Source organism: Apteryx rowi, unplaced genomic scaffold (genome assembly GCF_003343035.1).
Source record: "Apteryx rowi isolate R43461 unplaced genomic scaffold, aptRow1 scaffold_77, whole genome shotgun sequence".
Taxonomy (NCBI): domain Eukaryota; kingdom Metazoa; phylum Chordata; class Aves; order Apterygiformes; family Apterygidae; genus Apteryx; species Apteryx rowi.
This window is the reverse complement of record NW_020451060.1, coordinates 2,535,225-2,607,313: the sequence shown is the minus strand read 5'-3', so window position 1 is coordinate 2,607,313 and position 72,089 is coordinate 2,535,225. Positions and strand designations below refer to the sequence as shown.

General features: G+C 41.0%; 2 protein-coding genes across 2 annotated transcripts; both read left to right on the top strand.

Moving 5' to 3' along the window:
- Positions 1-29,419: 29,419 nt before the first annotated feature.
- LOC112976811 (cryptic protein-like) lies at positions 29,420-43,447 on the top strand. The gene is made up of 7 exons (XM_026088456.1): positions 29,420-29,518; positions 39,524-39,579; positions 40,068-40,117; positions 40,218-40,394; positions 41,288-41,402; positions 41,509-41,618; positions 43,323-43,447. Exons 1-7 carry the CDS (start codon positions 29,420-29,422, stop codon positions 43,445-43,447), a joined length of 732 nt encoding a protein of 243 aa, XP_025944241.1.
- Positions 43,448-69,464: 26,017 nt separating this feature from the next.
- Positions 69,465-70,964, top strand: LOC112976794 (protein FAM240B-like). Its single transcript, XM_026088393.1, has 2 exons — positions 69,465-69,604; positions 70,886-70,964. The coding sequence occupies exons 1-2, from the start codon at positions 69,465-69,467 to the stop codon at positions 70,962-70,964; spliced, it is 219 nt and encodes a 72-aa protein (XP_025944178.1).
- Positions 70,965-72,089: the final 1,125 nt, after the last annotated feature.

The window sequence follows — 72,089 nt, the reverse complement described above, 5'->3', positions numbered from 1 at the left end:
GGCAATACATCCCTCTTCTGATCAAAACCACAGTTCATATTTCTCCTTTCTTGTACAGTGCCTAGGAAAACATGTTTCCACATTTTCATGTCTGGTACACAATAAAATTAAGTTATTCTTAATATTATTGTATTAAGAAGATATGATCTCCAGCTTGTTTCAGAAGCTGCTGGTTGCTGTTTTTTTCCAGGTGCTGTTTTTGGCTAGGTAAGGTGAGAGGTCCCGCACCTGTAGAGAAAAAGGCTGATCCTCTAAAGGAGAAGATGCCAGAGGTAGAAGAATGTCTGAGAGAGGGCCTGAGAGATCATGGGGATGCGTAAAAAATGACAGCAGAGACTGAGAGAAACACAGAAAGAATATATAATACTTTTTAATGATGGATCTCAGTGTACTTTACAAAAAAGATCAAGGAAAAGGAAAACTGTAAGCCAAGTACTCAATACTTAAGTGTGTCCAAAACCAGCTTCAGCCAAAGAGTGTCTTGCATCTTAGGTTGCACAAATCCAGTCAAGCTGTAGTCTCTTCTTGGAGCTAATAGGGGAGCTGGTCTACAAGAAAATAATGGGAAGAGCTCRAATAACTAGATACCAGGCACAAAGGATAGTGAAATACACAGCACAGCTCAGTGAACAGGCAAAAGTCTCATTTGCATCCAGCCAAACTTATTGGCAGGCCTGTTAAGATTTACTTGATTGACAGAGGCTATTTCCTCAAAGTCTCTGGGGCATCCTCCACATCGTGCATCCCGGTGTAGCAGTGCCAGACCTCGGCAGAGCCTCAGACCTGGCTCTGTACCACCTGCCATGGTGCCCCCAGGAAGTACTCCTTGGCCAGCCGACATGGGGCACCCAGCCCAGGTCTGCATGCTCCTGCAACAATGCTGCATTAAGCTGAACCACCTTCCTGGACAAGGTACCAAGGCAGCCGTTTTACAAAGACACAGGTCCGTTTTGGCTGTTGGAGCTGATCAGCCCCGCTGGACTAGAGCAAACTCCAAATGGAGCTGGGGCCTGTGCCGAACTCCCTGGCATCCCAGTCCTGGGAATAGTGTGCAAAAATACCCAAGCTGTTGCTATGTGCAGCCAGCTGCTCCATGAGACAGTAGCTATATTGCTTCCAGTGACAGGCTCACTCTGAAAGCAATACAGCCACGGTCATGCATCATTGTGCTCGTTTAATCCTGCTGCCATCTTAAGATAGCGCTCTACCCATGTGACTAATAAATCCACAACTCAAATAATCTAACCAGGGTAACTGAGAGTTGACTTTTAACACACAGACCAAGGGATTTTTTTCTACTTCTGTTCTAGCTGGAGCACAGATTCTGTACATTTTCTTTACCTGAAGAATCTCTTCTGGCATGCCACTTTGCAGGTAGAAAACTCCTCACAAAGTAAAGGTCAACAAAGAGGTCAACACAATCTATTGAATAAACAATTGCAATAGATATTTTCATTTTTCTAGTATCTCTTACTTCTCTGTTCTATTCTGGATAATAATATGTCATTAAATTGAGGTCAGTAGAAGACTTCTGGCATTCAGGTGAGTGTCCAGGTAACACGGGTTCCCACAYAGACCTAGCATGGGTGGAAGTGGGAAGAGTATTTAGTGTAGACAAGGCACCATCACGGTAACACTTTATGCAACAAAGACTGACAGTAGCATTGCTGCTAGTGTACCTGTCATCAAACCGTCTACTGTAAGGAAGATCTTAATACAGGTGCATGACAATTAACAGCCTTTTAGTGACACATCTCCCATAAATATCCAACAAAGCTAACCCCGTGAGAAGACTGACACAAAGCCTGGCTAAAGAAAAGACAGAATTTGCAATACGGATTTTCGATTCACTAGAACAGGGCTGTGAAGCCCTTAGCTCCAGAATATTTTTACTTGTTGCTTTATTTTCATACTATCCATGTGGGTGTCAATCTAGAGTTGCCAGAGCTGCAGAATGACTGTAATAACACTACAGAATCCATAAGTCCCATTACAAGCCAGTTCAGCTGGACAGATTCTTATGTCAACAACGTTTCAGTCTGGAGGCATCAGCCCTTTCTGAGACAGTCTCAGTGGCCACCAAGGAAAACATCCAATTTATAACTCCTGCCAGAGCTATGGCCCAGAGATGGCTACTCTAAAATGTGCCTGGAGCATTAGTACCATGGGCAAAGCCTCAGACAACGTCTGTAATTTGGGGCTGTGAGTCATACGGCCTTGTTTTCTCACCTGTGCTACAAAGCCTCTCGTGCAGATTTAGCTATGTTACCACAGAAGTGCTTCAGCAAACTCATCTTATCGCTCTTGGGTGAAGTTGCATCGCCCTGCTGAGAAAAGCCTTCCTTCTGGTACTGTGTTTGGAGACTTTGTCAGGGACCCTGTCAACACAGTAGGCCAGTACTCAATAGTCACAGCTCCCAAGTGGTCTGGGAATAAGCGACTCTCAGAGACCATGAATTAACTAGAGTGTTGTCCCCAGTATTTTTAAAATGTCTTAGAAATCATTTCARCTTGTTGAGGCTGTTCTTCTAGAGGTAAATCGCCCTCCAGTAAATGTGCAATGACCTTAAAATCATCAGAGAAAGAATGTCTAAGAGTTCCTGAAGGACTTTGCAGGCACTCTGAGCAAGAAATACAGCACTTAAAATCAAGAATGGTACAAAACACTACAGCTTTTGCCACTCTTGCTGAGTAGACAACAAGGCTGTGACTGCACAAGTTCTTCCCCAGGGGGTTGTTAACTAGGTTACAAAAGATCCCCAGCTGGAACTGTATCAGTACCAATAATAATAATAGCATTAGCGTTTCATGATCAGTCCTCCATATGAAAGATGTAAAGTGGAAGCCAAGTTTTACTCAACCTCAGGCTTCTTTTAGAGCTACTTACACTTGTACCTGATTCAAACTGAATCACCTCATTTAAGAAGCATTTTCTGAGCAAAATAACGGGCATGTTACCTATTGGTCTCTCTCTTATTACATTTAATTGTGCAACAAATCAAAGGCACAGGAGCCCGCTGGTGTGAAGGAGCAGAGATGAGATGTATGTTACATTTGATTGACCAGTAATTGCTGAGAACAGGAGGCTCTTTGGTAGGCACCGGGCTCAGTAGACAGCCTCATTAGATGTGTCATTAAAGGGAGCGAACCGTAGCCATCCAGCCACCCTGAGCAAGTCAGTGAAGCAGCACAAGCTCTTTCCAGGGGTGCATATCTTAATCAAGGCATAATGCGGCACTGTCAAGGGATACGAACCTGTTTTTTTCCCAAGGAAGATTAAACCCGGGGGAAGAACAGGAAACACAGGAGAGCTTTGTTCCTTTTATAGTTGCCTTTGTCCACCCAGGGCACAAGAGCGAAGACACCACTGGGCCATCACATGCAACACCCTGTCAATAGCAGCCTATTCTGGGAGCATGTCTGAGCAGGTGAAGCAACTCACTGGCCCAGTGAAGACCACATCTCACCATCGATCCCCAAAGATTTATGGCTCATGCCCCGTCGCACTCCATTGTGATCCACTATAGGAAAGCAAAGAAGCGCTCCTACTCAGAGCCTTCTATGAAGCAGCACACACACAGTTGTCAGCCCCCTCCTGCAGACCTGCTGCATTACAAAATCACAGCAGAAGAGGCTGCTTTTAAGAATGAAACAAATGGTGCCATCTGCTGACCAAAGGACAAGGACACCTAGCTCCTTTGCACCCAGAGCACTGAACCATGAGGTTTTTCTGCCTTCAGCAATACTGCTACACAGGGACAAATACAAATATCTTTTTTTCCCTTCATCTCTATGTATTGTATGCAGGCTCAGACAAAATATCTCCTTTGGCAGTATATTTTGCAGAATACATGTACAAATAAGCAGCTAGAATATGTAATTCTCTGTGGTGTGATTGCCCTGTTACAATAGTCCCATAGTAGTCCCATACACAATATGTGGTGCAAATTACTAGGCTACCAATCAGTAGTTTTGTTGGAGGAACACCGTGTATGAGGACAAACTATAGCAAAAGAGAGAAAGAGAGGAGCAAAAGCTGTCTTCTAATCAAGCAAGGTACTGTTGTTTTTAATTCCTGGACTGCTTCTGGTAAGCTAAGGAGCTCTCCAGTAAGCAGCTTCTGATATTTAACCTTTTGTTGTAGCCAACATGCCTTTCAGTAGGCACTCTAAATAACCCATGCTGGGAATTAATTGTCATGAGAAGACACAAAGGCAAATTGGAAAATAGAATTGCATTTTGCAGGGCCTAAAAACAGGGGCAATAAGCTTGAATTTGATGAAATAAAGGAATGAAGACACCAAAGAATTAAAAAGAAGATTGACAAAAGACTATTGTAACTTCCTCATGAGAACTGATGGAGCTGTCACATAAGTCATGTCAGCAAGTGAGGAAAAACCATGACATCAGAAAACAAATTTGCCCAGGAGTGCCAGGGCCAGCTCTTGTTTTCACAGGGGAAAAAGTGTAATCTGACCTCAGACTGCTGTTCTGACACATGGTAAATCAAAGCAAGATGAACTCTTACTGAAGACATGGCCACTGGGTTCACCACAGACCTGAAGGTCATAGTAAACATTGGGACTTGACCCACGATAGGGGCTGGCCCCCACTGGGACAGCAGATGCCCTTATGCCACCTGTTGCCTCCCCGCACTGGCTGTGCTGGTGGCTCCACAACCTGTCATGGGGCTCTGAAACCCATTTGCAGACAATGTTTTGAGGTCAGCTAGCACCAGTTTCAATTTAGCTAAAAACACCAGGTTGTTTTGATGTTTCAGTGGCTCAGGAGCCGCCTCATGGCCTGTGCGTGAGCCAGAAGAAAGAGTTAACAACAACAAAGGTGTAACCTAGGCAGCTTCAATGGAAAACTCATTTCGAGAGTTTATGAAACTTGCTTCTTGCTGATGTGCAGTCACTCCCTACCCCCGGCAGCTGCCCAATATTTCTGAGCTTTTGCCAAATTCTTATCATAGCTTTATAAGGTAAGGTAGAGCCATGGGGAAAAGAAGTTTTAATCCATACCTATAAACTATGAGCAGAGGGAGAGGGGGCCTGAATGTGATCTTATCCAACAGGAGCAACTTTCGGATAAGCATAGGAAGAAAATTACTGCGTGACTTCTCAACTCAGTGTCATCCTACTTATTACAGATTAGATTTAGATGACACTGGCATGACCTGATAAACATGTCAGCAACGGTTCAGGTAGATTTCAGACACTTGCAGCCCAGATGAGAGGGCTGTCAGACAAGGATAATTTCTGCATCTATAGCGCCACATAAGAAGCTAGTTCAAATTAGGGCAGTAAAGCTTGACCTAGGGTTGTAATGAAAAATCTGTGTTCACTGTAGCTCTTGTGCCATCAGACCTGAGCTAATTCTGCAGTGATTCTCGCCCTGCCTTACGTCCTGCTCTATACTACAGACAGAGCTGAAAGAAATTGCACTGAAGAAAAGTTCAGCCTCAAAAAATGCCATTTTAACACTGTAAATATAAAAACCTTCAGGAAGAGCCCTGAAAGGAAGAAAAATAATGTAATTGTGCCAGTCTGCTGGGTTGTTAATGGTTTTCATTCATACCGAGTGTTGGGTTTTAACTTGAAGCGAGAGAAATACAAAGACCAAGAATGAGAAAGAAGGCCTGGAGGTGCAAAAGGAGGAGTTTTAATTTTATGAACATTCTTAAGACACATTAATATTGATAAGGTAATTCACTCAGAAACAGTCAGGCATTTCCTTCTGCACATGACTCATGGGGCTGGTTAACAGAAGGTAGATGCCACTGAATATTTAAGAGCAGTGGAATACAACCTGACAAAAGAGGCTCTATTCTGCAAGGATGGAGTTGCCAATCTTCCTGACCCCACTAGCCTATAAATCTTCATCTGGCTGAGAGCCACACAGTGCATATTCCATGCCATGGAGAGCCACGGGGCAGGGGAGCACTGGGGTTTGTGCACAGGCTGGAGGGGAGACCCCCATCCCCAGGTGTCCTGCCTGGGACAGTGTCCCACCAGTCTGTGCAGCAGAAGCCAAATGGGTTTGACAGATTCTTGGGTTTGAGGGTAACTGCTGGTCCTAATAGTCCTTATGGGCTCTCCTTGTCCAGTCTGATATGTCAATTATTTCTGTACTCAGAAAGTCCTACTGCCAGTTGTGTGCCGTAGCCTCAGGATGGGAGATGCACTTGAAGAGCTTGCAGGACGTGCAGATAGAAAGCTCCACACCAGCCACTTCTGCATGAGCAGCATGCTAATAAGAACATTATCCTTTATCAGTACCGCTCAAAGCAGCTGAGCTTTGTATTGTTGGCAACAGTAAATATTAAAGGTGCTACAGCCACTATATATATATATTATCCTTCAGTCTGTCAAGCAAGCATTACAAGAGGGGGCAGTGGCAATTACAGAAGGTAATTACAGGTGAAGACAATGCAGTTTATCATGGCAGATGACGAATTGCAAGAAAGGATGAAGGACTCTGGTTCTGTCTGGGCAATTCATACAGATTAAACAATAACTTTAAAATAATTAACCTAGCAGAATGTAATGATTTTTAAAAACAGTTTAAATGGTGTTTAATTTATTTAAATGAACTGTCCCATTAAAACCCACATCCATCATTTTGATTTGGAAGGGAAGTTTTAATAAGTCCAAACTTCAGCGCAGTTTTAGTAACAGTATTACAGATTTATAGATAAATGTCTCAGGTGGAAAATATTCTAATACAATAAACTTGTAATTAGACATGGTAAGAATTTCTCTGGAAGTTAAAAATCAGAGAGAATGGCAATATCTTTAATGGAAATATTTTGCTATGTTTTTAACTATTTGTAATGATAGATAACCATACATTTATACTAGGACTATCAGAATTTATGATCTGAAGCAGCAAAATTACAGGCTTCTAACATGGAAAGTAAAAAAAAAGTGTGAAGTGCTCAGATTCCACAATGGAAATAATAAAAATACCACAACAATAACAGGCAGTATCCAAGCAGCATCATGCTGATAGACACTGCGGTGAGAGCATGTTTTAAGAAGGTCCTCACAACTCAGGGCTCTTCTGAATATTCTCCCCCACTATTGCTGGCACCAGTCAGACAGCAATTTTCACCAACTGATCAAACTCCACCAGGACTATTGAAAAAATGGCTCTGGCAGCTCATTTTTTTGGAGGCRAGGAGCTGTCTCCCCAGGTCCCACCTGTACTCGCTTGAAGCCAGTGCATGTGGGGCGTGTTGCAGGGTTGCGTGGAGGCTCGCACAGCCCTGACCCACAGCAGTATGAAAGTTAAATGAGGGAGGCCTCTGTCAGAGTCCCTGACCTTGCAATAATTRCCAAATAACAAGGGATGCCAGAGCTAAAAGTGCTAGGAAAAATACATACTGGGTGGAAAACAGAGCAATTAAAAGCCCACATTCCTCTGTAAATAAGAAAAGGATTTAAGCAGCGCTTTACTCTGTATCCACAAGCAGTGGGTGCTGGAAAAAGAGAAAGGTTGATTTCTGACAGTCATTGATTCTCAGGCAGTTTGTGTTTTAAACAGTTTTCAGTTAGCTCTGACAAGGCTGACTGGAACACTGTATTTCAGAAATTTGAGGAGATTTGCATTCCAAGCAAGCAAAGAAGGAGCATGGAAAATAAAATACATTAAGAAAAAAAAAGTGAAAAGACACTTTTTGACTGATTCAGGGTTGGAGGGCCTGCTTTGCACTAGTGGAGAGCAAAGTGAGCCCCCGATAGGAACCAGAAGAAGAAATTTGGATAAAACACTCAGAAAATACAAGGGTCTGCAGGCCTTATTTCTCTATGATGGCATGTAGTCCAAGTCTAAATGTAGGGTTTAAGGCATGATTTCATGGGACAAGGTGAGCTGACCTAACAGATCCATTCCATGGAAAAGTGTGAAGTCTTGCTACCACTTTTTTGGACCTCTTTCCCTACTCCTAGCTGCATGCTCCCACCATTTACCTTGTGCCAACTCTTGCAGTCATCAGTTCCTCTCAGTGAGCTTCTTCCTTATCCCAGAAGAAAGCTGTTCCAGCAAAATACATGGGTAGTTTTCTGTGAGACAAATCAGTTTAGCTGTTGAGTCCAACAAGTACCAGCACAGTGGACAAGACTGGACCGCTCGACTGGGAGTGAGAAGGAAAAAGCAGAGAGGCAGGGGGAGAAGTCTTCCCCCATTAGTAGCAGCAAGTTGTTATATTCAGTTCAGCAGAATGTGAAACTAGTAAAAAAAAAAGATTGAAAAGAATGTCATAGCACCATTAGTTGTGTCTTCATTCATACATGGTTGGTACACTCTCAGAAGACATGGCATGCACTTTATTGTCCAGAGTCATGTTACTTCATTTTATAACTCAGCATCATTTAACAGTGTCCAAATCGTCTTCTAGGATTTAAATATATTTACAGTTACACAAGAGGAAAACTCACAGTAAATTTATTGACACAGATTATTTTGCCTAGATTTATATCTCGGTAATTGCAAATAGAACTGTGGCTAAGATAAGACTTAAATTTGTAGGATCTCTAAGTTACTACAAATGTCTGACACATTCATGGCACCCTGTCCAAACTGTCTCCTGAAGAAGACAGAGGATCTGCASAGAAAAAGATAGTTTATTATATTCCAGCTTCCATAGCTGGGAATTTAACTTATGTAGCTCCACTGACTTCAGCACGTAACCATTTTTTAACATTTAGCAAGCTAATGTAGAATGCTAATGTATCGTTCAAGATATGGAGCAAATAAAAATTGCTCCCTTAATACTAATTTACACAGCTGACTATGATCCAAGCCTGTTGGCCTCATCCTTGTCCCAGTGTACTCACTGGTAGGTCTTAACAATTGTGGACAATTGTCCCATTGCAGRTAAGTAGAGGCTATGTTGTTTCTGACCCCATTTTTAGGCTTGAACATTCATATTTACATATTTAACCAACTTTGTCCCCAAGACAAATTTTAATGGGATTGCTGAGCTGGTGCTGAGCTGACATGGAGCTTGCAGACAGCAATGGGTAGGCCATGTTCCCCATTCCCTTCTTCTCCACATCTCTTTCCTGCCCATGCTGTTGGCCAAAAAACACCTATTCTGATGATGGTTGAGCAAATTTAAGTCACAGACTAAAAAAAAAACAAAAAACAAGAAACTTTTTCTTTCTGTTGAATGTGCTCTCTGCTGACTTAGTGAACCAAATTGTGTGGAAGAGATAGGAGAAAATCAGAAGCCAGTGGCTGGAAGCAGCTCACGGGACAGGAGTAGCTCAGATTTTCCCCCATTAAACAACATGACCTGCCCTGCCTAGTTCAAGGAGAACCACATCACAATAGCAAGGAAATGGAAGAAAAGATAAGAAGATAAGGAAGATAAAAAAAAAAGACCTCTGCCCTCCCTTGCACACTAGGCACCTTCCACACCTCCAGCACTATATGCACAGTGGGCTTGATGTCCTGAACTGACACATTGTCTTCACCACTGAAGTGTAGCCTCTTCTGGTTCTGACACAACAGTGAAATGGTGCAAACCTCGTGCAATACAGCATGCTTTGTCAAGCCCATAACTTACCTAACAGTTTGCAGTCACTGTTCACCATGGGAAAATTGGGTGCATTCAAATGCAAACCTCTCCGAAGAATTATGACTTGCTAGCACACACAAATTGGTTCATTTTTTATACATATTTATATATATATGTTTAAAAACCAACATTAATCCTGTTTTAATCAAACTTGGAAAGGTTCACACAGCTGGAAAACCTAGGACATTTGCGCAGAAGAGCTGATAACTGCTATCACTGCCTCCTCATTGACTCTTCAGTGGCAACTTCACACTTCTTGCAGTTCTGCAAGCATTGATTTAAAATGGCCTGTAACACTGCCAGCTCAGTTTAACACCAAGAAGCTGAAGGTAGTAAAAGAAGAAGGGAAGGAAAAAAAGTATGCAAAGAAAGTGCTACAAGGGAGTCTACAACTTGGAAATATTTCTCACTATATTCTGGTAAAAACATTGCTGTTCCCTTCCTATAGACTTCTCTTTTCACTTTATGTGAAAACCAGGTAAATCTAAAAGCATTCCAGGACTTTTGATATCCCAAAGTCAAATTTTAATAATCAGCTACTTATATCTGACCTTGAAAGTTCTGTTTTCCCAAGTTAGCTAGTAAGTCATTTTGCGTCTTGTTCATGTAGCGTTGCATTTGAGAAAGAGAGATGCTTATTTTTCCAATGACTGCAATGTAATCACTCTGTGTGCACTAAGGAAACTGTGCACAAATTCTGTGAGAGCCATCCCAAATAGTGGTAGATGACAGTGTACTCAAAACACCAACTTTGGTTACCCAAGGGGCCACCACTAACTTAAGACTGGCTCCTTGTTAGCCCCAGTAGGAAATGTCACTAATATTTCTTTAATGGAGGCATGGCATCTAGCCCGGTATTCTCTATTGCCTTGACCTTTTGTTGTGCTTTTGTGTTGCAAAATGAGTGTGTAAATCCATATTGTCATACCAGTTCTCCCAAAGGCCTGGTCCCTTTGACATGGCAATTTACGTGTAATTCCTAAAGTCGACAAGCTCCAACGCCTTGTGCTAGACTGTAAAGGATCTTGGCCACCCGCCTGGCACTCACCTGATGATTAGTTCAATTTTAAACTTTGCAGGTGCAAATCTCCTTGAGGCAGGCACTAGTCTGCATACAAGCAAGTCTCTCACACAAGGTTCTCCATTTTGCATGGGATCAGCAAATCCATAAGTCTACCCAGAAATACTGTGATTTCAGGAGGCTTTGACAGGACTAAGGATTTGCCAGTCTGAAGCAGCTTGCAGTGTCATGCCCAAATCGTGGCCAGGACCCCTACCTGGGGAAGAAGGAATCAGGCCAATTTCCACTGTATAACCCCAAAAGTCCCATTTAGATATCCTAGACTTAATGTAATTATGGTTTCTCTTGAAGATGAGTTGAGAAGTTATTCAGTTCATGGCTTTGGTATTTCAGTTTTTAAAACTAGATATTTCCTACAACATGTGCTTTTTGCACACCCTGCTGGCTTTTCAAAATGTTCCTGTGGCAATTTATGCCTATATAGATATAAATCAATCTTCATCCCACATGTATCAGTGAAAACACATCTGCCTCTGACACTTGCTGTACAATGTGTGCAGTAGTGGGGCAGATTATCCCAGAAAGAGGCATAGGCAGCCCGTATCTGCTGTGACATAAGTTCACGCCAGTGAGCAGTAGTGGAAATATCCATACTGGGAGTGGGGGGTAGACAGGTGATAATTGCCTTTCAGGTGCTTATTGACTGACTTGCTAAGCAGGAAAGCAGAAGTAGCAGCCAAGTCGTACAGGATGCAACTTGAAAAGCTGCTTTGAGTTCTCACAGGGGATTTTTTCTTTAAACAAATGATGGTACGCAGTAGCTAGAGGGGCTTGCCACAGAATACGTTGTTATTTCTTCCTCTGTTTTGAAAGGATGCAGGATAATGAGTAAGAGCCTCCCTACTAGGCTACAAAGGTCGAGATCCTCTTTATGGCTCTGTCAGTGTTCTTGAGTGATTTTCTACCAACTGATGAGAAAAGATTTCCCCTTTTTTTCAGTGAGTTGAAATTAGTTAATGAGAACTTTGCTGATCAGTTGATTTTTGTAAACCAAGTATTTAGCTACTTTGAGGGATTCTTCTCCTTTTCCCACCTAAGCTGCAACTTAGACTCTCCTTTACCCTTCTGCTGAGCCCCCTTCTCTGTTTTAGACTCTTTTGTGTTCTTCTGTTCTCTGACACCCTGAAGCTGGGACTGGGAATGGGTAAGAGACTTTTTACTGTCAGCATGTGAGGAAAGACTTGAAAATATTCCCTTTTTCCCTTATGTTTTTCCTTATTAAAATTAAAGGCAAGACAGAAGACCTCCAAAGAATTGGACAAGGGCAGTTGCTTTAGGAACACAAGCATTCCTGAAATATTTTGGATTCTTGCTAGAGTCAATTAATGGAACAAATATCTTTGCAAAGTTGTATTCTCAACTACCTCTCTGTGACCTCAAAGACAGCAAGTTTCTGTGCTATCCTATAATTAAGAAACATGCACTGAAACAATCTTTCTGCTGAAGGAATCATGATAACAGAGTGAATAATTCAAACCAAATGCCTTGGTGGCATTTACCTCACTTTCTTGTTCTGCTAAGTGTCTGCAAGCAGATTTCATTCCTCTTGAACTTGTTTTTAAAGCACTAAATTCTCCATCTGTATCACATTTCTAAATTTTTGCTTAGCTACCTTATCTGGTCTGTTTGTTTCTACTTCTTAAATTAGATGATTTATTTTAAAATCACATTTCTAACATGAGTGCTAGGGACCAGTGGATTTCTGGGATCATTCCTGAAGGAAAGCAAAATCTGATATTTCTGCTGCCAGTAATTTTTTTTTTTACCAGGAAGTCTTTAGAAAGCTCACTATAAGGCAGGACCACCAGTAAAGGCAGTTCAAATGTGTAACCTTGCTCTGCATTCACCAATCTCTACTTGAAGCTTTTAAAAGTCTTTCACACTGGAAGCCAAGGAGAGCTCGCTGTTGAAAAGAACCTATTTTCCGACCACTTGAAGCAAATAGTTTTTAAGAAGGAGAAGTGGTGTGGGAAATGAACTATACATATTGTGCCTTGAAAATAAGCTTTGCTGTGTTATAAGAGACTTGGTCTTGATAGGGAGAGGCCAGTAATGAGTGAGGGAACCAACATACCTTTCTCATGATCATGTTTTAAAACTTGTCAGGATCCCAAATTTCTCTTTTCAAAACCATTTTTTTTAGGTGCACTTTTACTTGAAAAGAGACTCATGGATTTTCTCTGTAGTCTTGCCAAAGTGATGCTGGCAATAAATTAAAACAGCTCCCTGACCACTGCAGACTGGGACAATTTTTTCACTAAAAATGGTTTTACAGAGCCATTTCCTCCTTTCACCCTGACTTCAATCTGCGTTAGGCAATAACATGAGGAAAATATAGTACTGAAGGACAATCTTGTTTCTCAGCTCCTACCAGAAGAATCTCAAGCAATTATAGAGCCACTAAAAACATGGGATGCAAGACATGAAGAGGTTATCTTATCATCCTGCCATGTGGCCCAGAACAGGTTAAAGAATACCCAAAAGCAACATAGTCCTTGTGTAACAGACATTTTCAATATTTCTTTATTTTAAAATCTCTTTTTTCCTAGCCCATTGTATTTCAACACAGTTGAAGGAACATCTGCATTTATAACTCTCAGATGATGACAGATGTAAGAACATATGTATGTGTGAAGGTAGGGTGTAGGAGTTGCTGCTTTTAACAAAATCTCACAGGCAAGATGTTAAACACACTTTGCTGCAAAAATGGAGGAACTTGTATCTTGGGCAGTTTTTCTGAATGTCTGAAATACTTCGGAGGCTGATACTGTGACTTTGATGAATGGAAAAGGTAAAGGAAATTATTAAAAGCAGTCTATTTTCTATTGGTTTACCGATAGGCTCATTTTAAAAGAGCTCTATTCTTCTACTCTTAACCGAAATTGTGATGCTGTTATCCATGGTACAGAGGAACTGCTCTCTATGCAAATATGTTTATGGGACTCTGCATAGCTTCCCCACATATTTCAAGATGACTGCGGTAAGTAAATTAGCTTCAGTGACTGAGGCAGCAGATATATTATCTGTTTTTTCACTAAGCAAGATCCTAAACTGTTAGGTTGAAGTAGAAGGCTGACGCCAACATTAGAACTAGAACATTAAACTTATCAAAAAGCATCTTGGATAAACCTGGCACCGCAGRTGACACTACAGTTAATTGAGGGAAAACTGTCAGATAATAGATTTATGTTAATAAAACAAACAACTTGGGAAATCCAAGTCCATACAAAGCTACTGAAAGGTTTCAGTAAACTACCCAGAATTCCAAAAATCTGACTTTTGCCTCCCATGTAAAGAATAAACTGCACAATTGCCTTAGCTTTTTAGCTCCCACTAGCTTCTCTCTTTTGAATGCCACCGTTAGCAGCTATTCACAGCTCCTTTGAAATTTCTTGGGCTCCTGAGTGCCCACCAGAAATACATGCCAGCGGCTCAAAAGGGGTTTTTGAATAGAAGGAGAAAATGTGCATGTGCACAGCAGAAAGGAGGCCTCGTTTCATTTACTCTTGCGGAGGAAAGCAAGTATGAAGAGGAGATTCTCAAAATACTCTGCTGGAGTGCGGCCGGCAGAAAACGTGTTTTTTCTCACTGTTCATATTCTGATTTACAGAATGAAAGGAGGCCAGAACAATCCCACTTGTCTTTGGGCTCACAAGGGGGATTTTGTAGTTGATTTTTGTTAACAGAAGCATTTTGTAGAAGCTAACTAGCAATATTAGCTTCCACCAGCTGTTTTAGCAGGCCTGTGAAACTGAAGGAGATATTTCTTCTGAAGCTTTCTGTATGTGTAGTGATCTACCTCTGCCACCTGGAAGAGGTAACAGAGAAACAAAGCCTACTGTCAGGAGACCTCAGGTCACCATCCAAGGATCTGCACACTCCTTTCTTGGAGGGAAAAAGTAGGATTTTGCAAGTAGGGATTTTATAATCTTCCACAGGATATCAATTTCTTAAAAWGTATAGAAAAGATGATTGTTCCCTTAAAGATATATGGCTTCCATAGACTGCTAGAGAAGCATATCAGATATATCTCTAATTCCCCAAATTATCTTTCTTGAGAGAAATGAAATTTTTAAAAGGTTTCTTTTCCTCCCAAATACTGCAAGGTAAAACAGAAAATTTTTTCTGTAGGAAAGATTCTAAGGATGTAATATATTAGTTTCAATGACTGACACGAAAGGTAAGATGGCAAATTAAATAATGCAGTACCCAATTAAATCATTTAAATAACTATATATTAAACATTTTTTCCTAGGAAAGTGGGTGACTTTTCCTATGACTATTCTTCAGATAGCTGAGGTGACTATTCCTCACACCTTGGAAGCGTTTCTATCTCTATCTCATCAAGAGGTTTAATTTGAATGCTACTTAGCTTTACTTTAGATTTTCTGTGTATACCTGTCTCCTGCTATGGTMAGAAGTGCTCCTGACATTCATGTGCAAATACATTGAAAGAATTACAAATTTAATTGTGTTATAAGCTGCTATTTTAGCTACCTCAACATCTATACTTCAATCATGGCAAACCAAACACTATAATGTTTTTCCAGGCCCTTCCTTAAGTTAGGTTTATCTTTTATAAGAAGCTTAGCTGTTTTCTAAAAGGTTTAGAACCTTAAATTTTTCCCTCTGATATTCTTTGAACTGTTTACAATTTTTAAATCTCATGTTTGTCTATAGGTGATACCTTGTGCTTTAGGAATATTTTCTTTAGCAGCATAAGGTGTAGCATTTTTACAGTTTAAGACTACCTGGTCTTTTGCTGGGCTGCAGACTTTTAAACTTGGTTGATTTTGATCTCAGCGTGGCCATTTCCTGACTCGCATAGTCCAAGCAGACAGACTTTTCCATTGGTGTGCGCAGGCGGTCTCTTCCAGCAGTAGCTCTAATGGGCGATAGCTTGTCCTCACAACTGCTAATAGGTTGTGATTTTCCATGAAAACTGAATTCTCTCCTGCTACAGGGCTCCACTTGCAGGGCCTGTCTTTGTTTCAGTCAAAGCAATAGTGAAATTTAACAACAAAGACCTATTGTGGGAGCTCTCTGACCCCCAGCCTCCAAAAATGTCCTGAACTGCTGACTGAAGAAGGGATTCTCCACAAATTAGCAGCTATGGCTTTCACATATATGCTTTACAATAGCATCACCTTGTCCTATGAGCAAGCCAGAGATCTCAGGAAGATAGGTACAATATAAAGAGAGGGAGAAACAGATGCTGTCATGGACTTAAATCAGACAGAACAGACCAGTTAGGGAGAAGTTGAAACTCATCCTCATTTTAGAGCTGCAAAACTGAGATCCAGAGACAAAAAGACTGTGGAAAAAAATGTACTTCTGGAAAAAGCAGCACTAGATTTTCTGATGCCCAAAATAGCATCTCTGCCCTAGAGCAAACAAGATCCTGTGGAGCAGTGTCTCCCAAATTAGGAGCCTGAAGGAAATGTAATTGCTGAAGCAGGCTGACACTTGAGAAGTCAGCAGTGAAAGTTTGGAAAGTACAGCTTTCAGGTCTTTGGAATCCAGAAAAACTAGCTTTGTAGTGAACACAGAGCTCCCAAGAGCTACAATTAGTCGATGAGGAGGTATCAATAGGGAGAAATACATAATATCTTCTAATTGTTTTGTATTATCTAGGCATTAGCCTCATTCCAAATCTAGCTACTACTTGACTGTCTTTACAGGATTAGCTCATATCAACTGGCCAGACTTGATGCATTTATGACTTGTGGGACAATATGACCCTTCTTTCTGGTACTTCCATCAAAAAAATAGTACCAAAATTTTAAACTGCTTTGAAATTTCTTGCCTTCTCTTTCTCCCAGTTTTCCTTCTAGTTTCTAATCTCATTACTACTGTAGATACCATCTAAATAGGTTAACAGACTGCTGCTGTGGAACACTGAAAATCTGTCTAGGCAATCAGTGTTCTGTTTAAAGCAGCCAAGCGAAGTTTAAATTAAAGATGGGGCCTGAATCAAAATGTTAGGTCTAAGCACCTTTACCTTGTGTGGGACAGCCTGGATTCACAGTCATGCTTTGTGGCCCGTTTCTGAGCAGTTCAGTTATTTCACCTCTCGCGTAACCATCAGTGGGGATTTCTCACTTGCTGCTTGAATGTTTTTAACAAAAACAAGGATTCATGCAGAGGTGTATTAAACAGAAATGACCACTGCTAATTAATTAATGCCAGACATAATCTTTTCAGTGGGTGATCTGAAAAGACCCACAACCTACTCTTATGCAGCACATAAATAGGTAGGTCCAGATTCTCTTTGGCGATTGGGCACTGGTCCCCCCTCAGTTCAGGAGGAAAAGAAAGATATGTAAATTCCTTTTGGGTATCTGTGGCCCCACAAATCATATCAAAGAATACAATGGGCCAATGTGAAATGGAAGGGTGTCTTGTGTCCCCATTTATTCCTAGATAGGTCTCTTGTGCACTGGACATCTCTGAAAGAGCAGGCGTACCCTGGCAGAAAGGCACTCAGAGGCACCATGGGTTCAGAGCTCCCCTCCAGAGGTGGGATGGCAGCAGCTATCATCCAGGCTGCCTTGCACTGGAAATTGAGGGATGTGAGAACCGTGTCTGAAAGGACCCAATTATTATCAGCACTCCTGATTTAAGCAGAAATAAAGCAGCTGCCAGCAACAGGCTGTTGGGAAGCAATTCAGTAATTTCTCCCAGGAATCCTGGCTATGATGCATCTCATGAGAGTCTTCATGGAAAAAAATGGGAAAGAGCTTGGAGCAGCCCTAACTAATGCCACACACCAAATCTAGCCTCTATGGGCCCCAAATCTTACCAGGACAAAAATGGTGTAATGCCAAAGTCTGGGCCAAGGCCCACCTCTTGTCTTTGCGCCTCTTGGAAGAGTATCACAGGGAAACATAATATTGATAGATGCATACAGATGGCAAAAAAAAAAAAAAAACCTCCCCCCCCCCAAACACAAAAAACACCACTTCCACTATAAATATGAATAAGTCACTGCAAGGACCTCCAACATTAGCACACTGCAGTCCTTAAAGGGATTTTGATAGTACAGGTCTAGTGAAAAAAACTCAGACACTTCTCGTTCTGACCTACTCGATTCACTAGCTGTACAAACTACCTTCAGCAGCACCCAGCAACTTTTCCACTATAACTCTGTCCACACCATGGATTCTTTATAGCTTTAACTCTACTGAGTAGCTGAAAGCAATAAAAGTATGGGTTTTGCTGAACCTCAAGGAAAAGAAAAGGAGTATTTTGCTACTGTGGTTGTACCTAGAGTAGGTTTCTCTCTTTTCCACAATTCTAACTAACAAAAATCTCTGTACAAGCAGAATTTATACATACAAAGGAAGAGAGAGAGGAAGAGAGAGAGGAAGAGAGAAAACATTGAAAGGCTTTGATTTTTTTTTATTTGGTCTGCTTATTTGCAGGGAGAGTTGCTAGTATAAGTCAGGAAGAGCACCTTTAATGCTGAATCTGTGCCTGCCCTTTTGTTGTTGTTGACTTTTTTCAATCCCATTTCAGGATGGGTCTATATCCTCTTGACAAAGCCCAGCAGTAATATGTGTTCTTCAAGGAGGGATGAGGAGAGATGCTGATCCTCTTTAGTGCTGTGTGAGTATATGCTGTGGTTTGGAGGGGAAATGCCTGCTGTGCACAGCAGGAGCTGGTGCCAGGCTRCAAGCTCACAGGATGGTTGTGACAAGATCTGTTTTTTTCCCATATGTTTAAACTTAACCCCCTGCTTCCAAAACGTTTGTAACTTGCTTCCTCGTTCCAGTTTTTCATTGTAACTTAATAACACCTTGTAATTATTTGTTGTCTGAGGGAGAGGGTTTTTTTCCACCTTCTAATAGGCAGGTATGGTTCTTTTTTTTGTTGTTAATATGTCACTTTTTCCAAAATAGTTCTACAGATAATATCATCCATCTTATGAGTTGATTGCCTCTTTGAAGAGACTGAGTGATCATCTTGAACCAGGGCTGCTGATGTAAAGCTTTAACATAAATTGTTTGCTTGACCTTTTTAAGACTGAAAGTCTTATATTTTCTTAAACTTATAGCAATGTATTTATTTTGTAAGGGGGGAGAAGACTTCCCTGCCTATTCACCCTTTACTCCAGTATGACATAAAGGGATATACACTGAGGTTTTGTAAGTTATATCACTCTAAATACCTCCTTACAGATCTGTTCAGGCTTTCCAAAAAAGCAGTCCCTCTTATGAGAGTCATTATCATTTATCCTCCAGTTTTGAAAGAGGTGCCATGTTAACTACATAGTAAATACTTACATGTTACCTAGACTGGTAGGTTAAAGCAGTACAACTGATTTAAAGGAGATAAGTTATAACAGCTAAAAAAGGGCTTATAATTACGCCTGAGCAATTCTGTAGTATGAAGCATCTTTATTGGAGTATAAAAGCATATTCACATAAGGATTTATATCAGGAAATCACACCCCTCACCAAAGTGATTGCAATAAGAAAACATTTAAAGTTCAGGCAAGCTATAATGATCCTGCCAAGGTATCATCATATATATCTTTTCTGTAGGAGGGTATTCTCAAGGACTGAGGGCTTCTCTTGGGAAGGTATTTATAATATTAGTATTAGTAAAGTATTAGGAGTCACTAGGCATTACCCTATGCGGTAGCATCCCCCGTGTGGAGATGGTGTGCCCCTCTCACTTAGGCTGATACAAAGTGCATTGCTGTTTTCCCTAAGATCTTACATACTCCTTAGGATTGGGGGCAGAAGGAAGTAGATGCACCTATCCTGTGTATCAATTGTAAAACTTACAGAGAATTAAGGAGCAAGTCAAACAGACCTCTATTTTGTGCTAGTTTACTAGCCCCAGACTGGACAACAAATTTCWATACTGAATGAACTTGTCAGCTTGTCACGAATATCTCTGTTGTTGTTAAACTTGGCAAATTGTTGTGTGAGACTACAGTGGTAGTTTTACTGCTCTATCATCCACATTTTATTTGTTCTTGTCATAACAAGTTTAACAAGTTTGAATAGGGGGTTCAGGGGCAAAGCCCACATCCCAACACGTGAGAGACCTGCTCTTAAACATCCATTTCTACAGGTGTTTTTATGTCAGTACCTTCCTGTCAGTATTTCTGGACTGAAGAAAATCTTTCACTCTATGTTTCCATAACTTTGACCACCAGGATTACACCAGCTATGTATCAAGGCTTGATAATGGATCTGTGGGTGGATTGGTTTTTGAATGAGTATGACCTCTGAATATCAACCAATTTCATGGAGTGACATGTGCACAAGACAAGGACTGTGGCAGCTGTACAGTGACATATCTCAACTTCTTAAAACAGTTTGTAGCTAAAGACTAACATTTTTCAGATTAAATTGCCTCTTTTTTTTCCCTTTATATCTCCCGAATTTGGCAACAGTCATACACATCCCTATTGTAATAAACTCAGTCCTTTTCCAGATAGGCAATGAACTGAAACAGGCAGAGACTCAAATGCTGAATTCTACTCCAACTAAAAGCCCCTATAGATAAAAGCTAGTTAGAGATAATAAACTGGTTGCCTAGTTCATCCTTCCAGTTGCTTTTTCGGAGATCTGAGCTATTACATCAACATAAATCCAGACATGCCATTAATTTCAGCACTCGGGCTGGACACCCAGAAAATGGAAGCAGAATTTAGGTCTTGAAATATCCATAATTTACACTGATTACAGTATTAAGTTTTTGACCTTGGTGGAACCTCAAAGTCTTAAACCCAGGGAATTAAGAAGCATTTCATAAATTACTAGTGCTTCCTATGACACTTTTTCATATTCCATGAACAGACCAGGAGTTTACTTATAAAGAGTTTGATACTTATCTTCAATAGGCAAGTAAGAAATAAGATCCCCCCAAAAGCTTAAGTCCACAAAATGAATAAATGAGAATTTCAAAATTTCAGCTTTCTGAGAAAGAGTAAGGACAGTGTAATTTAGTGTATCTAGAGAAGTTTCTGACTACCCAAGTGTATACATGTAAAACAACACAGAAAATAAAAATTGAGAACTTTGTCGGGGGAGCAGTTCTGAAGTATGTTTCACTAATAAAACCTATTAAAAATAAATAAAACAACTCATTTTGACCTCAAGCAAAGAGGAGAAAGATCTCTCCAAATGCCATTTGCTGATTGTTATCACCAAAGGGAGAAACAGCTGTTTCAGCAGGTGTCTTCATTTGCATTGAGCTATATTTCAGCAGGTGCTTGGATAAAAAATAGTCATCCCACATCTTTCCCACTACCTGAGACCAAATAATTGCTGTAGAAGTCAATCAAGAGAGCTGAGACTATGAGAGATGTTAGTTCTCAAGTGCTAGTTTTGCCAGGTGAAGACAGAGACCTCTTTAGGAAGATTAATCTACAATGATACTATGGATAAGGCAACACTGGGCATTAAATAGTGAAAGTGAAAAGTTACACAGGTGTAATGAAGAGAGTTCTCTACAATCCATACTGCAGGTATTCTGCTGATGACTTCCTTGTCATTATGCATAAGCAAGGCTACATAGATCAATATGAAAATCCTGCTCTCAGTCTCCAGCTGCCCCACCTGTTTGTGCATAGCTGCCAGTGCAAGTGCACGTCGTCTTTAAGGAATCAAGTCATCAGACCTCTTCAGCTGACTGAATTACAAGTTTTCCAACACTGAGCTGATAACAGCCATTAATGTAGAAATGGAAAATCTGTTTTTCACCACGAGCAGCCCTTGTTCCTCTCTCTCCCTACCAAGCTGAGAGCCGTAAGCCCCAAGTTATCATGTAGGTGTCAGCAAGGGCATCCCTCACTGCTGCTACTGATGCTGTGCCAGCATGCAAATGCACAGGCAGGATTCCCTGGACCAGAGAGAAGCCAGAGAGCTGTACCTTTGATTTAGTCTGGCCTTAAGGGCACTCATCTTACAAGCAGAGATCCTGGCTACCAGTCTCCATTTACAAATTTCTTTCTAAATTACACAGAGAAGTTGAGGTGAAAATGCATATATTTGTCACTGTACAAGGAATACAGATTTATGTGTCTTGTTCTTTCTAGTCCATGGGGTTTTTTGGCACACAAGGACATAGCTTTAAAAGAGCATTGTACAAGTTTAGACCTCCTCTGTGCTATGAAGTTAGCCTGTAGTTTGGTGGCAAGATCATTCTCTACAGACATAGGAGAGCTGAGTTTGAATTGCCTCAGGCTGAGAAAAGGCTAGAATATGTCTCCAGCCACCTGCCCTCTACAGCTCTGATAATAATAACCCTTATCAGTGAAAAATTCAGAAAGGAAGCGCACAAAACTCCCATGGATGAGTCTCAAGCCCAACACAGCTTATGAGATGGAAGCAGAAGTTAGCCAGGGACACTCTCTGAACACCCAAGCTCTATGTGTTACTTACAGGAGCAAATTAAGCACAATAGTATTAAATGTCCTTCAGTAACCTCTGGTATTTAAAAATGTAAGTTACTTGCCTTTTTGTCTCCACTTCCTTTCCTGTCGAGCAAACAAAGCGTCTCAATTGTATTCCTGTAGGCACTAACAGAAGCAGATTGCAGCTTTCAGACTGGTGAGAAAGAGAAGCTGAAAACAGACATTTTGCCTTTTTGTGGCTTCTAATAACCCTCCAATGGCTCCTTGTTCTTGACACCCATTTATTCTTTTGCATTATTAGCACAGATTTCTTTATTTTTGCAGGTATCTAACAGAAAGCCATTTGTCTCTTTCCCTGTGTCGGGAAGTCTAGGTCCTCTTCACCAGGCAAGGCAGCAGGACAAGATCTAGCAGGAGCTGCAGCTGAAGCCCCAACAGATGAGCTGCTGGGAGACGTTCAGCCAGAAGGGACATCCAAGCAGCACCCTGGCCTCTGAAGGGGCAAACTGGTGTTGCAAGCTTGGGGCATTTTACTGAATATTTCATTAATAGCCCAGCTGGAGCAGTAGCACCAACAGGACTCCTTGAGATACAGAAGTCCTAAATAAACATACACACAGATGCATTATTCATGACATGTATGCACTATAGGGAGCTTTTCTTCTATATACCCTGGACGCACTGCATGGATGGGCCAGTGTGTCCCAAGCATTTCACGCTCACTGTGCTTTTACTTTGGGTATTGATTTCCCACACCAAAATACAGGCACGCTGAACACAACGTAGCAAATACCCATGTGCTAGCTCTTTCACAGTAATTGGACACATTCTTGTTCTGATTCTGTGGTGAATATGTTGTTCACTGCCTTCTGGTGAAAAAAAAAGAGAGTAATTTTTTCGATAGCATAAGGTAATAGTTCACACATGAGCCTGTCTGTACCTCACAGTAAATGCTAGGTAATCAAAGGTAATGTGCATTTTATAGCTATTTAATTTGAATGGATTTAGGGGGAAAAATGTATCATTAATCAACCCTGAGATCTGTGGTGTCCCCATCTTCAAGGTAATAATGGATTAGATAGTGAAGTGCTTGACAAGTCATTGTCTGTATAGAGCTATATGGGTGGAGTTTATACTGCTCCAGAGCCTGGTGAATTCAGATTTTTTAACTGAGTGCCCAAGTAGGGGTATGAAGGCTATTACAACAAGCGACAAGTTTTGCTAATAAGCCTTGGTAGCATAGATCAGGCTCAAAGGTTCTGCATGGGGCAGCACATTTCCTGCTGTCTTCGTCTCCTCTCTCTGTCCACGCTGAGCTCCCTCTCAGTTCACACTATCTCCTACAAAAAGCAGGGTCAGAGCTGAAGGGGCAAGGAGAAAAGCCCAGTGCAAGAGACTGCTCACTTCATCCTGGAGCCTGTCCCCATTCATCCCCAAAAGAGTCGGCTAGAAAACAACAGACATGTTTCAAAGAAGTCCCAAGACTTTGCAATTTCTTATTGCAAAATTTTTATTGCACTTCTTTCTTTACCTGGTGAAAAATGAAAAGACCCCTATACACTGCCAAGTAAAGTACCAATTGTGGAAGTAAAGTTTGATCTATTGCTTGGTTGGACTTGAATACAAGCTTTCCAAATTTCTAGCAAGATTCCCTAAGTTTCCTTCTTCCCCCCATCCTCAGTACTTGTCATTTTTCTGTTTTGCTCAAACAACACCTAAAAGGAAAAAATTTTGAAATCAAAAATGCTGATCTTAAGGAAGACTTTTTTCCACTCTTTCCCAAATACGCAAATGCAAATATGAACTGAACCTGGATTTCCAGCTTTTTGGAAGTTTATTTACCAATAGCAGTAAAGCTCCTTGAGCATGTGCGTGCACACACTTACACAGACACCCCAAACTGTGCAACAGAGCACATGACAGTTCTTTCATGATGGGAATGAAGAAGCCTGGTGGTTGCAAAATAAACAAACTAATTAACAAGAGTTAGTTTTAAAACTTTATCCTTAGAAAGCAATATGACAGTAATAGAGATTACACTCCAGTCCTGGAGCCCTGCAGAGAGGGAAACAGATTAGATTTCATTTCATTGCCTGTGGGCTTTTTTTAAGCCTTTTTTCTAAACCTCCAACCAAACACCATCCCTTGTTTCCCCTGACAGCTTCTGTTGTTTTTCATTATTATTTCATCCTGTATTTTATCATGTGGTTTCTGAAGAAAGTTCAAAGTTGCTTTTGTTTTTCACAATTTGTTATGTCCTGGTACCTTGAGTAAAAACTTCAACTGCACTGGCTCGAGCCACATGTTTGAGCTGTGGCTCGTAACTGTTCCTGTATTTACAGTGCAGGCATCATTCCTGGCTCTCTCGAAACTACATACAAAGCCAGGGCCATATACAGCCCCAGCACAAATAGAGGCAAGACTCTGCACATCTTTTCCAAGTATAGGGATTACCCGAGAGAACTGCACTTCTTTAGGTGCTGTGCTACTCTACAGCTTACCTTCCTCCACCTCCCACACCTGCACGTAACTATTGGAAAAAACAACTGGCAGCAATGCCAAACTGAGGCCAGCAAAAATTACCCTTCCTGCAAATCCGCACCCAGATATGGCCTGGACTCTTTTTGTACAGCTCATTGCATCCACAAGACACTGCCTGCAAAGCCCCTCACTTCCACCGCACGTGTGAGTACCTTGACATGGTATTGCTAGCTATTAATGAGATAATTTCTCCTGATTTGCATTAGATAGTTCTGTCAGAATAAAATGAGAGGGAAAAAAAACAAAAAACATTTCTGCCCCTATGCCAACAGTTGCTTTCTATGAGATAGTTATGAGACAGTTACTTTCTGTGAGAAGAGCTTGCTTCGATCAACTCAGCAGAGGAACTCTGCACAGCAGTCAAATGCCTGTCTGTCACAACTGCATATGTGGACACAGCAAAATCATCATCATGGTGATTTTTGACAAGAATAAACCAAGCAGACAAAAGCAGAGCTAAGGGAGAAGTTTTCCTTATGGTGATCGTGCAGAAGAAATAATGCGCACAAGTTGCTGTCCATGCTCTGCCGTGACAAGAAGCCCAGGAGTGGACTTCACGTGAGGTACAAGTCCACAGGCTGAGGGGCTGCGTCCCCCCTCCAAACACCTCCAATTTCTGCAGCCCACAAGCAGAGGAGTTAACACAAATGCAGCATCTGAAAAGCAAAATCAAACCCAATGTGGAAATAATTGTGGTTAGTACAGTGCCTCTTGCTGGCTTTTCAGTGCATCCTGAATTCAAAATGGGCATGGCGCTTTGCTTTCTGCTTTATGCTGCCCCTAATTCTCACTTTTTTGGCCACGACAGATTTTTAAGCCACCTGATTGGAATGTGAGAGTGTAGAAAGCTAGAAAATGTTTGCAGCCAAGTGAAGAGCAAAGATAGTCATTTGAGATTGCGAAAAGAACAGGAATGGTTGGGATTTTTGCTGTGGAAACACTGAGGGTCCTCCTTCCTTCTCATTTTGGAATAGAAAAAAATTAATTGATGGCCACCTGACAAGTGTTATTTTCTACCAGTCTCTTTGCCTGCATCTACGCAATAACAAGCAGACATTGGTCAATAATGGGATCAATAATAAGAATTAAAGCTAAGGATATTAAAATTGCTATAATTACGCTCCAGACAGAGCTAGGCAGAAAATTGATTCCCTGTCCTGCAAACGTTGAGATGTAAAACAACTTCCTGCTTTGCATCAAGATAAAGCCAAGGATTTTTTAAATTTTTTTTGCAAAAATAAAAAGAGAACCCACTAGACGCAAAGAGAGAGGAAGGCAGAAACAAATGAACAGAGATAGGCTTTAAAATAACTGATATACTTTGGGCTAGGACACTCAAATTAGGTTTTTGTGAAAACCCAAGTCAGCTCCTTAGGCTAAAACAGAAAAACTAGGAATTCAAACCTGGGTCTCACAAATCCCCACTGAGAGCTACAACTGTCAAGTTATTCCTCTTTTCTGAAGGTGAGTACCTGTTTCTGAACAATGCTCTGTCAAAACGATACGTTTCCACAGCCTCTCATTTGGACATCAGGCCTTTTCCAATTTGTCAACATTTCCACCCAGCCGTAGTTACAGGAGTGCACCTTCGTTGTTAGCCTAGCAGAGCGGTTGCTTGAGGCTGCTTCTTTGCAAGCCCAGAAATTCAGCCTGGCATAAAGACGGAGCATTTTAATTGTTTTCTTTGCACSCGTAGATAAGTCTTTTTGTTAAGTGGACACTTGGGAGTGGACACTTTCTGACATCATATAAGTTTAACAGAATAAGCTTTACTGAAAGTAGGTCTTTGCTTTAAAAACAATATAACCAATCCTGTATTTGAATTTTTGACAGCAAACCATTTTCCAATATAGTTGCAATTTTTTGCTCCCCTGTTCCTGACTAGAGGTTCAATTCCCCATTCAGAAGCGATACCACCTTACAGTATTGCCACCTCTCTGTCCCTTTCCTCCAGTCTCCACCGCAAGGCATGCCACCCTCTCAGACAGGCTACTCAAGTGCTTGTAAGGCTTATGCAGTAAGATAGATGGGGAAAGTGATGACACCAAAAAATAAGCTCTGATGCAAAATCTTTTACTCATCTACCTACCTTTTCTGTACTAGATCACAGGGAGGTGTTACAAGACAGACTGTCAAGCTGGGGTAGAAGGTGGGAGGTTGCTGTAGCTCATGATTTCACTGATCTCTAGGATGGAGTTGTTTCATGCTCAGGCTGGCCACCACTTTGCAGCAATGTAATGCTCAGATTCAATCCCTGTTATGCAGTAGTAGCATCGTGCCAGCTAATTTAGCCTTTCAGAATTGTCTTGAAGCACAGTAAAATGCTGTGGTAAAATAAGCCTGTGGCATTAATGCCACCCATGCTAGTATTGCCCTGTGTGTGGTCTGAGCACCATGTAATATCAAAAACAGAAAGGTGAGCTGTAAGCAGTGTATATAACAGTACGGTATGTGGTTTATATTTTGTCACTCTGGCTTCTCAAGCCTCCCTTTTGTGGGGTGTACAATATTTTCCATTTTTTGTCAATGCTTTAATAAAGTGCCCCCCCAAAAAAAAGTGTTATTTCTTCATTAGACGACTCTTATTGCCTAATATTGCAACCCATAGCTAAAAGTTTCTAGAGATGTTCTTTCTAAGATGGCAATTTATCCACACAGAGTCTGTTCACAGTCTGGGGAGAAGGGTAGTATGCAAAGTCTGTAGAGCAGCAGAAAAACCCTTAGGGAGAACCTTCTAATATCATCTCCCAAAAATATGTTTTAAGTGAACTGCTTGGTATCCCTGTCACATTAATGTATATATAAAACTCTCCTGCTAGCAGCAGAGCGACAGAGTGAATGGAAGGGAGCAGATGTGGCATGGCTCATTGAGGGGCCCTTGCTCCAGATGAAATGAGATATTGTTGTGGCCCTTTGATCTGCAGAGCAGAGGGTCATAGGCTCTTCCCCAGATCTCTTAATGCTGCAAAAGCATCAGCTCCTAATGAAGAGTCAGACTCGCACTGGGCCAAGTCTGAGGGAGAGAGAAGAACAGAGAGATTCAGTGTAAGAGAAGGCAAAATGTCCAAACTGAACATCAGGCTTATTAAGGAGTAGAAGTCATTAGTAGATTAGTGCTTTGACAGGCAGTTACTCATTTCCCTTTTCTCCTTAGTTAACTTAAAACCATGAAGCTAGGAGTTAAGCTAAGTAACTAGTGAGCTTTTTGGAGCAGAGACTTTCTTATTTGGTTGCATCTATCCCAACAGCATCCTAGCCAAGGCGGCAGACAGCCCTCAAACCGAGCAGTGGTAACGGCCAGGAGAAATGTAAAATGCAAATTGTGTTGACTGGTGCAGATGTTAGACGCAGGACGTCCTGTTGAACTTTCAACCACCAGGATAAATGCCTGCCAGTCTCCCGACTCACTCGGTGCACGAAGGGGTACAAAAGCAAAATGATCCTGATCTTCTGCTCACTTATGCATGTGGAGCAAAGCAAACTCATGTTGTTGCTCAATATGTGCAGAAAGAACAACTTCCGAGCCCTGCACAGGGGTAACAAAAGGGTATAGTCCATCCCCATAGTGGATGTTTATTTGTGGTATCTTTAGGTAAAACCCAAGGTACCTGGAGACGATTCTCTCAAAGTAAAATCCTGGTGAAAACAGGACACACACAGAAATTATTCTGATGTAGTCGGTCAAGGTCAGGTGCACATGGGTGGGCGTTTGATCAGATCATTATCAGGATGTTAAAATATTTCACAGCCACAAAGCAGTGCTAGACTAATCATTAGTTCATGTAGCTCTGGATCTGATTTGCAAATTAGCTTACTGGGGGTTTCTCAGGAGTTTATAGATGGCAGTCATAAATTTGCTAAAACCATATATGACACATAGGTGCATAAGCAAATACAGATTTATTGCTGTGGGATCCAAAGGTAGGAGCACTTTGGTGATGTTAACCCTACCAGCACAAACACCAGCACCAGGCGATACAACATGTCTGTATCGAAGGAGGTACCATGACTACATGGCCCCCTCTTACCTAGCCCCAGGTGTGCACTCATCTCCCACAAATGTTCCTACTTTTCCTCACAAACAGAATCTATTCTATTAAACAGATTTAATCTGTTGTGAATACACACATAGCCAGGGCTAGAACTGTGAAAGAAGTTTTATACCACTAGAGAAACATCAGGACAATTGGCTAATAGAGGAAAGTATTTTTTTCTTGTCAATTTTTATGTGTGGAAATGAAGGGCAGTTTTCCAAATGATGAACTGTCATAATCCCCTGGAAATCTGTGCCCCTGTAAAAATAAGAAGATTTAGCAGAGGAAATGGTAGATTTTATAAGTGTTCCCAAAGCATCTATTAAGTGCCAGTTTAAATGAATTAAGCTAAGCCAAGTTTCACCATAAATGTTAAACATTTATTTATCTCAAGCTATAAACTTCACTCAAATTTGCAGATATTTCCTCTACTGTCATTGGTTGGAATGAAGTTTACTGCTAACTAGAATTCCCCAATTGTCTCGTTTCATTTGTAACCAAACAATATTGGGTTAACAAAATACATATACACTGTGTTCTCATTTCAGGCCCCTATATTGCTTGGAGGCTCAAGACATAGTGGAAATCTATTAAATTGGTTCAATCCTTTTCTACCTCTTTAAAACGGTTACAAGTGAACACTGCTGGAAATCACTGGGCTTGCATTAGTTTACAGTTTTATTCTTCAGTCATTCAGGTGCACCATATTCAGAGGATCTGAGCACCCAGACAAAGGTTTCATTTAAATACAGTTATATCAGTTCAACTATTTGTGAGGCTGCCCACTATGTTTGATCTGTAAAATGACCGGGTTTGAACGAAATAATTGGAGACTTGAATCTTTCCACTGTTCTGGTTTGAATGATGACGTGAACAATGCAGTCAGCGTAACTAAGAAGACGGTAATCTGTGGGAGGAGAAGCAGGGCAAGAAGCTCATAAAAAAATCAGCTTTTCTGTCAAAAAAGTGACATATGCATGCATATAGATACGTATATCACAATGTGAAACTGCAGCTGCCACCCTGTTTTGTGCCCTTCATAGTCTTTACTATCAAGTAAAGTTTGTGTTCCAGAGAAGTCTTCCTATCGATTTACCAATCCTGACTTCTTCCTCAGGACATAATACGGTTGATGATAAAGCAGTCACACTATTATATAACTGCTCACAATATGCCTTTTTACTTGACTCACATTATTTCTACACTCTTGTCTTCAGGGAAGTACTCTAAAAGCATCCCCGCTGTAACCACCAGTTCCTGCTGTAGTCACTGTCCCATCAAGCTAGTGTTAATCACGCCTAACCTGCAGAGTAAACAGGTTTCTCTGGGTTTCTCTGCATTAGGTTTCTACAATATATCTTTGCTGTCCAAAAAAACAAATACCATTAAGCAAAGTTTGTCATGATTTTCTCACCAGTCATTTCACTAGCCACTGTTTCTTTTCTTCGTCATATAGCCAAGCTTAAAAGGAAAAGAGAAAGCTTTACAGTTTGCAGACGCTTAGTAGTTAACCAAATGTATGTCAATGAACAGCATGAGAAGACTCTTTAACTGACTGTGCAAGACAGCATGCCTTAGACACACAGATAACTTTATTCCTACAGATACTCCCACYGGACTCTGTACAAATCAGTTCACGTACCAGAATATCTATATCACAGAATCACAGAATCGCTGAGGTTGCAAGGGACCTCTGGAGATCATCTAGTCCAACTCCCCTGCTCAAGCAGGGTCACCTAGAGCACATTGCACAGGATTGCATCCAGGCGCGTTTTGAATATCTCCAGAGAAGGAGACTCCACCACCTCTCTGGGCAACCTGTTCCAGTGCTCTGTCACCCTCACAGTGAAAAAGTTTTTCCTCATGTTCAGATGGAAGTGTCTGTGTTTCAGTTTGTGCCCGTTGCCTCGCGTCCTGTCGCTGGGCACCACTGAAAAGAGACTGGTCCCATCCTCTCGACACCCTCCCTTCAGATACTTGTACATGTTGATAAGATCTCCTCTCAGCCTTCTCTTCTCCAGGCTAAACAGGCCCAGCTCTCTCAGCCTTTCCTCATAASAGAGACGCTCCAGTCCCTTCATCTTCTTAGTAGCCCTTTGCTGGACTTGCCCCAGTAGTGCCACATCCCTCTTGTACTGGGGAGCCCAGAACTGGACGCAGTACTCCAGATGTGGCCTCACCAGGGCTGAGTAGAGGGGSAGRATCACCTCCCTCSACCTGCTGGCAACACTCTTCCTGATGCAGCCCAGGATACCATTGGCCTTCTTGGCCACAAGGGCACATTGCTGCCTCATGCTTARCTTGGTGTCCACCAGCACTCCCAGGTCCTTCTCCGCAGAGCTGCTTTCCAGCAGKTCARCCCCCAACCTGTACTGGTGCATGGGGTTATTCCTCCCCAGGTGCAGGACCCTGCACTTGCCTTTGTTGAACYTCATGAGGTTCCTCTCTKCCCACCTCTCCAGCCTGTCCAAGTCTCTCTGAATGGCAGCACAGCCCTCTGGTGTATCGGCCACTCCTCCCAGTTTTGTATCGTCAGCAAACTTGCTGAGGGTGCACTCTGTCCCTTCATCCAGGTCACTGATGAAGAAGTTGAACAAGACTGGACCCAGGACTGACCCCTGGGGGACACCGCTAGCTACAGGCCTCCAGCTAGACTCTGCACCGCTGATCACAACTCTCTGAGCTCTGCCATCCAGCCAGTTCTCAATCCACCTCACTGTCCACTCATCTAAACCACACTTCCTGAGCTTGTCTATGAGGATGCTATGGGAGACAGTGTCAAAAGCCTTGCTGAAGTCTAGGTAGACAACATCCACTGCTCTCCCCTCATCTACCCAGCCAGTCATTCCATCAGAGAAGGCTATCAGATTGGTATAAACCAATATAAACCAAAGATTAAGCCCAGGACTCTGTTTAAATCAAATGACCGAAAGGACTTTGTGTGAATCATAGCACACTAACTTTTACTGAGATATTCATGTAAGAAAAATCATGCAAGTTAGAAAGATTTGGGGAGGTGGTTAAAGCAGGTCCATTTTACCCTGAAAAGTTGTATTGCTATGAATTACTGAAATGAGAGTCTGCTCATAGAGCAAACAGACTATACTTTTGTAATGATACTTCATCATGCTGACCTTAAAACATTTCAGAAATACCATGTAACAGTGTAAGCACAAACACAATTATAAGCTTGCTGCCGGTTATTAAGCTCAGTGAAAAAAGATGGAAACAACACCAATCACTTTTTCTTAAATCTCTAATCACTCTACCTAAAACCAAAAGTGATCTCACAAGACTAATTTCCAAGTCGAGCATATGCAGAGATTTGCTCTTTCCCTAAGAGCATGACCCTATCTGTAGATATCCCGCTGTCACTTTTGCCATCCAACCTTTTAATCCCGTGGCTGGCGCAGAGCTCTCCCRCACACTGAAGCTACCTGTTGCTGACAGAGTGACGGCACCTTTCATTCTGTAGCCCTGGGTCTGATCTAACTACTTAAAACCATCCTTATATTTCTCACTCATGCGGTTTCTAGTTCGATGTTTATCAGGGGATTTTTTTGTGTTCTCAGCAGTTCACAGACTGCCTCTAACATCCACAGGCTAAAAACTTTCAAAACTGTCTTTTGATATGGCACTCTCCATTCTGAGTGCCTAGATTAAGATATTAAACATTGGCCTCTTTTGACAAATGCAGCTTTTCCCAAGCATCGTTCCAAGTGTGCTCACTCTAGTTTACAGATGTATTTTAGAGATGCCCACCTACACAGCTCCAGTTCAGTTCAAACAGCTCCCCAGCCAGCATGGAGCAGACCTTAACCTACTGTAATGGCAGAAATTCTGCTGGTCCTTCAGTACACTCTTGGGGAAAAGCAAGCTGGAGCACAAGCCATCTGCGAATGGTGGCACATACAGCACATTTTGGATGGTTGGGCCAGGGCTGAGCTGGAAGTCAAAGCTTTGTTGCTTCCAGGTTGTGAGCTCAGCAGGACATTGCATCTTCTGCCTTGCATGGAGGCAAGGTACCACCAGCTAACAACATGTTACCTCTCTCTCCCAGTTCCTAAGATTTTCAACCATCACACTTAATTTGGGAAAGATATCACACCACCCTTGAAAAGCTGCAAAAGCTTGCGCAGTCGTCAGTGTCTTGATAACTTGCCCTAAGGCCATGGTTTTACAGTCACTTTAATCCCATATAGAGCTATACTGCCATAAAAAGGAATGGGCTGGATCACCTCTGCCTCTTCCAGCTGTTCACTTTTGCTCTCTCCCTATGCAATCATAGCACTCTAGAGCCCATCTGGCTGAAAACTAATGCACCAAAAGTGATTTTTTTCCAGTCTTACCAGTTCTCTAATCTAGCTCCCAGCATGGCTCTGTGAACACCAGAGCTGGCACAGGGGAATGGGAGCAATCAAGTGGAGACAAAAGAAAGGTCTGAACTACTTCTGATAGAAATACAAATTATTATATCGCATTATGTCTATATGTTAATTGTTACTGACATTTAATTACTATTACAACAGATTAAAATAACTGCTGAATCTCTCATTTTTGCCTGCCCTTCCTGCTGCCTACAAGGATTACTCACCAAGAAGTGTCATAACTGTTTTTACACGTATCTCATTACTCCTATGCACTTTTGCAAAGTGCCTTTTTTACATATACATGCTGCCTACTACTTTGGATTTGAATCAATGGATTCAAGGAAAAAAAATAAGAAGGGTGAAGTGAGACACTATGGTTTAGGGTAATCTAATAGCCCATAAAAGCTGAAAAGGAGATATCCTCCCAGTCTCTTTCCTTCAGCCCCTGGATCTGAGCCACCCCTTCCCTCATCCCTCACGCCAGCTCTGATGCTTGCTGGACCTCTTGCTGAGCTGATTCAATTCACTAAGCCAGAAAACTAACCCAGCAAAAAAATAGCAGATAGGTTTATTCCAGATTAGCAAATGGATTCAGCTGAGTAAAGGGCCCAATGCCACTGGAGCCAGTGCAAGGGAGGGCACAGGACCCCCTTCAGCAGAGGCAAACTATTACATTGTCTCAGCTATAACACATAGTTTCATCCTAAAGTAATGCCAGGGTTCTTGGCTAGTTGTAAGGACAAAGACAAGATCTGTTCCAGAGTTTCCATTCACAGCAGTCTGGGATATGTGTCCTAATCCCTGAATTAGGCTATGGGACCACCACTGGTTTTGGGTCCCTTCAAGGCTTTTATGAAATGCTTTTATGAAATATCGTGCCATACAAACCCAGTAGGCTTTCTAGGGTCATATCCTACTGCAACAGTAGTTGCAGTAGTAACAACTGTTAACAACAGGCTATGCCACACTTTGATATTTCCAGGTGAAACTGAGGGGAGACGCCTGACAACCATTCAACCTTTGAATTGCTTCTGTCTTTACTGCTAGGGTTGATCAACTGGTGGGGTGAAAATTTCACTCCAGTTTCAGCTGACCACACCAAACAAGGCCAGGTCAAAATATGCCATTAAACTCAAGCAATTGCATTTTATTTATGGAAAAGATAGTTTTTCAGATAGATACCTAAGATAATTTTGCAAGAAAGATATAGCTTCAGTGCATGACTGCACTAACAAAGTGTCCCCCAAATGGTACCTCAGTAAGACTACATGACTCTCAGTAGGCTCTATACAATTAGTAAGAGCCTATTCTTAAAAATGAAATGTTCACACAGCTACCCAAATGGTGGACACTCCCTTGATAGTATAATGATGGAGGAGAAGAAGTTCATTCAGCCAAAAATGTGGTAGAAGCTCAACAGTATTGACCCTGTGAACATACATTAGGGCTCACTACAGAGTCTTGGGTGACTTAAAACCTCATCTTTTCTTTTCAAACTTTGAATGAAATGATTGTGGAAAACTTCTTCTTTTCTCAGTAGTCTCCTTTCTTCAATAAATCATTTCATTTTTTTGGAAAAGAAAAAAAAATTCTGAGGTTTGGAGTCTCTTGGTGTTGGGATTGGTTCATTTGCCAAAGGACTCTTCCCTCAGAGGAAGATGGCCAGGGTTTCCTGATAACACTTCCACCGTGTCCCAGCAGAACAATAAATTGTCTTTTGCAGTACCCAGGACACGTGAAATATATTCGTTTTCATTACACAGTTGCACTATTATATTGATTTTTTTCATTCAGTTTAATGACTAGCCACTAGACTCAGTAAAAAGAAAATCTACAGGATGCTCTGTTACAAAGCTGGTTTTATTCCATAAATATACAGTGACAAAGCATTGCTTGGGCATGACATCTTTGTACCACATCTACATAAGGTTCTCTCTCCAACTGCTATAGCTGTTTCCTCTCATTTAGTGATGAGATCCCATCTTGTTTGTACTACCCTTCATCCCTGTCATCAGAGAGCTGCAGGACAACTCTTCTACTTGTCTGTATTAGTCAGTGCTAATATGATGAGCACGTAGAAGGTGGTATCGTTATCATGTGGATATATAGGCTGTGGTTTATTTCCTATGGAGGAGAATGACAATTTAAATTTATGAACTGAAATCTATTTACAAATTCCACAGTCAGTTTAATTTGGTATAGGACAGCTCTGTTGATGAAAGGGGCTGCCCTTCACGTGTCCACAGCTGCTTATTCCTGCTTCCCCCTTCTGTCAGCACTAGTATTCATGTGGCAAACGTGTCAGGGAAATAATCCATCTGGAGACTAACCATTTTTTTTGCCATCTGAGTTTTCAGTCAGATAAACTCCCTGCTCCGGCTCACTTGTGGTGCACAGACACTGCTGGCAGTGTGAGGGAAGCCGTGGAGCAGACAGACCATAGTGCAAGGCAGAAGGGGCTCATGCTTTCATCAGCATCAGCTGTTCATCCCCACTTACATTGATCATGAACCTATGGATTAGTTAAACTGATGCCAATCACTGCATGGATTATCTTATTTTCCTGTTTCTTACTCCCTCAAGTCAATTATTGGCAGATTCAAACTAGTCCAATGTAAGCCATTCTTAACCTGAAATAAGAAAAGCTGCTCAGGGCATTTATACCACTCACTTAAACCAGTAAGGAGTACTCCTATATCTACACCTCATACATACATTGAGAAAAAGAAGTAACAAAAGCAACCCCTATAGGGATCCCACAGAAAATGCCTTACAGTAGAAGAGCCGATCTGGCCAGCCTATCTTGAGAAAGTCCTGTGAGAACATAACAGAACATTCAATGTAGCAGCTGCAGCTGACAACAATAACAAAAAATCTGAGGCTGGCCTAGTATTAGGTCTTTCCATCCAGCATCCTCGCTATTAATGAGCTAAGCACCCTGAGAGCACCCAGGTGGGAACACCTCACCTTTGCCCTTTCCACAGAGAGCTGAACTTCACCCAGTCTTTGCTTCCCAGGTTTCTCAAGCCAAAAAATAAATGTCCAAGAGATAGCTGCTTTCCATTGTTCCATATTCTACATAACTAATTTAAGACTGCACCACTCTGGTTAGCAGTCTGGTCCAAGTCCTAAAGTGGAATTTGGGAACCTAAAGCTCTCCAGTCAGCAGACATGTTGGCCGCACCAGCCATCATTTGATTTTCCATACCCCTGAGCAGGTTTTCCCATGCAACTTCCAGAAAGCCAGGGACACATGCGTTTTCATCTTTCTCATTTCTTTTTCTTTCTTTCTTTTTTTTTTTTTTTTTTAACCTATGGCTGCCTCTGGTCCTCAGACATCTATTGATTCTGCAAAGTGCTCAGAAACACTGAATATCAACACATAAATATGCTTGGTATGAAACACTAATACAGCAAAAATCATCACTTGTTAACTGTGCTTTATCCTTCAGTGTAGTCCTCCACTCACACGTTGGGCATCAGTTCCAGAAGACGTAGGTTATGGAGCTACAATGCCCTGGATGAGCACAAGGAGGGTCATACTGCCTAATAAAGTACCCCTGTGTTTTCCTACCACCTTTATCCATATAGACCACTTGACCTACTGTAGCAACTAACAGCACTAAAGACTCCTAATACTTAACCGATGTTTAACCATCTCTTATGTACACAGCGCTTGACTGAAATTTTCAGGGCCAGCTCTTTGGCTGGCTCCACTCTTATCTTATTTAAAGCTGATAAGAGAGGTGCGTCTCTCCTTACTGCAGCTCCTCTCAAATCCTTGGGCAGAAGCAGTAGCTTTCTGGTAGATATGGTCGACAGTAAGCAGCAGCACTTTTCCTCAGCATCACACCAGTCCTGCCTCCATAGGACAGTTGGGCAACATTGGCCTCCTAGCAATTTACCTCTTCTCCACACATACGTGTGCCTTTTTGGAGAGGCTTTAGGAAGAAAGGAGCAAGGTATCACAGCGAGCAATGTTTACCAAGTGCTTTATGGCTCCCCAGGCTGTTAGCTCTTGCATTTACAGGGCTGACTTCTGATCTTAAACAAATGGTACAGGGTGTGAAAATTGATCAATATTTCTTTACTGGCACTGAAAGTTACCCCCAGTACAGAGCTGGGAATCCGATACCCAGAAAAGCTCTTCAGGAGAGCTATATTGACACTGCATTTATTAAAAAGCTCAGCAAGTGTGACGCTCCTGTATTTACTTATCTCTGTTTACTTTTTCTGCCTTCAATCTATGGGGAGGGGAAAACCAGCAAACTAGATCCTAAATGACAGCGCTTCAGGTCTGCAGACTGTAACTTAAAGTGATACTACCAGCTAGACCAGGTTGAAACTGAATGTTTTCTTCCTGATACAATAAAGAGTAACAAATGTAATTTAACTATGGCTGTTCTTTTTGAACTCCAAACACTGTATTTTACAGCTAAAGAAAATAGAGGCTTGAACTCAGTTTAAAATAAGTGTCGTTTGAATTGGAAGTGCTTGACCTAAAGAAATATTTTCATATTCTGATAAAACTCAAAACATGCACGTATTGTCAATACATGCAAACCTGACACCTCTTTCATTTTGTGTGAAACACATYACAGGCCTAATTTGGGGCAGCCATCTATACTTGTGACAGTACTTGAACACACTTCATAGGATTTAAGCAAGTACCCAAACCTCGACATATGTTTACTTCAGAAGTCCTCATGAATCATAGCAGGTAGAGGCAGACAGTATACTAGTGAAAGACTAACCTGTCTCTCCAAAATTATTGCAATTTAAGATAGAAGAAACAAAATTCCTTCCTGTGTTAACATAYTGTGATTTTTATCATGACATTCTTTGTATTAAATATTTTAACTACATGTGGAAGCATAAAAATTCTTCCAGTGAGCATTTACCTGGTTACGCACAAATGTACATCAAAGACACTTAATTCCAAAAGATCTGGTACTTCAGTGCAAGCCTGGAACAAAAGTAAATTTAGGTAAACCAATTTAAATTGGTAACAAATGTAAAATAGACTGTGAAACAAGTTACCATGTAGCTAAAGGAGTTAGCCTACATCTACCAGAAAATAGTTGAGCTTAGATCAATTACAGTCAACAGTTGTACCCTCTCTGTGAGTGCTGTATCYGCTAAAGCTAGCATAAGACAGCAAGCATTTATTGCAGAAACAGCAGTTTCATGTCTCCAGCCATGTACCTCTGTCCTCTCCAGAGATTAGTGTCCCTACAGGAGACATGAGGGAATAGATCCTCAGAACAACCCCACTGCAAAGCCACTTGACTTAGTCTGGACTGTTCTCCCTATAAATTGCACCAACCTTTATACCAAACTGGATGAGGGGTGTTTGCAACTTCCAAACCATTAGCTTAGATGGGGCAAGGCAGACAAGCATCAACCGTGGGGAGTTACAAATGGCAAGAGACCACACTGTCTTTAGCCACTACAGCAGTTTCTTCAGTGAGGGTCTGACCCATATCCCTGCTGCGCGCACAGCGATGCTAGCCCAGCTGCAGTTTGTGCCACCCTGATTTGCACAAGTTTGGTAAAAGCTTCCCTCCTCCACATTCTCCCCCCCCCCCCCCAATGAAACAAAGTTGTATCGCTGCCCTTTCCTGTTACAGCTCAGGTAAAGGCAATGCGTGCTCTGGGGGAGCAGTTCACAAAAAGGCTGCCCAAAGGTGCTCTTTTACCACTGTCCAGCTGTAGGTCTTTGTGTCCGAGCTGCTGAACCGTAGCAAGGTTGTGTGAGTGGTCCTACACCACTCAGGGCATGTGGTTGGTCTAATTTAGGTGTCACAGACTAGGAATATTCACTAATGGGTCTGTCGTGGGAAAAAAATTCAAAAGTTATTTTAAGAGCATATTAAAGGCTCTTGCAAGATACCAGAACTCTATCAAGAATCATATGCTGTTTTCTGAAGTGCTGCTGATAGAAATCTGTAATGCAGGCACTATCTAAGGATTTTCTTTGCTGCAAAGTGATACAACCTTATAGTTAGAGCCATCTATGGCAAACTGTATTGGAGACAAGACATTTAGGTAGGACTGGGGCTTTTCTTTTCTTTCCCTTTTTTTTAAATTTCGTTATATACATACTTCTGTTCTGTAGAATTTACCGTTTTCTTTTCCCATGCAGTATGTGGCATCAGTGTATTTTCTGACATTAACAAATAAGCTTTGGAGCTGAGATCTCCTGGCTTGGGCTTTTTTGCAGTCATGGGCCCTTAAGTTTCCCCCCAGCAGCAGCTGCTCCCACCTCGCTCCACCCTGCCAGCAGGGCATGTAAATCAGGGGCAGGCCAGGGACCCCCGTTCAGAGAAGTGGTCACTGCCTCTCAGCCCCGCAGTCAGGGCTCAGCCAGCGGTGCCGCTGGGAGCTATGTCTCTTCTCCGCTGTCATAGGCTGGAAAGACAGAGAAAAGTGTCCTCCAGCCTCCTTTCTGCCTCCCCGGGTGCCACGCAGGGTGCGAGGACTGCTGCGCGCAGGAGCCCGCAGTGAGGGCTCAGGACCCTCCACACGAGCTGCCAGAGGGATCTCACTAGCGTTTCGGGCTCTAGAAAAATGCACCGGGGACATCACGTTAGGTAAGGTGTTTGCCCTGCCAGGTACCTCCGCTGGCCAAGGAGGCCTTTCCTTTCAGCGGTGCTTTTGGGGGAGACAGCCAGGCCGGGAGACTGACTGGGACAAATGTGCCTGGAACTGCAGATCCCATGAAGGCTGATGTTTTCTTCTTGCCTTTGCTGCTTTTGTAATTCACTGGTAACAACCTAGTTGTGTTCTAGAAACGTACAGAGGAAGCAGTTTGGTCTGGTTGTCAACTAGCGAATATATGGAATCTGCRGCTTTCTGAAAGAAAATGTAATGTACGTGTCCTTGTGATTTTTTTTCCCAAGATAATTTGAGATTTTTGATGTGCTAATCCAAACTACTTCTGGCATAAAATTTTTATGATATGCACTATATTAATAGTTGTTAATGCTTTGAAAAAGCATTTTTTTTCATTTTTTGTTTTGGCGTGTGTGTCTTCATCCCATAAATCAATTTCATCTCCTTTTTTTTTTTTTTTTAATAGAATTCTTTTTACTGTGACTCTAGTCTGGCAGGCCATTCATTTAGGAAAAGGTAAGGAAAATTTCATGTTCCCCCCCCCATCTTTCTCTTGTACCTTTATAGCATTGCTTCATCACAAGCTACCCTCTTTTCCCTATTTGCACTTGTCAAGGCCGTGAAAAAGAAGAACATGAAAAAGATGTGGAAAACGTCAATGCCACAGCACAAAAGCAACAGCCTAAAAATGAAGGGACTGTTATAAATACTCTCAGTGACATGAATCAGAGTTACGAAAGCAGAAAGCAGCAGCATTCCAGGACATTTGTACCTTTCACTGGGATTACAGAGAGTAGGTAACCATAAAATTGCTTTTTTAAATATTATATCACAATAATGCTTTGACTGTTCTCCTGAGCACTGACTTGGCTGGCAGATTTCAGCCTGTTGAATTTATAGGTGAGCCAATTCAAATTATTTTCGTGCTCACTTACAAAGTAGTGATAAAGATTTAAGGTAGAACTTTTATCTTTTAAACTACATCTTTTTTATCTTTTAAACTACATCTTTTTTATCTTTTAAACTCGACCTTTTATCTACAAACTGTTTAATGGTGATAATAGAAAATAGAGAAGGATACTAGGAATTAAAAAAAGGGGTGCTCCCTTGGACTTCCAAAGTGTTTGTTAAATTCTGTTCATTTTGTAAAATTTGCTATATTTTGCGGCCAAAAAGTATTTATTTCCAGGAAAAAAGACAGTTTGATATCTGTAGGCAAGAGTACTATCAGAAAAAGCAAGGGCAGATTTTTGTTTCCTAGCAGATACGTAAAGATTTAGATTGGTAGCTCTGCCCCAGGCACTTGAGAAACAGCTGAGGGAAAGTCCCCTTCCCCTCTCAAAAACAAGCAGCACTAGCCTTGTTTCGTAGTGTGACTGAAACCTGCCTCCGCCAAAGCAAAATATTTCACCTGAGTCCATGCTGCTTCTGCAGGACTTGCCAGGCGTTGCCTCTTGACCATCCCGTAATCCCTAGTAGTTTGCTTCTAATCCTTAACTAAACAAACTCGGCTTAACTGAGCAAACACTCCTAACAGGCAGCTAATTTTATTGTCTCTAAAGACAATAAAACTAGACATCCTTAAGATCCTTTGGCAACTGCAGGAACCCAAGAGAACAAGTGAGGAAAAGAGGAGGTTCGAAGCCCCCCTGAATTCTCGGGAAAACAGGTCATATTGTCTTGCAGGTAAAAAACTGAACAGGCATTGTTGCCAAAACGGAGGGACCTGCATCCTGGGGACTTTCTGTGCTTGCCAAAAGCATTTCACCGGCAGATACTGTGAATACGATGAGCGGCAAAGGTAAAACCCAAACCCAAACCAAGCAGAGGTGGACAGAGCTGCTCCAGGTGGTTATTTTTTGTGGGGGATCGGGGATGCCCCAAAAAGTCTCCCTTGTCCTTGACAGCAACTGCGGCAGCGTTGCCCATGGCGCCTGGGTGCTGCGGGGCTGTCGGCTGTGCCGGTGTGGCTACGGTACCCTGCACTGTCTCTCGGACATCATGCACAGCAACTGCGGTAAGGGACAGCACGTTCAATCACCCTGCTTTGTTTTGCGCTTAACAGAGTTGCCTTTTGCAAAGGTGGAGGACCATGTATATGCTCTGTTTAAACTTTCGCAGTGGCCTACCTTGCTTAAGAGAATACATTAGTGAGACAGTAAATGGAAGAGCTGTCRCTTGCGTAGTACATCACATAAAATACTTGGAGATCTTTATAAAATTTCTGTGCAGTTGGAAACTAATTCCCCCATTTTAATTGAAAATTACAATGATAAGTGTTTCTGCTGTTCTGCAAACCTGCATATGTCCATGACTTCCCATTTAACCAGAACAACTTGTGTAACTAAGCTACATCCAAGCATAAAAAAATCCTTAAGTTGGAGAGAATTAACCATACTTGAAAATCATTAGGTTGAGCTGGTAAGGTAGAAGTACAAACCAGTATTATATYAGAGAAATCAAAGTATTGAAAACTTACATGATCTTGCATAAGTTACTTAACCCACAAATGGCAGAAAATGGGTCTGAATTGAGATCCATATGATAATCTCCAAAATATTCTTATATAGAGCTCTAAGACTGAGCGCACTGCACAAAAATGTGTAGTCATAAGCCCTGATTTGTGTCCAGTGGTAACGTCTACATTTTCATACTCCTAAGCGATGACTCGTAGGAGTTTAACATATCTCCAGGGGCAAAGCCAGTACAAAACATTCCTGCCCTCCTCTGTCTGTGGTGACTTGCTCCCATCCTGTACAGTAACTTCTCCTTCAGTTGTGCTAACATCACAGGTTAGCAGGGTAAGGAAACAACAGACCTTTATAGCTTCAAAGATTTACTTGTACCTGAGGAAAYTGTCAGGGACTTGTTTGGGGAAAGAAGAGGCGATCTGAACATTGCACTGAAGCTATAACTCCTCAGTTTTGCCATCCACTTGGAATAAAACACATATTTTAAAACGTGAGCCTCTCAGATCCCCAGGGAATGTCCTACTGCACAATAAGCATATAAGCCCAGCAATGTGAAATGCTTAAAAAAGCAATTATTCCTATCTTTGCAACCACAGCCAAAAATACTTTTGCCTTGAAGTCTTCTCTGCTGACTACTTACATGTGGCAACTAAGCAGCACCCTTCAGAAGAGCTAAATGCTTTCTTGCTGATTTTCCTTGAATGTTAACTCTGAATCAACCCTACTGCTGCTTGTTACAGGAGCAAAGACCTAATAGGCCTGGCTGGGCTCAGTAAAAGCAGTCTTACTGCTCCTGAGCTCAGCTTCAGAGGCAGCAAAGGTGCCAGATTGAATCAGCTGCTCTCCCCCCATGTGAGCGAGGGTATTGCTTTCGGCTTGTGCTAATGGCTATAAATGGAGACTCTTCCTGTTAAGGGAAGGGTTAAAAGGCTCCATGCAGGCTTGAGTGCATACCTCTTGTGAAGATCTTGCTCTTGCTTTTGCTGAGTATTTACTTTTGATTATTCTGTGATTAATGCCTGCAAGAGCTGATAAGTGCTATCAGTTGCTCCTCAAACGATCATTGATGGGACATCTATTCACATCTCCCCCCCAGAGAATAGCTTCTTTGATTGGCTTTAACAGCTGATACCTTTAACTTAAGTACCTGTGAGATGTCGGAGAAGTTTCAAAGTATGTTGAACATCCTTATATTTTATACAGTTTACCTTTTACTCTTGTTCACCATTTTATTGTTGATATTTTTGTAGATCTGAAAGCAGAAGAGGAGGAAATGACYAGACTATATTCTAATGGCCTAAGATTACAGCAAACAGCGTTTGCATTCTTTTGCCTACTCCCCTTCCTCCTGGAGCTCTGCTGCTGGCAGCTATGAAACTGCACAAAGGGAAATATGTCTGGGTTCATGTAACCCTCATCATGAGTCGTATGCAATTTTTTTTTCTCCTGTAAACTAGGTGATGCTTCCACCTGTGTGCTGAAGGCATACTAAGAAGTATTTAGTTAATGGTGAAACTTGATTATTGGATTATTATAAACTCAGACTATATGAATGTGAAGTATTTATTAATATTATTTTATTACTACTATTAATGTCCCATTCTAACAATTCTCTAGTTTTAAAACATTGTTCTTCCAATGGAAGAAAAAAACCCAATGCTCTATGCCTTAAGTATTGCAAGCTATAGTCATTTCCTTTGTACATCATACAGATACTTTAACAAATAAAGATAATTTTGTTTCAGAAGAGCTTTTGTGTTTGACTTCATTTAAATATGAAAATTCTACCTACCATTCATCACTGTATTGTATCCAGTAACAAAATGGTTAGAAAAAGGCAGGGTAGGATGAACAGTCTGAAATTTTGAAAAGATAAGGAGCTTTTTAAGGGCATATTTCAAACCCTAATATACAGAAGAACTCAAGTTAGACAGTCTTTCAGTTTCTGTTATTATTTCTTATAGCTAAATGTCTTCTATGCATAATCTTAGGCAGGAAACATTTCTTAAGAACACATAGTTGATGTTTATTCTTATTCTTTGGTTTTATTTTACATCTTATAAATATGAGCCCTTCTTTTGTTTTTAAATGGATAGTGAAGAGCAACCTCTTTAAACTYTTCCTATAGGCAATCTATCTTGATTTATATACCACTTAAATGTTAGTATTTCCAGGCTGTAAAATAAAAAATGTTTGGAACGTGTGACCACATTTGTGATGAAAGTTTATTAGACATCAACAAAAAAACCTTTGTTAAAAATCTGCAAAAAGAAGCCTAAACTATACCTTCAGTCTCTGAATGTGAAGCTACTACATAGAAATAAATCAGCTTTATAATTTTATTGGCTCTAGAGTCACTAGGAATCCCTTAATAGTTTTATAAATCATTAATGATTTTTAATAGTTAAATAGTTTTAACTCTTTAAAATCTATTCATTAGTTTCTTTAGTACCACAAATCAAGACAACAATTCAGTTACTAAGCAGAGAAAGATGCATCACCAACAAATGACTTCATATGTTGGTTGCATTTGAATCTAGGGCTATGCAGTAATAGACTTTTGCAGGGAGTCATTGTCTAAAGGTATATTCACATTAAACTGCAATTCAGACTGCTCCTTTCCACACCTCAGACATTGATGGAAGGCTTCTCAACCTTTGCATAAGATGCACTAGACCCAAAATGATCCTTTTCTCAAAATATTACTTCCCAGAAACTCATCTGTTACCCATATGTCTATGTTTCCTCAGGTTTAAAAAAGTCAGATATAAAGACAATTAAGTACCAATGAGAACAGCTTGGAGGAAAACAGTGATGCCTTTAATTATTGGATGTTGAGAACACAGAAATGCCATTATGAAAACATCTTGGCTTATCATAAAGTGTACCTGACAAGTCTATAGGCAATGCCACTTGTAACATGTTTCAAATATGCTTTACTTTTTGAGGAAAAGCAGCAGGATATGCAGAAGGTACACAGTATAGTAAAAATATATCTGAAATTTTACATGTTATTTTTTATCCCTACAGAAAACTTACAGAGCCATTAGAGACAGCAATTAGCAAAAGGAGAAGAGTGGTCTAACAGGGTTTACAACAGAAGAACTATTTCTAAGCAATAACATCCATAGCAGAGTTAATCATGAAAAGCTGTTTGAGAGTAATTCCCTATGTAGATGAGCCTACATGCCTGCAGACTCACCCTGATGGAGCTATGCATTATTAGGTTGGTATGACTTGAAGGATTAGAGCAATCGAAAAGTCTAGCAAAGCACCATTTTCTTGCTGTACCAAAACATCAGTCCGAGATATCTAATCAGAAGCAGCAAGGTAGATTTTCAAAGCATTGCGTGGGGAACTTAGCCGGGTAGGTGATTCTAATTAATGTCAGTGTAAATCACTACTCACTCTACATGCTAAGATTTCAAAAATTTATCCTGTGTACCTGGAAGAAGTGACAGAGATGTAATTTTTTTTTTTTTTAATTTCCTCTTCTCTCGATCTCATGCTATCGTTTTCTGGGTTACTGGAAAATCTGAAAATGATTGCTTCAGGACTGCTTTACATCTACCATAATATGGCAAAGCATAGCCTCAGTGATTATTAGTTCTGGAAAATGTTTGCCTGCTCTTTGTGTCAGGGCTCTGGAAGTTGCCGTCAGTAGGACAGAGCAGAGTGAAAAACACTGTTATTCTTGCATACCTCAGTAGCAAAGGCAGCCACGGGAGCTGAGTTTGAAGTGAAACAGAGATCTTCAGTTGGGAGAAAAAAAAAAGTATTTGAAAGCTGACCGTATATAGTCTTGTTCACAAATAAAAACATAAATAGGAAGAATGAAAACAGAAAGCACTGAGACACAAAAGAAAGCATGCAGTCACGATCTTTGCTTAGGTTAAAACCGTCTCCGCTTTTATCTGTCTCCAGCTGCTTGAAAGAACAGATAAAAGAACGCATTATTTTCCTCCCCTGCTACCATGTAGGCCTGGCCAATCTTCTCACACTGCAATTACAAGCACTTTATTAAGGTTTGTTTATAGCAAACAGCGATGCTTACTCTCCAGCTTCATGCTAACTCTTTTTATGGGCCACTCCGTCAAACATGGCACGTCCCAGCAAACTAGACATCTGTTGCCACAAGTCGGTGCATGTGCCCTCTCTGTATGCGGCCGCGTTTGGTTAGATGGAAGACCGTCAAAGAGAAATATTTATCAAACGCTTCCCCAGTCCCAGAGCCGTTAGACCTTCCACTGCTCACTGTTGACTCTGAAACTAAAACAAACGGTGCAGTCCATCGCTGGCCTCCGCGGCTTCACCCCGCAAGCAGGGCGGCCGCCACACTGGTAAGGGCCCGAAAGCACAGCAGCAGTGAGGCAGGGGCTGTCTCCTCCACCACCCCGCACTAGCTGCAGTGGACGACCAGAGAGTTTTAATGCTGCAGCAAGCCACAGACTTGCAGGGGGTTGCTGCCCTCCAATGCCCCGTGTTTTGCCACTGGAAGGCAGTGATTTGCTTTGAATAAATTTCATCGCGACTTGAATAATGCATTAAGACTTTCTAATACGAGCCCATAAGATCAGCTTACTTCTGCAGGCCCTTGACGCTAAGAAAGCGTCACTCATTTGGCTCTTTGAATATCTGATGGTTGTCTTTCAAGGTGATTTTACTCCTAGTGAGGAAAGATGGATTTCTGTTGTCCCTGTGAAGAGCTAATGGTGCCCATAGGTGCCAATATCCTTCCCCTCACCCATAACTGTGAAAAAGGCTTTTTTTTTCCAGCTGGCCAAAACAAAATCAGAAGTAGTTTCCCCTCACTTGTTTTTGCAGGGTTTGAGGATTATTTTGGGATATGTAAGACAACTAACATCTACCTTCACACATTTTGTTATTTGTCTTTTGCTGACTCTAAGAGTAGCGTGTCAGCAGGCTATGGTGTTTGCATCGTTACACCTACCACTGTCATGTGCCTGAGCAAATATACAGCAACTTTATATTTTGGCTTCCATTCATTAGAAGAGGAGTAATACAGTACCGCGGACTGGCTCATGTACTAGGCAGCCCTGTAAATTGCATGTCTTAGGTGTATACCATGTGGCAGCCTATCAAATCACCCCACAGTCAGTGCCTGTGATTCACCATCCTTCTCACCTTTCTCAGCACAGTCATGTAAGAGTATGGGGAGGCTTATGGCAACCACAGCGGCTGCATACATGTCTTCTGCAGAATTATCCAAGCATCATGAATATTCCTTGCTATTGTAAAGCACTTCAGAAAGGACAGAAAGGACATTAATTAAGGACAGTAATTCCCTCCATATTTGTCTGATCTCTAAAGTAATGATTTGAGGATGTTGGTGACAAAAATTTCTAGGCTGACCTTGCACTTGGCTGATGCTGCTGTGTGGGCAACTTCTTGTTAAGAGCATGAAGTCACCAAAYGCCATCAGAATAAAATAAGATGCCTTTGCAAAGCTAAATTTATAAACCAATCTATGAGGCTTCAATTCAGATATCATGTGTATAATATCTGGATGAAATGCTGGGAATGTACCGCAAGCACAGGAACATTCATAAAGGTACCAAAGCAAACAGCCCAAAAGACATCAGCATTATTGATCCATTATAGATCCACTAGTGAGAGAAGCCTCATTATCCTGGCTGATCCCCCTAGCATCTGGCCTCATGGACTCAGCCAAAGACTTTTTCTTTTGCCAGCCAAGACACAACACTTCTCAGAGCATTACATGTTCTGTGGGGCATATTTGGTCATCTCTACCTAGGGAGCAGAATCAGGCACACAACTTATGAGAGCACAAGTCACCTTATTTATTGCCTAATACACACAGCAATGGCTGGGATAAGCATGCTACTAGGTGAATACGCTGCTCCGCATGGTTTGGTCAGCAGAGGCAGCCCCACCACTGGCCATGTAGTCAGCAACTGTGTGGGGAAGCCCTGGCTTTCAGAGCGCCTTGGAAGGGGTGATCCTCAGGCTCACTGAGTTACTAGTTTCCATCTCTCCTCTTCTCTCAGGGTTTTTTTATCTTTTCATTTTGGTGCCATTTTTAGAATATTTGATGATTTCAAGTCTTTGCTTTAAATTCTTATCAACAAGTATCACCTCTGCAATCTCTTTTCTGTGTTTCTCTTTGTTTCAGCTTCCTTATTGTGCATGTCTTAGTGGCCTACAAGGTCTCTCATTACAGGTTAAGGATGATAGGGTAGCTACAGCTCGCCATGAATTTCTTGTAAAACTGAGCTCTGGGTCACAGGATTGGGCCTCGCAGAACTGTGCCCTTGGTCACATTTATAACCTATCTATCCAAAGTTTTCTGTAATCAGATAGCACAACAGCACCAAAGAATAACTTCTTTTATAGACTTGGTATATAACATTCTGCATCTGTTACCAGCAGCACACYTTTTCCCTCTGTTCTTCAATCTGACACTCATCTCTTCCCCAGGGCGATTAGGGTAAAATTCTTCCCACTTTATATTAGTTACCTAAAAATTAGTTGTCTAAATCTAAGCTAATAGATACATAAGAAATAGGTACCTCCAGAATATGATTTGTTTTATATGTCTAAGAGAGTTGGAATTAATTGGTTTGGAGGGACTTGTTTCTTCTCTTGGACCACAAAAAGAGTTGAGGGGACAAATTTAGCCTGAAGTTGCATGTTACCACCGTAGCCGCAGTTTCCCACTATTGAAAAGGGAAGTCCTCCCACCAAAATGCAGACTGCCATTAAGTTGCTCAGATCAGAAGCAGCCCGAGGTCTGGGAGTCACAATTCACTGTATGAAGCTCTCTGCAATAATTCAATGTGGCCTAGATTTCTGCCACCCTGTTATCAGTAGGAAGACAATTTTTTACTTTTTGGGTATGCACAACCACAGAAAACAACTTCTACATTACATGAAGAATCCCACTCAATGGAAAGTCGAATGTGACTTGTCCTAGTCATAAAGTGTTTCAAAAGCGTTGGTTTACTTAAGAGGAAATTTCCCATAGAGGCCAGTGACAGTACAACAGTACTGCAGTCCCATGCAGACAATAACTTGTCAAATTCTACAGAGTTTTATTGGAAGAGTTGCCCTTTCTGACTGCATGAACACCAAGATTATTTTCTTCAAAAATATAAGGAAAAGGATATCATGAATAATTGGATTACAGGCAAAGAAGTGGTTCAATGCTGGAAATGCAACCTTTGCAGGAATATCTTTAAACAGAATAACTTTCACGCTTTGCACATCAACCTCGTTCATTCAGCCACAACATTATGTCCCCTCACCCTCAAATCTGTGTGATGCAGCACCAGCAACGCAGCTGCTCTGTTGCTTGGGCACCTCACGGGGCAGGTGCTGCTGGTCAGCCCAACCCGTGGCCACAGCATGTGAGGAGTCAAGATCTGGTGCAACAGAGAGGACACCTCACTGCTCAGTGGCACACACTAACACAGCTCCACAACAACTGAGAGACAGGCCCTCCCTCATCGTGCACACACACAATCATACTAAAATCCACTTTAACCTTCTGTTTAGAGGCTACTACCTCTAGATCTCCCTTGCTTACAAGAGAGTTTTTTGGTTTTGTTTTTTAGGAAAGCATAGAGACTGATCCTAAGCAGACCTTAAAAGGCAGGGAATGGATACAGATAAAACTCTAGCTAATGCAAGAGGGCTCTCAATCGTCACTTTGGCTAGAAGCAACTCAGGACATTGAGAGCGAGGACTGAGGGAAGCAGGAATCCTTGAGGAATCTAAGCAGTGCATGGTAGGATAAGCCTACCTGCAAATTTGGGTAAATATTATTTCTCTTTTTCACCTAAAATTTCTCCAAAGAGAAAGGATTCAAGGTCTAAACCATACGATGATATTTTTCTAATTTAAGAGTTCAAGGATGAGTACAGAAGGACTTATAATAAAACTACTTTGTTTAATGTTCTTTCAGGATGGACTTCTCCTTCCATCTACATAGCTACCTACAGTGCTTCACACCATTTTGCAAAAACTACAGATGCTGGACAACTGTGCAGTTTCACACAAAACTCTCATTCCTGGAGTGGATTAAAATTCTGCTCTGCCACTGCTTTCTTTGCCTACAATGTTTGCACAAATGGTATAAGAGTGACTGATATGAGGCATAAATTTGATGAATTTGTTATAAATTTAGCAGAGCAACACCAGCATAGCAGCCAGGAAAACAGAGCCCAGTACATTTTTAGGAACACATGGCTTTTATAACCTAGCTTCAAAGCTAAGAACAATATTTACTGACACTTGATTTTGTTTTTCAGTTGGGATTTCCTCTGTGTACTTCAAGACAATTTATCCAGATGTTAAAAATGCAGTTAGTGTCCTAGTGCTTTTAACATCAGTCTTCAGACTGAAGATGAAGGACAATATTAGAAGAAAACGAGAGAAACAGATAGGAACATGGTCCCTCCTCTGTCTCTCCCTTCCACTATTATTCACAGAGGCAATACTCCAGTTCTGTCTGTGTGGAGATATGATCAAGAAGTGGAAAAAGACTTGCAGACTTGCACTGAAATGCCGTGCAGTGCCACATCTTCAGCAGAGCAATAATATGCTGTAAAAGCCAATTCCGTGCATTCTTAAGCCAGCTCCTCGTTTCAGCTGAGCACATCCTCTTAGTGATATGCCTGTCTGCAGTGATGCTAACCAAAAACAACTGCAAAAGTTAACAGTAAGCAGTGCTAAAATACAGGCAGGCCCACCTCCAGTCCAACAGCTCCCATGGAGAATCACATATGCAGATGCAAATTCAAAGTGCAATGGAGAGGCCTGATGCTGCACCTTTCTCAAGAAGTTTAAGGTGATATCAAAACGAAGCAAAGGGGAGAGCTCTTCCTTCAACCTCCTGCTTCAGCTGCATGTCTACCGCCCCCTTTGCACAGCCATGCGGTCAGCCAGCTCTGCTCACTGATCCAGCTGAAATTTTTATTTTCTGGTTTTACAGATCTAGTTTTCAGCCAGACCATCCTTGCTGACATAGCTGTGTGGCAGAAATATGCAGCAAAGGTGACGGGGAGCCCACAGTTAGTCAGACCAAAACTGACTATAAAATCCCTCCACTGATGCTAATAACTTAGCTTGAAATGTCATATGTATGTCATATTTCTGAGAGAAGACAGCAACCTGGACTGCAGAAACAGCAGAAAGAACTAAATGACAATGAGCAGAGAATCTGCTCATGTGGTCCCATTATGGTATAAAAGCAGTACAACATCTCACAGGGACAAGAGGAAGAATATAATTATATATTTGGCATTAATGACACCATTACTGGAAAGTTACATGCCATTTTGTCACCTTCACTTTGTAAAGGATACTGAAAAATTGTACTAGATTCAGAAAAAAAAGATACAGGGATCATTTAAGATCTGAAGACATACACTACAATGAAAAGGGTAGGAAATTCAGTCTATCCATGAAGAAGAGACTAACTAGTCTCTTGATCCCTGTTGGATCACACAGAAATGTGCTCAGTCCCATGACTGTGTCGAACCAACAGTGTCTCTTTCACCATTTTGCCTAGAGGCACCTCAGATACAGCCAGCATCGCAGCGAACCTTTCCCAGGCGACAAAGATGCCATTCATCACTCAGTGTTAAAAATTTAGATTCATCCAGTAATTGCAGAGTGGCTGCTTATAGAAAAAAAAAATCCATCAAGCCGATGAGCATGTGCAGTTCCTACATTTGTGTGTGTGCACGTGTGTGTGCATGTATGTGTGGATAAAGACAACCCTGGAGCAGGCTTTGATGCAGCAATTGCTGAAGGTGCTACATGTGAAGAGAAAGTCCAAAGAAATAAAGCAAAGAAGATGAGACATTATTACCAATCTGCCCACTGATTCATTGCAAAYAATAATGTTAAAAGCCATGAACATGAATTACAAGTAACATCACTGTGTTAAAACATGGCTATATTAGGAGAGTGCCTACAAGCCCTGACCAAGACGGAGATTTTGCTGTGCTAGGCACTGTACAAATGCATAAGAAGAGTGAGCTGCCCTGAGGAACTAACAAAACCTAATGGATTTTTTTTTTTCTGGCAGTTAATAAAACATCTGTCACCACAGAGTCTGGCTCCAGCCTCCAAGGCAAAACCCTTAGTGCATGTACACTCCTACTTCAGTCATATATTCATCAGCCCTGGTGGCTTTGCTGTTTATTTTCCATCTTCTCAGCACCACTCYGAGATCACAACATCAGCGCAGGCACCGCTCACCAGGAGATGGCATCATTAGAAGTTAATAACGCCGATTCCTAACTTTGCAGTCAGATATAAGCATGAGACTGAATATAGTGTTAATGAATGACTTCCTGAGCCTCACACCCCCAACAAAACCTAACATACCCAAAGCAAACCATAGCAAGTATTTTAATAAAAGGCACAGGTTTTTACTAATGTAATTTCCAGAAAATGAAACCATTATTATTCATTTCTTTGGCTACAAACCATATAGCTCCCTGTATTTATCAAGGCTGAGTATACTGTCAGCACTTAGCAAAATACCATTCTGATGTTTACTKTAGAATCAATGAAAGACAGTTTTTCTTAGGCAATTCAGAGAAAGAAAATCTTTGGCTGGTTAAAAGAGCATACAATTAGATAAAGGTTATCACAGAACTCAAGCTATGGACAAAAACACAGTATTTTTTCTAGTGGTTTTCATATCATCATTCTGCTCATGTATTAAAATCAAACTTGCAGAGAATGAGTAAGCATGATCCAACCTACTGCAGGGAGGAGGAGAGATTCTTGTATCATTGTGCAAAGACTTACAGAAAGTGAAATAATTGCCTTTAATCTTACTGTTCTATCAAAGAGACCAAGGAACCCACTTGCTGGGTTAAGTGTGTCAGAAAGACAAATTATGGCAGCTCTGTGTGCATGGATTCTGAGGCGCTGAATACTAATTTTAAAGGACTTTTATCAGATAGCCAGATGAAAAGAAGTAACAGAGGCTTGTTACTTTTCAAGAGTATATGCTCTGCCTGGCTGTTAACAACTGAAGTTTGACAGTGTGCCAAGATACATGTATAAAGCAGGCTTGAAAATATTTGTTTTCAAAAATCACTATTTGGTATAAATATTCAGATCTTGGAACATTTTATAGAGTGGAGTTAGAAAATAGACTATTGTATTTTGATCATGATATCATTTGGGGCCACCATAAATAAGTACGTGAAGGCAGGTTAATTAAAGCACTTCACAGAACTCAGACTTATAGATTGATGCTAAAGAGGAAAATGTGTCAGTGCGTGAAATAACATTCCCAAGAGATAAATTAGTTGTCTACTGCATTTATTGTTTTTCATTAACACTCTCATGCACTGACCTTGAYATTCAGCATATGCGATTATCTTAGCTACAATAAAAATATTTCTTTAATAATTCAAAATATATTGAAATAGGTTCTATGGTGACTGCTGTCTGGTCTCCTTTGCTATATCATTCTGCTCCTGAATACTGATGAGAACTGCTGCTAGGTAAACTAAAGTGTTGCTCTAACCTTAGGAAAAGCTATAGGTAAACAGCTCTGCCTCTGATAACATTTGCAGGAGTGAAGAGTTAAAAGACTCTGGTACTTTAGTCATTCCAGCATTCCCCAAGTTACAGAAACACTGAGGTCAGGAAAAAGTGTCTGGAGGCTCTGGGCAGTGAACTGCCCCCTCTTACTGACTCGAGGACAGGCCTATGTTGGATGGCCGTTTTCCAACTTTGTTCAAAAACCTAACAGGTACAGCTAGGCACACACTAAACCTGTGCTACTCTTAAACACAAAGGCAGTGAAAACCTCAGTTATGTATCTTTTCTGCTGAGATAGCCCTCTCTGTACTGATATAATGCTGTCTCACTACCTGTTCCCTTTCCTGTCATAATCTTGGACCAGAAGCTATCTCCAAGCCTACATACACTTGGTGTTACCAAGTCGTTCATTTCCAAACAGCGCAGTCAGCTCAGTTTCACTTTCACCTTATCAAAATGTTTTCTGCCCAACATGCTTCTAGCTGGCACACAGAGCAGGTAGGTTTTCAGAGACCTGTGGAGAGCCACCTCTCACAGAGCCCACAATCTTCTACAATTTCAATTTAAACTCCAAGGGTCCTATTTCTACACTATCTACAAAGAAAAGGCACCAACAAAAGCCAAGGGGGCTGAGTTTCAGAAATAGTCTGAAGATAAAGGTATCTCTGATAGCCAGATTATCAAACAAGAAAACTGAATGACTTTTCTTTTTAAACTTCAAGGATGAGGCTAAGGAACAATGTGGGAAAGAAGAGATACAGGAGCAGTAACACACTTCACAGCCTTGTAAATGCCATTCCCCATCCTCGATATGACCAAGGGCAATATAATGTAATAGSAAGTCGTTTTTCAGTTATGGCTGATTATTGCTATAAATGGTTGTGCATGCAGGGGGTAGGATTTCATTTTGGTTGAATGCTTTTCCCCAAATTTGCTTACAGCGCAGTTCCTTGATTCACTTTTTCTTCTCCACCAACACCTGTGATTCAATATGGTACTCAGGCAGGAATAGCAGCCCAAAATATATGACTACTGATTTTTTTTAATCATCTTTGCAGTTATCTGATAGAAAGAAAGAAAGAAAGATAAAATCTTCTCCAGAATAACAGGCTCAACAGCAAGCACAAGCCTGAAAATCTGTTCCAGGACATGGGTCTGGAAAGGAGATGCCAGCTGTCCCCCAGTACATGATGAACTAACTCCTAGAGCAGCTCCTTCTGCTCCTTAGTGAGGTTCAAGAATTCTGGAATATGCACAAAACACATGGAAATATATCATGGGGACAGAAGTGGAATCACAGGAGCTAGGCCATCTGTGACTTCAAGTAGGCATCGTTAACATGTGTTAGATTTGCACATTTCACATACACCCATACAAGTTTTGCCTTGGTCCATGCAATAGCCTGATGCAGCTGGCTATAGGAACAGCTCCAGGACCCAGCCTCACAGAGCTGTCAGTAGATACCTTCTGCACCAGCTACTATGACAGGAAAGGAGGATATGGATGTATAAAAGCAGTCACCTTCCAAGGACACAACAGGGGCTAAGTGCAAAGGAAAGGTGCCTCCATTCTGGTTCTCCAGTATGGCTCAGTCTCCATTGAAAATAAGTGGTCAACTCCCCTAAAAGTCTTCAAAAATAACAATTTAGAAACAATACCAGGACCACTGAAAGACATATGCAAAGGATAAACATCAAAAAGATCTGTTTCTGTGATGAGGATCATATGTGTCTCTTTACTGCCCACACAACATCGTGAACATGAAGTTAAATAGGGGAGTTAAGAGATTTGAACTGCATTCTCAGCACTGGCAGCCTTCTTGCCAGGATCAGAGGAGCCGTTGGTACCAGTTTCATGGGGCTTACATTATATTGAAGGAGGTTACTATTTCAGGCCTATTTCTTTTATAGGGCCATTGCTTTACATGGTTACCGTAAGACTAGCACATAAGAAGTTCTTGCACTCCCTGCATCCATGGTCTCCTTCATTCATGTAGCCTTTTGCTTTCAGGGGTGTTAAGCATTCTTGACACAAAGTGTGTTCTGGCTGCCCAGCCTGAGACCCCAAGAATATCTCCATGACTTGTGGCACAGCCTGAATAACAGCAGGTGCTCAGAGCAGGGTAACGGGAGTACGACACAATTAAGGACTTTGCACAAATATTTCTCCACTTCCAGATCTATACTGTATTAGTTTGAAGCGCTCAGATTAATGCACCTTCACTGGATGCACACTCATCCAGTACACTTGTCCATGGGCATTTGTCAGACAAGAAAGCCAAGAGAGTCCAGATCTTCTCAAAGGTCAAAGTTTACAATATTAATTTTATTCAAAACCAAAAAGCATCCAATACAGACCACTGGGATGAAGTTATCTTGTCACTTTACAATAAACAGCTTCCCAGAACAGAGTAATACAGTAGATTTGTATTCACATGTACAGCATAATGGCCAGAAATGTTGAGTAGTTAGCATTCAAGAACCACCTAGAGAGGATTATTWAAAAAAAAAAAAARAGAGAGAGAGASAGACAGACAGATAGAGAGTTGCTCTGAACATGAAGCAGAGCAGGAAACATGATCATTACTGAATGGTGAAGCCCAGTGGGTACTGTGTTGTCCTAATCAGAAGTGACAATGATATGAGACCTAGTCGGAATATCCTTTCCTTCAAGACAAACAATCTCAAAACATAAATGGAAGAAAAAATGAAACTTGGCTCTCACCGCCTCTTTTTCCTGATTCAGATATAAATATGCTTTGCATAACCGAAAGTTTCCAATTCTGCTGGTTGACTTAATGAAGTTATTACTTCTTCTGCAAACCCTGCTTCTCTCTTATCCTCTGTTGTCAAATGGGATCCATCCAGACTCCCAGTTCACTAACTTGAGTAATAAAAGGCAGACTGGTGTCTTCTGTCAAAGGTATTCTTGGCCCACCTCCTGGCTGCTTTCGTCTTTATCTGGACTGTGTGCTTCATCCATCAAGACTTAATCTCCACTACACTGACAGCAAGGTGCTCAGCCAGAGTAGCATTTTGAGAGGGAAACAGATACTGGCCAACTGAGGGGCATGTAGCGATAGCTGCTCCTGTCTCTCTACTAACCTTGTGTATGGGTCAACCAGAAAGGGAGATGAGATGGTGCTCCAGGGAGCAGAGTTCAAGAGCGCCCAGGGCTGTGCTCTGAGAGTACCCTGACACATCAGCACAGTTGTGAAGTATTTTCCAAACATATTTGGTCTTGGATTCAATTTCCTGCAAAGACAGATTTTAAATGCCTGCTAGGCTAAGATTATTTTCTGGATGATTCAACTCCAAAGCAACTTGAACATAGGTCAAACTTGTACTAAAGAGCTTCTACCTTCAAGTAAAAGGGGTCACATAATGCATTTTGTGAAGGTCCTTCTGGTATTTATATGGATATAATAGCTCCTTAGGTGAGTTTGATTGATATGTTTGACACATTAAACTTTTAAAATTTTATCAGCAATCTATGTGTGCATAGCAGGCCAGGCAAGAATTTATTCTGCTTCTTTGTAGAAAAATGTTCTGGGCCAATTCAAGATATCATTTCCTTTTTTCTTCCGCTTGAAATCACTGTGGTCTTCTCTCAAGAAATACAGATAAAAGTTCCAGCTTTTGGCATCTAACTTTATGCATTTACATCCATATTTAGGAAAAGGACTAAATGGTCTGATTGGCCAAAGCACTCACACTTGAAAGTGTTCACCTATACTAACCTATATTAACTATATGAATCGATGTAAAGGAAAAGGAACATAAAACCATTTCAGATTGCTTTCATCCCCCCTTCAAGTATTGTCTGCTTCACAGCTTACAGATCTGCATCTCCAAACAATTCACATGTCAGCTCTTGCAGCTAAATAAGCAGAGCTTTGGCAGCGCTCAGGATGCCTACGTCTGCTACTACATAATGGCCCAGGCTGCTCCTAACTCTCTTGTAAATATGTGATCTTAATCTGCCATGACTTAAATTTTACTTAACACATACCTGGCACCTCTAATCTCTCCAGCAATCTTTGCTCACTGAGGATTTTTCTAGCCAGAGGCTTTTTAATGGCAGCTTCTAAGAGCTAATGGTCAGTTTGGATTTCAGTGTTTACAAGAAACATGCTGGTGACAACCTTTCACATCCAACATTACTTTTCATTACCAGATTGAGTACAAGAGTTAAAAATCAGATTTCTTTCCAGGAAGCATACATGAGACAGAGAGGGGTCCCTCGGATCTCATATTCATGTTCCTGTAGTCTCAGGTCCATCTTGTACAAAGTCTGGGCCAGTTTTTTTAATGCTGACACAGAAGGGTTGGACAACTTAAGATCYGGTAAATATTAAAAGATGATGAAAAGTCCTGGAACTGATATACTACCTTATCTCTCCACTTCCCTATCATCAAAATATCTGAGATCGTGCCATGGCACTTAATACCAAAATTCCTATGAACCTTCATGAATTTTCTAGCAGCAAGTGTGAAACCTTCCACAGCCCAGTTCATCCCTACCTAAAGTTTGGCTATATGACATTGTATTATACTCCCTGTATCTATCAAGAGAAACAAAAGACTGCATTGTCCCACTTTGATACTGCTTTCTCTCCATGCACTATGTAGGGGTAGAAAAGACACAGTCCCAGCTCAAACAGCGTGGGCACAGAAGCATGCTATGCCTTGGCTGATTTTAACAGAGGATCAAAAACCTCCTTACTGCACTCATTAAATTGATGCCTGAGGGTGTCTAGAGAAATTGAGTTCCTAATTCTGGTGCCATAGTAAAATGGAAAAAATCCAGGCCAAATTTGCAGACAAATTCAACTCATCATAGAAGCCTTTCTGGACAGAATCCTATAGAAGTTCATTTGACATGGACTTTAAGGTAGTTTCAAACACATGGAGATGCTGAGAGAGAGCCCATGACACCAGCAGCCCTTTCTTTCCTTTGCAGCAGCCTTACCCCTGGTAGTGCAAGGAGCCAGGCTAATTACACTTCCACACAAAAGCATCTGTGCATCCAGCAGCTCCAGCAGGCAAATTTTAGCCTGATGCAATTCAAACTGCTTGAAAACTTTACATTCCTGGAAAAATAGAATTAATTATGAAAAAGCTGCTGGCAGGCAACTAACAAAAGAATTGCTAAAAGGTACCAGCAAATCTTACATATCTAATTTTTCTGGTCTGTGTCACAAAGGTAATATCATGGTTGCAACAAGCACTAAACGACTTCTGTAAGTGTTTCAGATGTCAGGTAAGCACTGTCAATAAGAAGTTCCATGCAGCTGATAAAACATGTCAGCTCTTCAGTCTGCTGCTTTACTGACCTTGAGATTGTCCTATAAGAGGTATTATAAAGAAAACAGTTGTGTCATAGGCATGGATGATGTGATATATGCTCCATCCCAAAAGCGCTCAGAGGAAAAAATCCTATGTAGATAAAAGGTATTCTTGTGTGCAAGACGGAATGCCAGCTTCTACCTAACCCTCATTTTTCTGTTATTTAAACAAGTCCCTGCTGCTTCCTCCCTGCCCACTCCAGAGCTCTGCCCAAGAGAGGAACAACAGTTTTGAAAATCTGAGTGAAATTAATTGACCTGTTCAGTTGCTCAGTCATGACAATTTTTTCCATATACTTTGATCCAAGATTTAGCCCTGCATCCAGCAGCCACAACTAGAAACTTCTAACTGGGCTTGTTTCCTGCAGATGCACTACTGTGGCCTGTGCTGCTCCTTGAGTAAGGACAACAAGGCCCAGTAATGACTGAAATCCCTCCTCACAACTTTCTGTCATTGCATCAATCAAGAATGAGAAGAAGGATATTAATATTATATGGTGAATTAAGGGGGAAAAAAAAAAGAGAAGACACCCAACAACATGGTACAATACATGTCTGAAATATCTTTCCTCTCTGGAATTCATTTCTTCCAGCATCAAAGAGGAAAGAGCATGGGATGCTTAATTAGCGAGTTCTTCCAAATTTTGCATAATGTTGTCTCCTTTTGCCTCCTCTTCTTTAGTGTTAAATCTTAAGAACACATTCACAAAGGGGCCAGGCTGAAAAAAATAGAGCCTTATACAGCCAAAACTTGGTAGGAATACTTGAAAGGGTAGGAGATGATCGCTACTTTTATTTTCTGCCTCTCCCACACAGCAGCAGCAGCACACAGTCACAACAGGCAGAATTTGATCGCTACTGATAAGTAACACCTCAGCCCCTCCAAAGGTTTGCACTTTGTTACTCATTTTACAGATTCTTCTGAGGTCCCTGCCAATGACATTAAGCAGGTGTTTATAAGCACTTTCACAAACTAGAGAAGAGTGCCATCATACCAGCAGTTTATGGTAAGCTGCTTTGAGGAGACTTGCTTATGAAGTAAACAAAGACGGGGGTGCACAAACAGCCTAAATAATTTTCACTACATAAAAGCCTCCTTGACAGCTCTACTGCTTTTGAGGGTGAATGACTGCTTTCCCAGTCACCTGGCACCTGATCGTTTCTTCAATCTTTCTACACATTTCCAGATACTGGGCAGCCCTGCAGAGCATTACTTCTGTGCAGGATTACTGGATGCTGGGTATTGAGAAATCCTATGCAAGGGGTACTGTGAATACGCAGATTAACTCCACATTGCAAGTACACCCTGCATGATTCACGCTGACTGTATTTAACCCACCGCAGGTGACCTGAGCAAGCGCAATGTCTATCACACCCTGGCCATGCTATACTGAAAGTGCCTGATCTTTACCAGTGCAGAAACATCAGCCCATCTAGAGCACATCAGACTCATACACATGGTTTGGTCTGGTGGAGCCTGGACACTGAAGTCCCTTCCTGAATTTACATGCTTGCAAATATTGAGGAAAGGCCTTACCTATACTACAGCATTAAAAACAAAACCCTAATTTATTGGAAATCCAGCTAGATTTATGTGGGGAAGGAGGGAGATGAGAGAAGGGGAAGTTACAAGCTCAGAGTCAAACAGCAAAGAAGCAGTTAGGCTGTTCTGCAGCACTGCAGTTATTATCAGCATTGCTGTATCAAGCCTGGGTGCCAACCTGTCTCAGCTACACCATTCTTCTCTGCAAGTTTAAAACAAATTCATCCAACCAATGCAATGTCTTCTTTGTGTAGATGTCATTAAGGGCAATGACAGGATAAAAGAAACCTAAATTGTCTTGCATGTCCTTATAATTCTATATTATTTTCAAATTCACCTAGCAGATAGTATTTGCTTGTGACTTCCAAAGCCAGAGTCTGATCTTGTTTTCCAAAAATAAGATTTTGCAATCAACTTTACCTATGACATGTTTGTCGTGAACACCATGCATATATCCAGGATCAAGAGCTCAGAGCCTGCATTACCTTTGTTATCATCATGCATGCAGAGGGGAGAATTGATTTCCATGGTTTCATATGATAGTACATTAAAGAAAGTTAACACTTTAAAAACATTAATGTATAAAGGTGACCAATATGGAATGAGCCAAATTTTTTCCTTTATGAAGAATGGCTGCAGTTGTTAGGTTTGTTCAGGTTTTTCTGCTGTAAAGCAGATTGCAGGAGAAGGGAGGGGGAAAAAAAAACCACACACACACACACACACACGCACACACGCACACACACAAGAGAACTGCAGAAAACATTGATCTAATGGCTGCTGCTTCTGCTACTTGAGGTCTGAAAAATGACAAGGAAGGTTAAAATAATCATCAATGTTATAAATATTACTTAAGACAACAGTCACATATGGTACATTAGCAATGTAGATGGATTTAATGAAAACTGAGATCAGGGCGTACATCTGTCATCAGCCAAATCTACAAAATATTTTCCTCAGAAAATGAAATGTAATGATATAAGTGCTCATCTGTAATAGAGTTATAACAACTCCAAATGGTAAAACTAGTGCTGGTTTAATGCATTTTGTCAGTTAATGTTAAACCAACAGACAATTCCTATGACTATTGCTTTGAAGAGAACAGATTGTGCGATAGGTCATAATCAAGCACGCAACCTTAGATTAACAGCTCCAAAGTACTGCATACTTCTCTAAGTCTCCCCGTAATGCAAAACCAAGTGTGATTTGTCACACCATTTCAGCCTCCACTACAGCTAAGATAGTAGCATGGAATTTTTCAGGCTTCACAGGAGGAATATTAAAACAGATAATACTAGCATGCATTTTGAAGAATAATTCCCAGCACCTGCCAAGTCATGCTCTCAGAGGTATCTGCCAGCGTGGGAGGGATGTGTGCTCAAGGGGGCCTGTGTTTCATGGCCATCTCAGGCAGGGGGCTGCAAAGTTCATTAAATGATCTTATCTCGCTCTGGTTCTGTTCAAAATAGCCTTGATATGATGAAGGATTTATGTTACCCCCCRCTTCAAATAAAAAGTACCAAGGGATGCATTTCATTACTGCCCTGTGACACTGGAGAAGCCAGGGCTGCGGTTGTAATATTCCTCATTTGTTTGTGACACACAGAAGATTTATTTGTAGGAAGAGTCTACCTCCAAAGGTAAGTCAGAATTTGTTTTTCTATAGCAGGTTTATCATAATAACGTAACAAGAAATGCATTTGTCCTCTAACTTTAATTTCCACAAAATTATGTTCTAGGAAAGATGAGAATGTGAGAAAAATGCCAGGGAAGAGTGCCCAGTTTAGCAGCATTCTAAGGAAGCTGAGTAGCACTGATAGAGAAAAAATATTTCAGGGCATTTTCCATGTCACAACCCTGGACAAAACACCAGGAGATATGGCTGTACATTGTTAACTGATGGGCTAAATAATAGCCAGAGTTACACAAGCTTTCATCTTGCAAAAATTTTAACAGTGATCTGCTACAGAGATGCTTTTTAATTTAAAAATAGAAGCCTTCGCATGAAACAGGACCRGTTTCTCCAGCATGGTTTCTCAGAACTGCATCACCTAATGAAGAACATGAGCCCTAGGCAGGATTTTTCTTCTTCTTTGATCCTAGAGTTTTAAGTCCTCCTGTACTCTCCCCCTCAAGAAAGTTCAAGATCCTTGGTCTACTGCTCATAGATATTAATTTATGCTATTTACTTAGGGCCCTCTATTCAGCAATTCATAGGATAGGCTTCAAATGCAGGGGAGAAGGGAGAAAAATGCAGCGATTAGAAACAATAATTGATCAAAAAAGCTACAGCTACTTTAAATATGCCTTGAATGTTGAAAATTAAGAGAAGTTGGTAATAATTGGACAGACATTTGGAAAGCTCAAGAAAGGTGTTTGGATATGCTGTATTGCATGGTGCTTATGAGCACCCGTTCATCCAATGCTTGCCTCTGTGCAACTGCTGCCACAGGGTGAGGAGCTCCGAATTAGCACCCAAGCCCTGTTCAAGTGCCCAGAGGGCTACATGCAGAGAGCAAACAGAGCTGGGGAGCAGAGGGGAGCTAAAGAGATGATCTAGGGAAAATTCAGCAAGATTGGCACGAGCGGTCACAGAGAAAGGCAGCTTCAGCAGGAAGCAGAGGGAGCTTTTCCATAGGCAGCAGCTAAGCTGGGGAAATCAGCTGGGAAGACATCTCAAAGAGGAGGAGCGAGTCAGCCAGGCTAGGCTGGGACCCCTGAGCCAGGGGGCTGCCACTGGAGGCATTGGGACAGGGAGAGAAGCTCAACAGGAAAAAGCAGACAGATGAGAGGGTCTGGAGAAAGGTGTAGTGAAGGAGCCCGCTCATGGCAGCCCTCCATTATGGGCTGGAGCAGAAGAGTTGGCAAAAACAGCTCTGCAACAGAAGGTAACAATTTTATATATAAATTTATATATAAATTTTATATAGAGAATATATATACACATACATATAAAAAAAAAGATAGGTATAATAGATATGGATAATAGCATATAGCTGCCAGGAGCCTTGTCACAGTGTTTCTTTCACATAAAGGTATTATATGAGAAAAGGTCTGCATTTTGTAACAGTTCAATGCATTTTAAGAATACTTGTTCCTGGATCTGAGAAATAGGGTCAGACCTATCAGCATTTCACAGAAAAGCAATAATGAACTGTGGGAACTAAGAACAAGGAGAATGGTTGAACATGAAACTGCTGCACAGTGCCTGCATGTCAGCATGCTCATGTTTTAATTTGCACACTCCAGAATGGTTTCGCTAGATGCACACAGGTAACTCATGCACACAAGTAACTCATATTAACATTAATCAGTCACACATCAATATGGTTGTCATTCTCACAGATCGAAAACTTCCACTGCATGCAGAAGTCCTATTAACTTAATAGTTTATACTCAGAGAATGACCCCAACACTAAGCACATGTCCAGCTTTCACTTCAAATTCTGCCAGACCAGAAACAATTGTTAGTGGAGTAAGCTGGTTGCCTAGAATTCSCTTACTTTGTTGGAAACTGTGTTTTTAACTAGAAAAGCATATTTTGGTAATCTATAATGCTCAAGTACAAGTGTAAAGGAAGCAGCATATACATGCCGAGGCACACATTTTTTGCTGGTGAGATGCACTGCAACATAGACACAGGTGTATTTAAACCCCAATATCAAACTCTAGCAATATGAATTTTGAAAGGTGAGCACACTGCCAGAGCCCAGAGTGCACCAAGGGGCCCCACAACTTCTTCCCCCCACTCAGGGATTTGGCTGCCTGTGTGCAAGGTCAGCTCTGAGAGGTGCCGTTGGGCACCTCTGGGGTCAGCCAAGGTGTGAGAAAGAGCAGCAAGAAACCTCTCCTGTTGCTTGTCAGATGCGTTTCGGCTCAGGCAGTTGTGCCCACTCTTGCCCATTCCCTTATGGGGCAGCATCAGAAGGATGGAGGGGATTAAACTGAAGTCCTTTCTTCTCCCCCTTAAGAGTTTTACTCCGGATCTGAAGACCTAAGTTAAATTTGAAACCAAGAGGCTTCATCACATAGGATCTTGAAGTAAACCTCAATCAGCCCTTTCAGATATGCAATGCTACCAGCTATAAAAGCAGAAGATAAAGATAAATGACATACCCAAGATCCAAGTCAGTATCAAAGCAAAAGAAGGAAGTCATGACTGCAATTAGTAGTCCTATTTTCTAAATTTGAATGAGATTCCTCATTAAAGTCAAATGTTAGCATTAACATAGACAGATTTTACTCTCCCATATCTCATGCAATTTTTATACAGTACGTCTATAAAATAAAGTGTAATCACTAAGCAAGTTCCATGCAGAGGTAGATGAAAAAAAAATTAGATTATTTCTAGGAGGATGCAAAATATCCCGAAAACCAGTACATAATAGGCAGCAGCGATTTCAAGATGACAAATGCAGGAAGATTTGTTACACCAAAGAGAAACAAGAAAAGAGCATGCAGTATAGCTGATGGCTGTAAACCCTTTGGGTACATTCTGTGCTGTGTGTGAACTAGGAAATCTAAATACAGTATCACAGTGAACACCAGCATCATTCTTTCTTTTACTGCCCTCTGCCAGTTTCTGAAGTATAAACATTCCAAGATGTTCATCAGAACCAACAGTCAGCATTTGTCTCCCTGAATACACATTAGGTCTTTTTGCTATAATGAAACCTAGGTAGTATCTTTCCAGAAGACAGAAGATGTCACCTGTAATGAGCAGTCAGACCCTATAAGTCCATTGGGCCCAGCAGATTCAGAAGTACAAGGGCCATGCAGAAATATCCCTTCAATCTTGCTAATGCTTAATGCAAGCCCCAAACTACTTTCTGTTCCCACAGGAAATAACTTGAGGTGCTTTAGCTTAGAGGTATCCAGATATAACTACTTTTAACTGGTATTCAGGAGCTGGTGCCTAAGGGAGGGGGAAGTTGAAGAGCAGAAACACTGCACACAACACACTCTCGTTTCCCTGGCTAATTGTACCATGCAACAGACAAGAAGGAAAAAACAAATGAGCAAACAAGCAAAAAAATGCTTTCTGGTATAGATACTTGGGGAAAAAAAAGTGAAAAAGTGTTCTTCTGCATGGAAAAAAAGACCTTTTTTTACATACCATTTTCTAGCTAAGCAACTTGTGACTTCAATTCTCCTCATGAAACAGTGTGTTTCTCTTGGTGGTAATGGCTTCTCATAGAATCAGTGAGTTCCAGCTACTGGCTATTGATTTTTCTAGTTACAGAAAAGTCAAGATGTCACATCTAATTGATCTTACATTCCTCTCTCTTGTTCTAACAACATTATTTTTCAGTTCCAGATAACATTTGCAGTACCATAGCTTCCCTACCCATAGAAGGCCTCCTTTAGCAAGTTATATCTAAATATTATCAACCTGCTCTAAAATGATTACATCTAAAAAGTAAACAATCATGTTCATCTTGTGTAACCTAAACCCTTCCTAGAGTTTATCCAGCTACTCCTTTCATTTGTGAGCAGCTACGTTTGTTCAGCCACTTTGCAGCAGGGGTCTGTCAAAGATGATTACCAGAAAGAAACTCTCATTATTGTCCTTTGGAAGGATTGTCACTAGAGACTTAAATAAAGCTTCATTTAGTCCTAGATCTGACTGAAACTGGAATAGCTAATGCCAATATCTATAAAAAGGCTACTTACAACTTTACATGCTTTAACAATATATTCTACATGCTTTAACAATGTATTCTTGCCTATGTGTTATATCATACAACGACATTATTTGTTCAGGCTGCTTTTGGGGCTGCTTTCAAACTACCTTATTCATTCTTCTCTTTATGTATTAAGGAGGTTCCTCTTGCTTTCTATTTTAAATAAATCTCTGATGCATGAAAATAAACTGTATCCCATTGACAGCTGCTGGTGCAAAGCCACAGTACAGGCTTATGTCCTGATCCTTTCCTCTGAATAAAATTGAAATGGGAGGGAAAAAATAGAGACCTTCTGTCACCAGCAGAAGATGTTAGCACAGAGACTGCATCTTTGGGATACTGAGAGTGAGATCTTGATAGATAATGTTGGATACCCCGATCACCCACACAACCTTGAGGGTTTATGGCAACAGTTTTGAAATGAACAGCAGGACACCGGTAAATTCAAGCACCTATGCATGGGATGCATCAAGGCAAAAGGAATCACACTGGTTATTTTGGTAGGTTTGTGGTGTCATTCCTACATTCACTGTGTGAATGGGCTCAAATAACGGGTGTGAAATAAATGTAATACAGGGTAGGATGATTTCACAATTCAGAGAAAACTAATGGCACACTGGTGTTTCTCAAAGCCTTAATGTAGGGGGCTCAGTAAAATGACAATGTAGAAATTCAAAGTCCAGTTGCTTTGATATATATTCAAGTGTTATCAGGTAATAGGAGGAAAGAAAATAAAGAGTAAGATTAAGGGGAGATAAGTGGAGGGAGAGTTAAGAGAAAATTCAACATCAAGGTATTTGGATGAGAACACAAAATAAAAGGTTAGCAAAGAAGAACAGGTTTGGACAAATCTCTTAGCGTATCTGAGCCAGCACACACACAAAATTTCACGGATAATGCACTCACAGAAGCATTAGATTCCAAAAAAAACCCCAAACCTGTAGTGTATAGTAGTATACACACTTTGTAGTTTCTGTGTTCAATGTTCTTCTAAATATCACTGTACTGTACATAAGGTACAGCAATAAAATGACAGCAATGAAAACTAATTCTGAACTTCTCTTTTACTGGGTTTAAACATTTTACCTTGGGATTTTTTATTGGGGGAGGGGAGAGGGGTGATGGAAAGAAGCAAAAATAAAAATATGTTTGAGCCATCACCAAGAATATATGAAATCAACCCAGAAAGCAGAACATTTAAAACAGATAAGATTTAAAACAGATAAGATTGTATATTCTGAAAGTATGTACTTGGGCTCAATTATGTTTTCTGGCAATTAGGTCCACAAATTCAGAACTTAATATCATTCAGAAGAGGTATTTACTCTCATATATCAAGAAAAGAAGCACCCACAGTATATTACACAGGAATTTAGAAGGACAAAGTTATTATGCCTCTGAATCACCTGTGATTAACGAAACAAGGAGAGATTACTTCCTGGCATGTCACTCCCATAATGTTTATTTTGAGCTTCGGGGATTTCTGGAAGCTTTGCTTGTTGCTGTGCAGAGATATTGTTATTCTCAGAGATTAAATCCTGGACTGGAAGGTCCATTAACCTGACCCAGATAATTATTGTTGTATTCTTTTTCATAAGTTTCTAGATTGCTCCTGGGTACACAGAAAGTATAGAGAGTAGTAACGGTTATCTGGGAAGAGAGATTTGTTTTGACATTGCTATACCTGTAAAGATTTATAAAATATGTATCTTATGAACATACACTCACATTAAGAGAACTTTTCACCCAGAACTGGTTGTCCCCCAGCACAAATGGAGCTGTTCAGCTGTACCTGCAATTCACATTAGAGACAGATGCCAACACTTACATCCAGCTATAATTTGCTCAGAACCAGGTAGAAAAAAAAAAAATCAGTAATTTTTCTTCTGCAAATCTTCAGCTAAAATACAGTGCTTTTATCATCTGGTGGCCAGGAGTTGGTATACAAGGAAGGGAGGGGTTACAGGGAACCATAAGGGAGTTGAAGGGAAATCTCAAAGAAGCCTCTTTAAAAAAGCTGCTTTTGTTCTGCGCTCATAGTCTCTTTATAACATGTCTTACAGTTTCTCATAAAACAGCTAAATCTCCAAATGGAATTACACAAATATTACCAGTTCCCAGTTTTGCTTTTCTTACCATGCCTGGCAGGGGAATGGAAGCAGTTTCTTCAAGCTTTTCCAAGCTAGCCTGGAGGGACTTGTTTACTAGCTCTCTGTGGCTCTGATTAAAATAAGTTACAAATAATTGCCATGAATTCAAACAAGGCATGAGAGAGCCCTAAATACTTGTTAAAAAATTAAATGTTCTGGAAAAAAGTTGTAATGGCATGTTCAGGCAAAACCACACAGCAATTTGGAAGGCACAATGTATATACTCATTTCCTATTTATTGAAGTTTTGAAAGTAATGATATGATTTTCCAGCTGTAATGTGGGATACAGGGCTTGACCGTTAGCCAATGAAGAGTCATCCTGAGACAGATATTCTTCTCCTCTGATAAGATTTACTCCTAAACTTATTTTTAAGATGACATTAAATCATCAAATGAAGGGGAGAAAGCACACAACGGGCATCAAAAATACACGTAATCAGATAGACAAATATATTCAGTAAAATTGTTCTGTTCTGAAAGCTACAGGAGAGTGAGAAGCATTTAACAAGCAAAGTGGCTTTTGCAGGTTAGCATCTTATAAAGTTATATATATAAACTTAATTGTATAGACAATTTATTTATTTATTTAAACTTCCACCATTCCCAAATAAAATTAAGGTAAACATCATAATGATTAACAGCAGATCACCAGAGCTCCTCTTCTTTATTGCTTTGGCCCTAATCCACAATAGTCACTTTATCATTATATAGTCAGGAAAACTGAAAAAATCCCATTAGTTCTGGCTATTTTTATATTTCCTTTCATTTATAAGTACAGCAAAAAGTATCTTGATCATTAAGCTGGAGAACGCAACAACACTGCATTACATCGTGAGCTTAAAGGTCACAGCCACAGATGGAGGCAAGAGACATTTGAGTTGAACAGCTAGGAATCTGAATCACTACAAACAACAGATCCCCAAGTGTCATCATTAGGGATGAGAAGGTTAAAGCATGAGTCATGTCCGTTGTATCCTGATCCTGCAAAAAAGAGACTTTGTGTGAACCTAATGTTGCAAAAAAATTGAAAGAAAACCACTGTATTTTAGCCATCAAACAGGTGCAGGGCCAATATCTTGTTATATGGTTGTTTTGATTTTCTGCTTTACAGAAAATGAATAGTCAATACATACGTCATGAAGTACGGGGATGCGAAACCAGTGACCTGAGAAACTTCTGGGAAAAGACTATTGAACAACAAACTCGTTATCTGCAAACTGAGAAAGAACGTCAGCAAAGAAGTGCTCTGACAAAGTATGCAGTTTGCATTTGGAAAGGTTATTTGAGTTTGTACCGCCATTCTTTAAATATAGGTAGCACTCTTGCTTAAAGTCAGGCAATGAAAGCTGAAAGTAGTCTTTATTTTTCTGGGATTTTTAAAAAACAATAAAGCTTCCCAAACTGGCATACTAATGTGTCTAACCTATGGCTTCACAGGATAAGGTTCACTTAAACCTTAAGGTTCACTGTTCACTAGATGGGCCCAACATTTGGTACTTCCTGAAGTTATTAGGACAACCTCTAGCGGTATAAGCTTGTCTTGAACAAGAAGGTTTGTGTCCACAGCAGAGCTAGCACAGAAGTGTACCTGGCCCACCTTCACTCTGTGGCCTTGTCTTTACAAAAAAGGAATTAGTTTGAATTAATTCAGATGAGTTAATTTGCACAAGGCAAATCTTTAACAAAGGAGAGTACTGACTGTACTAACTGACCAAGGCAACCATAATCCGTAGCCATATTTACCTCGAGCAGCCAAAAAGAAGAAAAAATAGTCTGCTGCAAAGTCAGTACAGCTTTACTTCAAACAAAGTCTCCAGAAGACGAGAAGCATTTGCACAAAATCCCTTCATGCCTATCTTCAGATTAATTTTTAACAAAATAGGAGGAAGAATGGCCTTTCAGTAATAACCCTGGATTAAAGAGTCAGTCTCTAGCATATTTTACCCATTTATAAGAACCTAATTCCAACATGTTGTAGCTCCTCAGCCGAGAGATTCCTGTCTTTTCTATTTGAGGCAGGGACTGTCTTTCTATAGTACCTAGGCACTACAATAAAGAAAAAGTGCCAGTTGTTACCTAAAACCATCTATTATAGGTCTAACAGCAGTTTCATTACGCACAGCATTTCCAAGCCCAAAAGTGTTCGGGAACCTACAATCCCTCCACGCGACACTTTTGTTAAAGTGAGTTTCTGGGGAGGAAGGGGAGAAAGGGGAGCAGGGACGTGCTGGGTGACACTAGGTGGCAGCAGGCAGTCTCCGGTGGAGGTGACCAGTAGCCTGGGCACACAGAGGTGCTTGAGAGGGAAGACTGGAGACGAAGGTGGACCGTGACGCTCGGGCGAGCCTGCGCCAGGGTTTAAAAGCGATTCCCGATTTGCCTTAGAGCAAAGTGCTCCAAGGTCACGGAACTTGCCAGCCTCTGTGGCAACTGGGAAGATGTGCTAAAGTGGGAAGTGCGAAGATTAGAAATCTGGTCCCTATAAAAAACTGGGGACAAGCTAGACTAACACCTGACTGATGTTTCTGTTCCTAGGCTCAGAAGTGAATGGATGGAGAGGCTGGAAAAACGGATAAAAATGCTGAAGACCCAACCTGAAGACCCATCTAGCTGAAGATCCCACATTCATTACATGTTGGAGGGAAAAAAAAAAAAATTGTTTTGTAGGAGAAAATGATGGTGTAATGCAAAAGCTTAAGCTAGTTTTACTTCATGGCTTAAATGAGTTATAATTAATTAGCTGTCATTGTTAGAAGTTTCATATGTGAAATGTCTATTGCAGCTTTTAAAATTATTTATTTATCCCCTCACTTGATGAAAAGAGATTGAAGCACTCCAAAGTGTTCAAGATTAATAAATCATGGTTCCTTGAGCTGTAGATGCCTGGAAAAAGAGTTTAGCGACATAGTAAGTGTTCAGCAGAAGCAGTTCCTGGACATTTAGGGTTTCTGTATAAACTGATGGTAATTTAAAGAAGTAGCTTTCTTTCAAAGTTGTTTAATGAATAACTGAGTTTTTTTTTTTTCTTTAAACCATGGCAGATCCCAGCTTAGACTAAGGAAGAGAGAACATTGCACAGACATGCCACACATCCCAGATCACTAGTGGTGCCAGATTTGGTGGGAGTTACAGATTTTCTTAGCCACCATACTAAATGTCTGCAAAGCCATTAATACATATCCTGAGAAATAGACTCTGATACACCCACAAAGCATTGAGAACAAAAGCTGCTTAATTAATGGTTAACCCACTTTGGCTAACATAACTTTTCACTACATCAACAGAGACAAAACCACCTGGATTTTTTTTGAGGTAAACCAAATGCTACAATCCTGTTTCTCAGCAGCACAAGTCATCCTGCACAGAGCTCATCCATAGTGCCATGAATAAGCTGCTTCTGGTACCCCAACCAGCTTGCCCAGAGCTGGCCTCAGCTGTTTCACAGGGCTGCATCTTTGCAGCCTTCTGTCATCAGGAGTTAAAAAAAACAAACAAACAAACAAAAACACACAACCACACATACCCCCAAAACACTTTTTCCTCTAACCTGGGCACTACCCCGTATGTATTCCTTCACAGCTAGTACCCTTAGAAACATGGCAGGTTTGCCCTGTTTCTAAAGGTACCAAATGCCATACATTTGCCATTAGTCAGAAATATTTCTTGTTCCCTTTCTAATGCTTCATACAGAGGTGACATTCTCTGTAATAGCATCAAAGCATTTCCGTAGGCTGATTTG

Excerpts from the sequence above, each read along its gene's own strand:
- LOC112976794 (XM_026088393.1), top strand. The coding sequence starts at position 69,465 with ATGAATAGTCAATACATACGTCATGAAGTACGGGGATGCGAAACCAGT. Across the intron at positions 69,605-70,885 it reads CAAAGAAGTGCTCTGACAAA|GCTCAGAAGTGAATGGATGG; the intron begins GTATGCAGTTTG and ends TTCTGTTCCTAG.